The sequence below is a fragment of the Diabrotica virgifera genome, chromosome 5 (assembly GCF_917563875.1).
Source record: "Diabrotica virgifera virgifera chromosome 5, PGI_DIABVI_V3a".
NCBI classification, from domain to species: Eukaryota; Metazoa; Arthropoda; class Insecta; order Coleoptera; family Chrysomelidae; genus Diabrotica; species Diabrotica virgifera.
In genome coordinates this window covers 246,769,499-246,828,164 of record NC_065447.1, presented here as the reverse complement: position 1 = coordinate 246,828,164, position 58,666 = coordinate 246,769,499, and the positions used below count along the sequence as shown (strand labels likewise).

Below are 58,666 nucleotides of genomic sequence, written 5' to 3'. Positions count from 1 at the left end.
CGGTCTAATATCTCCAGAAATAGTCTTCCAAATGAAAAGCCAAAAAATACGTTTCCAATATTTTTCAAAAATCTATTGAATCATGCCAAACATGACCCTCCATCTCACCCCCTGGAGGTGGCGTGGGGGTAACTTGAAAATCTTAAATAGGAAGTAACAAAAGTTAACAGTAAGAAAAAATAAGTAACATTTTTTAGAATTGTTGATAGATGGCGCTAATAAATCGTATTTTTCCGATTATAGCGCCTTCTATCAACAATTTTAAAAATGTTTCGAACAAATGTTAGTTATTTTTGCAAGATGAATCGAAATCTGCAATAAAAAATTAGGGTTCCTATTTAAGATTTTAAAGTTAACCCCTACCTTTTACATCTGCCTATTTTTCGTCGACATTGAGGATTCCAATCTAGCGCAGTCCTGGCAATGTCATCTGAGGGTCTATGGAGTATATGGCCCAGCCATCTCCATTTTTCTCGCTTTGACATTTTCTTGGTTGGCTTGGTTCCATAAATTTTCATTCAAGATTCGATTTGGCCAAAATTAACGAAAAATTTTTCGTAAATCTCTATAGATAACTTGTAATTGGTGTACTATGGATACTGATTTCTTCCACGTTTCACAGCCATATAGTATACAGCTTTTACATTTGTGTTGAATATTTTTAATTTCGTTTTAGTTGGGTAAATCCCATAAAGAAGATGCATTACATCCTTATTAATCCTTTTCTGCTCATCGCGCTCTGTACCATCGTTGCAGTCAATTATGCTGCCCAGATATACAAATTCTACCTTCTTCTTCTTCTTTTGGTGCTGTCTCCTTTAGTGGAGGTTAGCGACTATACTAGCAAATCTGTCTCTGTCCAATGTGACTCTAAACAAAGATGTTGAATCATGGCCGGCCCAGTCAGTCTCTGGTAATTTTAAGCCATGAAATCTGGCGCCTACCGGAGCCACGTTTTTCTTCAATCTTCCCCTGGATGATCAGTTGCGCGAGGCGGTACTTTTCGATTCTCATTATGTGTCCTAGGTAGCTAACTTTTCTAACTTGATGATCTTTACCAACTCCATATCTGTATCTATTCTCCTCAGAACATTTTCGATGTGGTGGTGTGGGTTGTCTAAGGTATTTTCAAGATCTTTCTATAAAGCCCGAGTTCAAAGGCTAGTAGGTTGTTCATCAGTGTTTTATTGAGCAATCAGGCCTGCGTTCCGTACTGTAGTATAGACCACATGTCATAACAATGCAGAAAACGACATCTAAGGCTGATATTAATATTAATGCTAATGTTACAAAATAAGCTTTTCATTTTGATAAAGCCTTGTCGGCCACCTCTATTAGCGCTCTTACTTCTTGTTTATAATCGAGTTGATTGTTGAACCAGCAGCCAAGGTATTTGTCTATGTATTCAAGCTGTTGGTGGTTCACATATTGGAAGGGATAAATTTTTGTTCTTTGATATCGTCCCTGCCATTTCCAACTATCGAATGTGAAAAGTGGTGCTTTTCAGGAGAGCAAAATAACTCTTTTTTGGAGAGTCCTAAATCAGCGCCTTGACAAATGGAAAATTTTTTATATGTTTTGTATGTAATGTTTAATCCTTGTTAGATTGATAACAAATTTTAACTGCTTATCATTTTTTTCTTTCCAAACAATCACATTCGTTACTTTGCTTTTTGTATTAATCAAAGATTTATTTCGGTCCGATGATTCAAAGTAGCGAATGTATAATAGCGAAAACTGTATAATCAAATAATGAAAATCCGTTAAAATGAAATCATAAACTGCCTTAAAATAATTTCTTGGAAGCGGTACTGAAACAAAATTCACACTAATTGTAAACATGTGCATTTTATTCTTCTCAGCAGTTTAGCATTTTCGACAGTTTACAGATTATAATTGAATAACTTTTGAATAAATTACAACACAAACTAACGAATTTGACACATTCGACATTTAGCGTTGTACAAATATACCTTTAGTTATATTTATACAAAACAAAAGTATCGAATATAACCATTTTCGTCAGTTTGCAGTCAACCAAATGAAAAAATGTTCATATTCCATAGTTTAAACAGCATATTTCCCGCGCTCCTAATCAAGCTACAATAACGAGAATTTGCCACAAGATGTATCACGTATAATGCGAGGGCAAGGTATCGAATCTGAAAAACCCGATTTTTCACATTCGATAGTTGGAAATGGTAGGGAAGATATGTTCATAACAAATTCCACCATTCTCCGAATTTCCTGGTTGTTGATCATAATAGGCTGGTTAATTCTTGGGCCAAATCGTATTTCTTTGGGGGTTGTTGATGTTTATTTCTAGACCAAACTTCGTGGATTCTTCTTATAATATGTCTATTTTTAGCTGCATATCCGGTTTTTATACCATTAAACGAACTTGAAGAAGATTCTATATAAATATATTTACAAATTTCTATATACATCTGAATTGCAATAAAATATTACAATCAATTTACAATCGTCTTAAAAAAATTTGACTCTGGCATATTTGCTTGATAATCCAGAAATAAAAAAAGAAACGACCAAGAAAACTAACAATAACAATTATGTACAGACAAAAATAGATACATTGAATGATAATTTTTAATTTTATAACATTGTAAATTAACTTACACTTACATATCTGTTCGTCAACTGTATCATTTCAGAAATTTTGGACACTTTTTTTTTCATATTTTATATAAATTGTCAATAAAATAAAAAAAATACAATAATTAATATAAAAAATAATTACATGGGCAATGGGTTTAGACAATTTAACCTACAAATAATTTAGTAAGTCTATGTTTAGTACATAGACATATACAGTGTGTTTCATTAAGAATTGTCCATATATGTAGTAACTAGAAAAACCTTAGCACAAAATACGAAGATTTAACCTAAATCACTTAAATAAAATATTCCTCCTTACGAGATACAGAGTGTTTTATAACAAATATTCTAAAATGATTTTAGCCCACCTTTTAATATTTTTTGTTCAAACTTGACACACAGTTTACTAATGTTGGGATACTTTAACTAGTCTTAAAAGATAGTTCTCCGCCGTTACCAGAGGCGTGCTGTAGGGATATATACTTCATTTTCGCCCCCTTTTCCCCCTCATAATCTGCGCCACTGTCGTAATAATCATTTCAGCATGTTTTTTTTATTCCTTGTTACTTTTTACATAAATATCATCCTTTTGTCTCATTGCGATAAAGTAGTTTTCAAATTATTTGCGTTTAAAGATAATGGATTCCATAAGACTATGTACTTTTTAAACTACATACATTCAATAAGATTATGTGTTTAAAATACCTAATCTTATTGAATCCACTGCATTAAAACGCAAATAACTTGAAAACTACTTACTCTATCGCATTGAGACAACAGGATGATATTTACGTAAAAGGTAACAATCAAAAAAACGTGCTAAAATGATTATTACATAGTGGCGTAGATTGTAAGGGGGGAGATGAGAAAAAGAAGTATATATCCCTACAGCACGCCTCTGGTAACAGCAGAAAACTATCTTTTAATACTAGTTAAAGTATTCTAACATGTGTAAACTGTGTGTCAACTTTGAACAAAAAATATTAAAAGGTGCTTTCATAATGGGCTAAAATCATTTTAGAACATTTATAATAAAACACTCTGTGTCTCGGTAAGGAACAATATTTATTAAATGTTTTGGGTTAAATCTTCGGATTTTGTGCTAAGGTTTCTCCAGTTATGATATGGACAATTATGAATGAAACACCCTGTATAATACCTACCCTGCGCGCTGACATCTAAAATTAAGTGACGATAGCGACAGAGAAAACTGAGGGTATTAGGTGGGAAGTCTCTAATCGGAGGAGTTCATCCAATCGGCGACAGTGGGAAAGTGACGTCATCGATAAACCCAACGTCATTGGATAAATCCCTTCGATTAGAAAGAGACTTCCCACCTAATAGCCTCAGTTCTCTCTGTCGCAATCATCACTTAGTTTTAGATGGCAGTACGCAGTCTAGGTATTGTAATATGTCTATGGTTTTGTAATGACGTCACGCCAAAAATTTTTTAGGTTAGATCCAAGTTTTACACTAACCAAATTGCGCATGACTAAAATGGATAAGCATTTGATGCCATCTTTATTAACTGCCAAATTTAAGTTTAATTATACTGATTTCATCAGACCTACATAATGTTATAATAAATATTTCATCTAGAAGTTTGTTTGTGACGTAAGAGATAACGTTTTAAAATAAATAAATGCAAAATAGGAACTGGAACATCTTGACTGATAGACTATAGTTTTGAAGAATTTCCACTGATTTACTTACACATTACATATTTCACGACTAGGTGGCTTCTTAAAACATTAAGATTTGGTTAAGATGGGCTTTAGTCTTATGCCTCATCTACACATCGGCAGACGCGAGCGCGGACAGCATCTGCGTATGCATCCGGAGATGTGTAGATGGGGTAATTTGGTCGTCTGTTGTTTATGTATCACGTCGGCAGATGCGTCTGTTGTCGGTTTTTTAAGCACAGATCAAAAGGTTTCAGTGCGAACGTCCGACGCCTGTCCACACATCTGACGACACATCAGTTTTCGCAGTGAATTCAATATTTTGTTTTCACGTTTCTTCAGTTTTGTATGTTAATAATATTTCGCTGAAATGGCTATGAGCTCTGAAGAAACTTTCAAATTCATAGTGTTTTATGTATAGCCAGCATCCACCACCTTCTTCTTTTCCATTATTTTTAATGATTCTACTCTCATGTACACTCAAGTATTACCTAGTTGAACGTACTAAAAAGGTATATAGCTGCGGCAGCTATGGTCATCAACATCTATATTTTTAATGCTCGCGTAGGTATTGTGTCTCCCGAGAATTCACACAGACTGAACGATCTACAGATGTGTGGTCAGCTTGTAATGATACATCGGCAGACGCGTCTGTCGTCACTTCTATACATCGGCAGACGTGTCTGCCGATGTGTAGAGGAGCCATTATATTTTCACCTCACTGTGGTCTCTCAACGTCGGTTTGGACGTCGGAAAAACGTCACGCTTGAGGAATTTATAAAAATCCACGAGGAAAAAGTTTTCCTGTAGTTGGCTGTATACCATATATTACAAAAACGAATAAAATATAAAATCTTATATAAAAGGTATATTTGTTTAAATTCCTAAAAAGGGCTACATCACAGAGCTAGTTTTCGATCGGATGACCGATCATCATCAGTGCTTACGTGAATCTAACATGCTAACCACCAAAATACAAAAATATTTGGGTAAAAACCCTTTACGGTCGGTCATGGGAACATAGATGAATAATGTGAACTTAAACATGGATGTCTAAAATATCCAATGTAATATGGTCTAGGTACCATTGAGCTCGAAATTGACTTGTTCGCATGTTGACTATATGGTAGCAAGTGGTTGACATACACATGGTTGACTTGCTAGGATATAGTCAACATGTGAACAAGTCAATTTCGAGCTCAATGGTACCTAGAGTATAATACATTGGATATTTTAGACATCCATGTTTAAGTTCACATTATTCACCTATGTTCCCATGACGGATCAATTGTAAAGGGTTTTTACCCACATATTTTTGTATTTTGGTGGTAAGCATGTTAGATTCACGTAAGCACTGATGATGATCGGTCATCCGATCGAAAACTGTGATGTAGCCCTTTTTAGGGATTTTAACAAATATACCTTTTATAAAGGATTTTATTCGTTTTTGAATTTATAAAAGATATGATTAATTATTTATATGTGAAATAAGCCACAATTAAAATGAAAAAAATAATTTTATTAACGTTTCGACGCCCAAATCGGGTGCCGTTGTCAAAATACAATTATTTTGAAACAAAAAAACAAAAGTATTTTGACAACGGCACCCAATTTGGGCGTCGAAACGTTAATAAAATTATTTTTTTCATTTTAATTGTGGCTTATTTCCCATATAAATAATTAATCATAAAAATGCCACAAGGAAATAGCTTCAGAACAACATTATAAAAGATATATTATACAAATCATATTTGTGATACTTCGACATATTGGATTTTTAAATGATCAAGATGTACCAAGGATGTCACAAGAAACTATAAAGAATGACAAGGAGTCTCAGAAGATATTTTAAAGTTCCTGTGAGATTTTCATGGGATGCAATGGCTTTTTTCATACAGGTGTCTTGTTTCAGTATGTATGGTGTTATCAACTCTTAACAGTTGACAATAGGCTGATGTGTCTATTCGCAAATAATTGCGCCAGTCATCAAGTTTTTCTCAGTTTTTTTAGTAACGAGACGTGGAAATACTGGTTTCTATTCAGAAGCCACTCCCTTGACGATCTTATATTTTCCCTCTTCATCCCTTTAAGCCTCAGTTGTATCATTATATTTGAAAAAATAAAAGAAAGCAGCAGTGTTTTTTCCATAATCAAAAAATGTCTCTCAAAAGACTGTAGATTGAAACTGGGTAGAAGCGGAAGAGAAAACATGTAATGTGTATAATACATTGGACAAAACGTACATTTTGTCTTTCACTTTGTATGCCTGACAAAACCTACAATAAAACATAGAGTGAAAACCGGTCTTTAAGAAGAGGTATAGCATTAAAATACAACCTTAACATAAAAAGAACCTATTAAATAATTTGAAAGGTTGCTGGAAAGCTTTTAGACCTGGATCCCGCGTACCAAAAAAAAGTTGATTAATAGCAAGCTGAAAATTTGTTAACAGCTTAACGGTGTCTATAGTCGGACAAACTTTGATGTACGGGAACACTGGAAGTTTTAATTGTGGAACAGGTTAAAAATTTGGAACGTCAGACTATGAAAACGTTCCATGTATTTTGTCGGACAGAACTTCCAATTGATTTGTTACCATTTCATTAAACTCTCATGCAAAAATTAGACTTGTGTTTATCACCAACTGGGCATTTTAATAAGTGGAACACGAAGAACATGTCAAATGACAGGATCATGTTAGTTAGTAATAGCAGTCTGATTTTTGCATGAGAGTTTAATGAAAGGGTAACAAATCAATTGGATGTTCTGTCCGACAAAATACATGGGATGTTTTCGTAATCTGACGTTCCAAATTTTTAACCTGTTCCACAATTAAAACTTCCCCTATATCAAAGGGAGACCCTTATATAGTACCCATATATCAAAGTTTGTCCGACTAGACACTGTTAAGCTATTAACAAATTTTCAGCTTGCTATTAATCACCTTTTTTTTGGTACGCGGGATCCAGGTGTATTTTATAAGCAAATAGTACAGTCAATTAATTTTAATTAGTGGGAAAATTTTAGGTTTGTTCTAACTCAATATAAAACCATTCTTGAACGGTTACGAATATGCACAGTAACGAAAAATGTGTTACTGCGCATAATTATTAGTTATTGCGCATGCCCGTAACGATTCAAGAACGGTTTTGCATTGAGTTGGAACAAACCTATTGATATAATCTCAAAAGGGAGAAAATATTTATGAATTAATATCAAAGTCAGACGTTTCACGTCGTCACAATATAAATCGAATAAAAAATGAAAAAAGTTTATTGAACTATGCAGGAGGTTCCTTTTAGAGATTTAAGCAATAAGCAAGTATTACTTTGACATAAAGATAAAACTATTAAATAATTACAAAAGATCCCTGGAAAGCTTTAAAATGAATTCATATGCAAATAGTAGTCAATTTAGTTTAGTTAGTGGGAAAATATTGATATAATCTTATATTAGGGAGAAAATATTTATGAATTCATATTCAATAGCAATATAAATCGTAATAGTATATAAAATATACTATAAATAACGAGTTTAAAAACTCTATGTGAAATGTATCACATATTTGTATTTATTATTATACCGAGGGGTTAAAATTCCGAACATTTAAGAAGAAATGATTGGAAATTGGTCTCTCTGTAAACAAATCATCCCAAAGATAAAAAAAGTAGGTGCAAAATAACAAAAACAAACAACGGCACCACAACACTAAAGAAAAATGTATATGAAAAAACAGAAATTTTTCTTTGTCATTTTTTTTTATTATAAAATTCAATATGAATTTCTATGGATCAACACTTGGTTTAGGAAAGTTGATTATTGATTGAGCCATATATAAAACTCACACTGTATATCTATATCATCGTTTTGATAAGAATCGAGACCTAGAGAACCATTGAGGGAATTAAAAAAGAAAGAGCGACAAAAAATAGCTAGATCATTGAGTTGATTTTCTATTGTGCATTATGCTGCATGTGACACCTGAGGCTACAAACGCCTTCTATTGGTGAAGAGGTTGTAACACGTCATGGGTAGAATCTTGCAGGACTTTACCGTACTCGCCTTGTTGAGATAGGGTTTGGATTATACACATTTTATGTTATGTTGAACTAAGTATGGAGAAGTTGTTAAAGAAAGATTGGAGAAAAAATAGTACGACGTTTGCGCTTTTGTTAGGAATATCTTTTGCAAATATAAAGCTATTACTCATGTTTGAACGTTGATAAATGAATTATTTACCTATGATTATGTGACCTGTTTTTATTGATATTCTGTATAAACTTATTGTGATAGATTACCTTAGAAAAAACAATACTATCAAGAGTTCTATTTTTCAAATTAGGCAAAAATATAAATATGTTGAATCTAAAAAATGAAACCAAAAAATATACATAGAAGAAAATTAAATGAAAAATAAGATAAAAAAGAAAAATACTATTCGCAAATATCACATAACACTTGAAAAAGCACTGTATACAGTCTTGCTAAACCACTTGTGAACTATTTAACCCTCCACCGCCACATAATGATATATATTAGCAATAAAACTTGTCAATTAGCTAAAATTTTGTCTGATATGAAGATGACTGCCAGAGTAACGAAACATTATATAAAGCTGAATCAAAAAATTCAACAATTGTGTGTTGAAAAGTGCAAAATATCGTTTAATACCTTGTTTATTGCTGAATATAATGATATAGAAAGGATTTAGTACACAAAAATGTGCTTGTGATGTGAATAACATACTTAAGTCATATAAAATCATGAAAATGACTCCAATAACAAAGTAGAAAGGACGACTTAGTCAAAATCGACATTGTTTAACTCAGAGACAGAGTAAAAAGTTTGTGGACTTATAAAAGCAAGATCCACGAGGCGGTTGAGGGTTAAAACTAGTTACAATAACTGTAATAAATCATTTAGTTTGTTCAATTCAATTTTTTTTATATGAAACTCTCGGCTATGCATTCGGCATCTTCTGGCCAAAGAGAAGTCCAAAATATCTGAAAGATTTGCTACGAAAACTATCAAGTGTGTTTAACAACTTCGAAGGTACTTAAAGATGGTTTCTTTCTTTCATGTTATTGCCCTAGGTTGTGATGGGAGGCAGAGGCAGTGTTTTCTTCACTTCAGCAATCATGTTGCCTCCACAGCAACGGGAAGGCATGGTGATAGGGTAAGCGATTTGCACGTAAACGACTTGCTTCCGTCAATCGCTGTCCGACATTACTTTTTTCCTTTTCTTCGCTTGTTTTGGTTTCACAATTTCTTCCTCCTGAAAATATACAAACCGTTAACAAATACTTTGAGCAGTAATAGAAAGAAGAAATCAAAGAAAAAGTTGATTACGGAAAACAAAATCTCTTACTCTTTCTCTCTCACATTGGCTTGACTATTTCTCTATGTACATTTTTCTCTTGAAATTTTCACCATACATTGTTTATTTGACATGCATCTTATCTTTTCAAAGCAAGCTTGTCATGTACAGTACAAAAGAACATGCTGCTTTAGTGGTTATCTAGAATTTTGTAGGTTATGATCTTCATGTAAATTAAAAAGTAGAGGCTGCTATAATATGTTGTTTATAGAAAATACTGAGGAATCACTAAGAAATAATTTTGATATTCTAAGTTGCATGAGTTGATGATTATGTTTTTAGCGAGTTACAGTCAACTGTTAATGTTTCTGCCAATTCCTTTAGCAATGTCCATATTCCTTCTTTTTCCTAGATGGGTGGAGTCAAAGACCTGATGTTAGTCACAGCCATTTACACTCCTTAACGATTATTATTTGTGACATTCTAACAGTATTTTAATACCAAGTATGCTCACATAACACTACCATGCTCACAGTATCTTAATACGAACAAAGGTTCTAGTCCATATATGACGCCATTATCTCCAAAACTCACTATTTGTCGAGGGCTATTTTTTGGGAGGTTGAAGAAAAAAACAATTAACAGTCAAGTAATGTTCAGCTCACAACGTAAAATGTAAACATAAAGAATTTTAAAATCTAAGTTTTTCAACCTAATAAAAATATTTGTAAAATATTTTTTAAGATATTTAATTGAAAAACTTTTTGGACCATTTTCCTGGTGACACCTCCATGGCTTCTAAAAATTGCAAGCCAGATGGATGATACATTGAAGACAAGAGGGAATTCTAAAAAGTTGCAATTCACAACCCCGTCTACAGCTTGGTAAAGTTCCAACGGAAAATGGACCTAGTTACTCTATAGGAGTAATACTAATATAAAATAAAAATGTATTAGGTCTGGATCCCGCGTATGAAAAAAAAGTTGATTAAAAGCAAGCTGAAAATTTGTTAATAGCTTAAGGGTGTCTAGTCGGACAAACTTTGATATATGGGAACACTGGAACAGGGGAAATTTTAATTGTGGAACAGGTTAAAAATTTGGAACGGTCAGACCACGAAAACGGCACATGTATATTGTCTGACAGAACAGACTTAAACTCTTCGAACAGAGATTAAACTCTCGTGCAAAAATCAGACTGCTATTTATCACCAAATGGGCGTTTTAATGAGTGGAACATGTAGAATATGTCAAATGCCAGGAATGATGACAGGTGATAAATAGCAGTCTGATTTTTGCATGAGAGTTTAATCTCTGTTCGGAGAGTTTAAGTCTGTTCTGTCGGACAAAATAAATGTGCCGTTTTCGTGGTGTGACCGTTCCAAATTTTTAACCTGTTCCACAATTAAAACTGCCCCTGTTCCAGTATTCCCATATATCAAAGTTTATCCGACTAGACACCCTTAAGCTATCAACAAATTTTCAGCTTACTATTTAATCAACTTTTTTTCATACGCGGAATCCAGACCTAAATACCATTTTTATTCAGTTGCAATGCGAAGCCAAAACTGTCTTAATTTTTACTTAGATTAGAGAGCGGGGCCAGCACTCTTATCGATAATTTCACCACGTGTTAGAGGCTCTTCAGAGAATGCATGGGCTGCTATCTCTACTCCAGGTAAAAATTTTCGACATTTATTAGTCCCCCCATTGCAACTTACGTGAAGGTAGTAGGTGTGTAGCGGCATCTGCTAAATGAAAGTCTAAGTTTTTCAACCTAATTCCATCTTGTCTTCAATGCAGCATATCTGGCTTGCAATTTTTAGAAGCCATGGAGATGTCACCAGGAAGTTTTTCAACCTAATAAAAATATTTGTAAAATATTTTTAAAAGACATTTAATTGAAAAACTTTTTGCACCATTTTCCTGGTGACACCTCCATGGCTTCTAAAAATTGCAAGCCAGATGGATGCTGCATCGAAGACAAGAGGGAATTCTAAAAAGTTGCAATTCACAACCCTGTCTACAGCTTGGTAAAGTTCCAACGGCTGCACTCTCTAACCTAAGTAAAAATTAAGACAGTTTTGGTTTCGCATTGCAACTGAATAAAAATGGTATACATTTTTATTTTATATTAGTACTACTCCTATACAGTAACCAGGTCCATTTTCCGTTGGAACTTTACCAAGCTGTAGACGAGGTTGTGAATTGCAACTTTTTAGAATTCCCTCTTGTCATCAATGCAGCATCCATCTGGCTTGCAATTTTTAGAAGCCATGGAGGTGTCACCAGGAAAATGGTCCAAAAAGTTTTTCAATTAAATATCTTTTAAAGACATTTTACAAATATTTTTATTAGGTTGAAAGACTTTCATTTAGCAGATGCCGCTACGCACCTACTACCTTTACGTCAGTTCCAATGGGGGGACTAATAAATGTCGAAAATTTTTACCTCAAGTAGAGATAGCAGCCTATGCATTCTCTGAAGAGCCTCTAACAAGAGGTGAAATCGTCGATAAGAGTGATGGCCACGCTCTCTAACCTAAGTAAAAATTAAGACAGTTTTGGCTTCGCATTGCAACTGAATAAAAATTGTAAGTATACATTTTAATTTTATAAAGAATTTTATTAACCTCACAAAAAATGGCCCTCGAGCTAATAGCGAGTTTTGGAAATAATGGCCTCCTCCTATAGAGAAATAATATATACAGCGTGTCTACTTAAGTTGGAAACATATGGGAAACTTTTTTGTTACTGATTTTACAAAAAAAAAGTTATTCTTTATAAAAAGTTCTGCATGCTCTTAAACCTAAGATTCAACCACCAGATATCAAATTTTGTCAATATTATACGAGGTATGTCAAAAAATATAAACTTCGTTCAAGAGTAAAGTACCTTTATTTCTCTCAATATCGAAAATTATTATTATGAAAAGTTGTTTGGAAATAAAAACTAAGATCAAATATGCAATCACATGCTTCTAATTGGAAAAAAATATTTTCCAAATTTTTCTCAAATTTATTGATACTAACTTCGTTTTTATTTATTACACATATGATAACTCTTTTATTATTACTTTTACGAAAAAAAGGTATTCTTTATAAAAAGCTCTGTATGTCCTAAGACCGAAGATGCAACCATCAGATATCACATTTTATTAATTTTATACGAGGTATGTCAAAAAATATGAATTTCACTCAAGAGTAAAGTACCTTTATTTTTTACAATATTGAAAAGCGTTATTAAAAAAGTTGTTTAGAATTAAAAACTATGTTTCAATATGCAATTACATCCTTCTAATTGAAATATTGTGAAATATAAAGGTACTATAATCTTGAGATAATTTCATATTTTTTGACACACCTCGTATAAAATTAATAAAAGTTGATATATCATGGTTGTGCCTTAGGTTTTAGACCATGCAAAGCTTTTTATGAAGAATAACTTTTTTTCGTAAAATGAATAATAAACGAGTTATCATATTTGTAATATTTAACAACGATGTTGGGTATCCATAAATTTGAGAAAAAAATTTTATTTCAATTAGAAGCATGTAATTGCATATTTGATCTTAGTTTTTAATTCCAAACCACTTTTTATCATAAGAATTTTCGATATTGAGAGAAATAAAGGTACTTTACCCTTGACCGACATTCATATTTTTTGACATACCTCGTATAATATTGAGAAAACTTGATATCTGATTATTGAATCTTAGGTTTTGGGACATGCAGAACTTTTTATAAAGAATAACTTTTTTTCGTAAAATTAATAATAAAAAAGTTTCCCATATGTTTCCAACTTAAGTAGACACGCTGTAGATAAATTAATGACATTACATAGAAAAGGTGACTTACATGTACAAAGAAAAGATAGTGAAAAACTATATCTAAATGGAGTACACAACTGAACAAAGAAGCTATTGCAGAAGAAGGCAAAAATATCTCAATGACACTACTCAAATATCTTCCTCTACAGTCTTCATTTTTAAAGTACAGTCTTCATTAGTATTTGTTAAAAAAAAAAAATTCTTTGTATTACGACTGTATATTTGTATATATACAAATTGTACAATTTGTATAATATACAAATTTTTATATACTTTCACCAACAGTAAACCTCATGGCTTTTCACAAGAGCTATGACCTTGTAAATATCATGTTAGCTTGACTCATAGCTCATAACATGTAGGTATGACTCATAGCTCTTGTCAAAATCCATTACCTTTAATAATTTCTTTATATAACTTATTTATTCTAAATAAAGATAATAATAAATATTGCCTCTGGGTTTCAGTTTAATGCACCAAAAACTAAACAAACTGCATATTTTTAAACCATTGTGTAAAGACTATAGCACACTGTTCATTCCTAATGAAAAGGGTACACCAATGGTACACGGAATGCCAAAATTATCTTCTCTTTGTATATACCCAGTTATTAACACATGTAATTTTAAATTTCAACAAGACAACACAGTTAAGAGTGTCAGAAAAATTATATTAACTATTAAATACCGAAACCTCAGAAGTCAAAATCTACAACTTTTCAGGAGAGTGAAAAAACTTCACTGCTTAGTACATATTTTTTCTTTCTCTTCTTTCCTTTCTGTTGAAAAGTATGTTTTTCTATGGATGCTATAAAATGTGCAACTTCTCTCACTACTTACATACATTCAAAACGAACAATTTCTCAGGCAGTGAGAAAAGTCGGCCATTGCAGTGAGAAATATTTTTTCTCGGGTTCACCGCTGGTTTACATACATATGATCGCCATTTCCATGGTAAAATGCACAATACAAATACAATTATTATTTTTGTCAAACAAAATGTCAAACAACTTGTCAAAACTTATCAAAAATTACCTTTTAAGACTGTTTAACTGTGGATTATAATTTTAAATAAATAAAGTATATAAAAATTAAGAATATTAAATACCTATGTGTATATATGTATTTTATTTCAATTTGGGCATATAATATACCTAAAAGCACCTAAATTATTTAATTTTGAAGTTTTAACTCTTGACAAAAACGCATCCATAGAAAAAGTACAGTGTACAACACAAGAGAAAATGACATATTTCTCTCTCGCTCGATTTGTTGGCACTTGCCTCGTGCCAACAAACTTCTGCGCTTATGAAAAATATGTTTTTTTTTCTCTCTTGTTGTACAATATACTATTTCTCATGATTTTTTCAAAGTGATAATTAAATAAATAATGAGAAAGAAAAAACATATACTAAGCAGCGAAGTTTTTTCACTCTTCTGAAAAGTGGTGGATTTTGACTTATGAGGTTTCGGTATTTAATGGTCAATATGCCTTTTTCCTATTCTAGGATGGCTCCTCAAACTACTTTTCTTTCAATTTGTGTATTTTATTCCACAGTAACCTCAATTTCTTCACAATATTCATTACATTAAAAATTTCAGGCAATTTTCTCTTCATTTCTAGTATCAGTGTCATATAAATCATAGGATAAAAAAATGGAAGTACATGATGTGACTATTATGTAGAACACAAAATTTATTAATGTTTTAATATATATGAGAGAAAGTAAGAATTTGTTATTCCTAATATTTTAAAGCATATTTCATATTAAATGGCATACTTACCTCACTACTTTCTTCTGAAGAATCAGATATTTCTCTAACAATTTGCCTTTTCACCACAACATTCTTATTGGCAGGTTTCCTTCCCCGTCCTTGTGACCTCTTAGTGGCACTGACCTCCTCCTCTTCTTCCATTAAAGCAAACAATTCACTAAACTGCTTTCTCTGGCTGTCATTGCTGTTGTTGTGAGCTATGCTGAGGGCCCTCTGCATGGAGTCTAAGGTATAAACCGCCATACAGTCGTGTTTTTCACAAATAATCCTCAACTTTTCCAAATGTCCCAGCACTTGATCTGCACTAGGCACTGTAGCACTTAACGTTTTACTTGTGTTGGATCTTTTCCGCTTGTTGGGCGAAGTGGAAGGGTACCTTGTGCTTAAAAGTGAGGAGATAAGTTCCGCAACTTTGTCAATATACTCATCACACCAAAATTTTATTATAGTAAAAATAAATAGATCACCATTATCACAAATATCCCTGGAAAACAAGGATTTGATGTAATCTGAACTTGGTTTTTCCATTTTTAACATAAGAGTAACTGCAGTTAAAGCTTCTGGATGCTGGTCATAGTCTAATTCTGTAATTAATGGTAAAACAGTATCTATAGATATATTATGGGCATTGACAAGCTGCCACAGGAAAAACTGTTCTATGCTCTCCCACTGTAGACTCGCTTTCAATAGAGGTATGATGGTTTCTGGTTTGAACATCATCAGATGGCCCTGGAGGACTTTTCCCACTAAAGTCTGTAATTGCCTAGGATCTATTGCTGAAATTATTACCCTCAATATTTGAGCATTATTAACTGTTTGTGGTTTAAAGTCTCTATATAAATCTGGCACTATCCACATCATCAATTTTGTATCACTGTGATGACATGCATATAAATCATCATATAAACATATATCTACTTTCTTCTCTAAACTTTGACAGAAGTCTTTGTACACACTTATCTTCAATGCACTTGCCACTGAATGGTCCTCCTTTTTGTTGTCCTTCCAAATTTTTGCTTTGAGGTAATAAATAATCAGGTAACCAAGACTTGGTAATTCAGTATACATCTCTGAAATCAATTTGTACAGTACATCTTTGCCTAGTTCATCCTTAGTTAATCCATACATCGTTTTGAACATCATAAAGAGAGGAGACTTCATGCTATCTGTAAGTTTGTCTTCTGTTAGGACATCTGGAAATATCTCCCCTGTCACCTCATCTTTTACAGAGTTGACTAGACGTTTTGCTACAGCAGGAAGATTCTCATCATCTTCATCCAAGTCCATTACTTGTCCTATTAGTTTCTCCATTAGATCATTTCTTTCATCTGTGTCAGTTTCATTTTGAAGTTTTTGAAGAGTTTCTCCAATAGGTCCTTCTATGAAATTGTCTGCTTGTTTTAGTTTGGCTTTCATTTGCAATTTTGATAATGGAATGTCGTCATCATCATCTGAGTCATAAGCGAGAGATGTGCTTATTCTTAATGAAGGCTCCTCTTCATCATCACTAAATGCTGGTTCATTGTCCATAATATGGTTGTTGAGAAGAGACACTGATTCATTTTCTTCAAATTTACCAGAATGTGGAGTGTTTAAAATCATTTTGGAAGATGATTCTAGTGGTATCTCTGTGCAGAACTCTCTAAAGGTATCTTGAACCATAGTTCTAAGATCTCTATCTAATTTTGGACTGTCAAATAGGGGTAAAAGTGAACCTAATACTCTCTTATCTAAAATCTGCCTCAGTGAAGTAAATATGCCAGCTCTTACTTTTTCCGTCAATGGTGGATAAAAGTTGGCAATTATTCTACACAAAAAGTCCAACAGCGTTGCAGAAACTGCAGGGTGTGACCTCATGGAATGATACATCACTAAAATGGCTGGTTCAATATTCATAATATTATCTTTTTCACTATCAAAAAATAACCAGTCATAAAACAAAGCCAATTTAGCATTTGATACTGCCACACTGGATGTACAGGTTGTTAGAAGCCATCCAATAACAGCCCACCTTGGTATGATGTCAGAACAAAGAAGTTCATTTGTAGGATGGATAACACCAACAATAAAGCGTATAATGTCACACCGAAGACTTTGTGATTCAGGAGTAGCTAAATACTGCCTTTGAAACCAATCTTGATATCGTTTGTGGTTTCCAAATTTAACTTGCGATGTTAAAAAGACAAGTTTTCTTTCCATTTCTGGTGTCAACCTGGATTGCAGAAACCTCCTGGATGTTCGGTTTTGTAAAAGTTGTAAAACACCTGTAAAATTTGGAGATAAAGTCTTTGGTGAAAGTAGTACATCTTTCCAGAGCTGGTCAAATTCAGGTATGCGTGCTACGTTTTGTAAAAGTCGAACTAAATCTCTCCCAATAACCAAACAATCCTGGAAATGATCCCTCATAATACTTATTAAAAAGTTTACTTCTTTTTGTCTCAAACTTGTTAAGTAAGGCCCATTGTGATCTTCTATTAGTCTTAAATACGTATAAACTACAGATGCTATTAAAACCGGAAATTTCTCTAACCAATTTCTATATTCTATAAAAACGTCAAGAAGGGATTCAATAAGCGTAATATTTTTAGGGGATACATCACCTCCCGCTGCATGCCTCATCAAATTCCACACCAAATTGTCCACATTGGTCACAGCGTTTTTTATCATTTCCCTTAAGAGCCATATTAACTGTTGTTTCACCACATCATTAAAACGTAAATATCTGTCCAACACTAACTGTGATAAATTTGTAACTATAAGTCCAAACCCATCCCGGGTTATTAACGTTAAATCTCTGTAACACTTTGCTGCATTGTGAGGTTCTGTTAAAATTGTAACCAAAAGTCCAAATGACACTTCTTCATAACCTTTTTCCTTCAAAAGTGCTTTGTTGAGAGCCTCGTGTGCATCTTTATCACTTAATCCGGCTGTAGTGCTTTGAAGAAATTGGTAACTTCTTTCCAGTTTCTGAAACAAGAAAACCAAAATTTAATTTTACCGCGCTTAAGGTACTGTCAGCGTCAAAATACAAATAAAAGAAGTCAAGGCGAGATTCACAATGGCGGACATTCGCTATAACTAATATGAATTTAAACGATTTACCTCTTCTAAATCATCTTTATTTTCAACTGAAGAAGTTAAAAATAGTCTAGAAGTCCCCGTCGAAATCACTTCCATATCGTAAAATGGGTTATAACGGCCGCTACGAATTTCGCACTGTTGACAAACACAGCAGGGCCTGCATCGTTCCGTCCTCGGAAAATGTTTGTGAAAATCAAGCTCGCCTTGGTGACTTGGTCTGAAGTGTGGTGGAGTTGGTATATGTTAGCGCTGTTGCCAAGTGCCATTATTTTCCGTAAAATGCACTGAAATCAATAAATCGTTTATGTGGAGCATGTTTACTGTGTATTTGTATTTTAATTCACATTAATTTATATTTATTTTTCCATGGTCGTCACGATAACGATGTTTAAAAAACACCTTCATTATGTTAATACGCATAAGAAAATACCGAATTTGTATCCTATGCATGATTTCATTCGTAAATGGATGCAGGATACTCCCATAAAAGTAGACAATGATGTCTCAAAATATTCTAATTTTATGTTTTTTTGTCACAGAAATAAAACGCAATACAAAACTACGTTTTGATGTTTATCTTCAGGCAAAGATTTTTTCGTTTCTTTTAAATGCTAATGAATACCTAACATCATGTAATTAATTTACGTTCTTATCGCAGGGGGAAGCGGGGTAAATTTAACTTCCGTTTCAAACGCATATACCACGTGTTCATTATAATTACCACTTTTCTTCAAAATTTGACTAATTGACACAAAAAATAATTGAGTTGGTGTGTAGTCATAAATAACAAAAATATTTATTACAGCAAAATGAAGGAAACAACTAAAACGAATTGCTAGGAGGAAGTAGGGAAATAAAAGTGTTGGATGAAATGATTGTTACTGTCTTGTAGTGAGAGTATTTACTATCTTTAGGGCCGGTTGTTCGAACGCTAATAAAAAATGATCATTATCAAATATTTAATTACTGTCACCAACTGTCAATGTCAACTTTGTTTGAGTTGCTGAAAACATAATTATGGACTACAATTATGAAATTAGTTAATCAATTATGTTAATAATTGTTATATTAATTGATTAACTAAACTCATAAATATAATCAATTATGTTTTCAGCAACCCAATCAAAGTTGACATTGACAGTTGGTGACAGTAATTAAATATTTGAAAGTGATCATTGTTGATTAGCGTTCGAACAACCGGCCCTTAATAGAGCTTTTCATTCACAGTCATTTGTTTCGAGCTTCTGTCATATGTCGTATAATCCGTGTATATTAACATTATACACAGATTATAAAACTTATGACAGAAGCTCGAAACAAATGACAATCGATGAAAAGCCCTATTGGAATTAACCACCATTTTTAAATACCTAAGCGTATTGTAACGTACAATAATACAGCTTCCGAAAAAAACCGTATTCTTATATTTTTTAACCACCGTAGGAATATTCTTAAGATACTACACATAGGCCCGGTACTTTATGTCTCCGTTAACTGCTAGTTAGTTAACCGGGATTTAATCGGGCCTCTTTAGGGTCTCTTGCGTTGTAATAAATGCAATTACAAGTATTTTTATAATTATAAAGAAGTATAATAATAATTATAATTGCAAGAGGCCCTAAAGAGGTCCCGATTAAACCACGGTTAACTAACCGGCTGTTAATCGAGATATAAAGTACCGGGCCTTAATGTTGCAAACATTAATGTTCCGCTGTTGGAATGTGCAAGAATGATAGAAGATAGAAAAAAGTGGAAAAAATATCGGAATGATCAATTCATAGAGTCATGCTAGGCACACATCAGAAGAAGTAAGCTTAGCATACAACTACAATAAAACATTCTCATCCTGGGAAACCCGATAAACCGAAAGCGATAACAATGAACAATGGTTATGACAAGCATACATTACATCATCCAACCTGTTGTCATCATCATTGGTTCCACGACTACGTTGAGCCCCGATCTTCATAAGAGTCCTCCATTCGGCCATCTTCCTTGCCGCTGGATGCCAACTAGCAGCACCGATCTTCCTGGCAACTTCATCTATGCAATCTCTCCATCTCAGCATTGGTCGACCCCTTCCTGTTCGTGTAGTTCCCTCGGGTTTCACCAATAGAATGCGTTGTACTTAAGCTTTTATTTACTCTGGCTTTTAATTTTTATAGCAGTGAACATATCTTCGTAACGTTTATCAAATTTGCAGGGTTCGATTTATTATCTGGAAAGCCATAGGTTCTACCAGCATTGCATGAATCTTTAAGCAAGAAATAGTCATTCACCATTTTTGAATGGCGTGCTCTTCTCGAATCAAAGCAACACAGGGAAATGTGTATTCCAGTATCTTGAAAAATCACTTCAGGTCCGAAAGCATGGAAAAATTTCCAGAAACATGGAAAACGGCAAACCTCTGACTTATATCCACATCCAGGAAAGAACTTGTGGAACCGGGAGGTTTTAGAAGGATCTGCCTATTAAATACGTCGGACAAGATCTTTGGAATACTTATAAAGACGAGACTAGAGAAAGAACTAATAGATAAACGAGGCTTTTCTGAACGCCAATAATGGTTTAGGAACTGGAAAGTCAAATTGCTATAGACACAGTCAATAGGATCAGAAAATTAACTGTCACATGTAGAAGCAGGTGGTTGGTGGCTTTCTTTATGAATATAAAAAATGCCTTCAGCTGTGCGACCTGGGGAGTAATAACTGGAATACTGAAGAAATTTGAAGTATACCCATACCTATAAAACGTAGTGAAGGAATACTTCTTAAGTAGGTATATTAATATGGCGAGGAGAAATGTTATGGAGACATCGGAGACGGTGCCACGGGCTCGGTCCTAGAATCGTTCCTCTGGAACATCCTCTATAATGATATACTAGAGGAAGATCTCGGTGAAGGGACACATACTATAGCTTAGGTGGATGACCTGGTTTTTCTAATAGAGCATCATAAAAGCGGGCTTATAATGAGTCACAGCCAATGCTGCAGTAAAATAATGAAAACATAGCTGGAAGACCGGGAGTTGATCCTCGTCACGCAAGAAAACTGAAGGTCTCACACTAAAGGATCTAGAGACAGATCACATATCCTTTACCGTCGAAGTAAAAAAGAATGCATTCGACCAAAAGGGTTAAATACTTAGCAATGATGCTAGCCAGTAAGCAGACATTTGACGAATACGTCAAATATACTGCAAACAAGGATTTTGATGGAAGCGGTACCCCCCACAATAATTATATATGCTGCACCAAAAGTACAAACAAATATCAGAGAAGTCTCAAGGAAAAGCCCTATTAAGAGACGTATGCACTTATAGAATGACTTCTACGGTAGCCCTACAAGTTATAGCCGGGGTACCACTAATGCACCTACAGGTAAAAGACAGAGCCAAAACAGAAGGCAAGAGTAATCAAGAGAAGACAGAAGAAAGAGGAGAAACCATCACTATATGGCAAGAGGAGTGGGTAAAAGAGAGGAGTGCTGCATGAACAAGGACTCTGATTCCAGGCGTGAAGAAATGGATGGAGTTCAAATTTATAAAAGCACAAACTACTTCTTCACGCAATTCCTTACGGGATATTGCACATTTAGAGCATATCTTAAGGGAACAGGCAAAACAATAGGTTGTAGCTCAAACAATAGGTTGAATGCAGTAAGTTCAATGAGGAAACAGTGGAGCTCTATGCAAAGGTAGGCATCTTTGGAGCACACAATTTTATGACCGTAGTGAGAAGAGCTAAAAATGAGTTTAGGAAAGTACTGAGGGTATGAAAAAAGCGTTAAAAGAAAAGGAGAGATAGTATAGGAAAACATAAGTAATATAAGTAACAGAGTGTATTTAGTTGTTAGGCAGGGTACCATGGATGAATCCGTGATAAGGCCCGCCAAAAAAGAATTGCGCTTGGATGTAGTCCATCTACTCTGAATCCAATACACGCCAGGTACGATTCACACGGTACGGTCTTTAGAAAATTTCCACTCTATCACACAAAAAAAGTTTTACTGCCTTTGGGGCCGTCCATTAGTCACGTGATGTTTTTTTGTAATTTTTTAACCCCCCACCTCCTTGGTGATACATGGTGAGGTTTAAGGCATACCCACCCCCCCATATCACGTGTATTTTTTAGAATACGTAATCACGTGATGTTTTTTTGGAATTTTTTAACCCCCCACCTCCTTGGTGATACATGGTGAGGTTTAAGACATACCCCCCACCCCTATATCACGTGTATTTTTTAGTATCTACAAAAAATCTATTTTTAGGTATTTATAAAATACACGTATCTATAAGTATCATCTAATTTTAGTACACAAAATTAAAACTACTGAAGAATTAAAACTGACCTAGCAACCCTGTTTACCCATTCAGTGCCAAAACAACAAAATAACTGACAAGAGTACCAATTCATCAGATAATAGGTATAATACATCATGTACAGACTAAAACCTCATAAATAAAATAGGAGACGGCGACAGGGTTAGTATTCCTAGTGAAAACACATGGTAAGAAACAAAACACTTCGCAAGTGTCCCTTCTTATCTTAAGAATTTAAGATAATTTACCATGAAGAGTGTGGCTCACCTTTGTGGGTGGCTACACCCCCTCCCCCTTGTGATGTTTCGTGATTTCTTATGGACCCCACCACCCCCTTTCGAGCCTCACGTGATTAATGGACAGCCCCTTTCTGTGAAACGTCGTCAATATAGTGGTTTTTCTAAAAATCGAGGAGTGAAATCTGGAAAACAACAGGAATCACATATAATTCCTGCGGAAATATAGTGAATCAATATCAAACATTTATTCTTTGTCTTTTATTTTATCAAAAATGAATAATCATTTTCAATTTCGTTGCAACACGAAACTGCAGCCGCATAATTATTCCAGTTCAATCAGAGAGTGCAGCAAGCACCTCTACCGGTTTCGAAACTTATTAGTCTCTCATCAGGAGGCACATATGCTGCTCTCCCTGACCCAACTAGGACAAAACCAGGCGTGCAGTCACGGATTGCAACGAACGAAATGGCAGGGATGCCCTAGCGGCAACTGTTAGCAAAAAACTAAGTTTGCAATCTAATAGCACATAAAACAACACCAAAAAATGTTACTCTACATCCTACCAGATTGAAAACTATGGGAACCTTCGCGTGGAATAATGATGCGGCTGTAGTTTCGTGTTGCAACGAAATTGAAAATGGTTATTCATTTTTAATTTACATGTTCACTCCCTAATAACACAAAACATTCCAGGAATGTTCCTAGAAGGTACACACAGGACATTGAAAACATTCCTGGAATGTCCCCAAAAGCACACGAACGTCCCTGGAAAGTCCCAGGAAAGTGCTGTGTCAGCATTTTAAACATTCCTTGAATGTCTTGTTGGAACATTCCATGAATGCCTACGAATGTTCTTTGGACATTCACAGTATATTGTTTAGACTGAATGTCTTGTTGAAACATTCCATGAATGTTCTTATCCTTGATAAATATAAACATTTTTATTGCACAAAATCTTGTCATATATTTTTTTCCATAATCATCACTACGATGACGATTCATTGTATTGAATTGTTCATTAGAATTACAATCTGGTCATAACTCTGACCAATGAGCAATTTTAATTTAACCTAAATTACTACTGTTCCTTAAAATGAAGAGCTTACCCATAGCGTCTCTTATCTAATCTAACAGGCACACAAGCACTATGCTCTGCTTTTCTAGCCGCACTATTCTAACATACACATGCACACAAGCATTATGCTCTGCTTTTCAATATCACTCAAACTAGTTCAAAAGGCTTTGTCCTCTTCAATCTTCTAGTTTGCCCAGTAGCATCCAGGAGCTGGATTTCCTCAATATTCTTGTAGGTACTTACGAAGTTGTTGCTTGTGACTTCCAACTTTACTCCAACTTTAAAAACAAATCCCGCTGTAAAATCCAATTCTGACTGAATTGTATATGGATCTAAATCCCCAATTATTTTCAGCTTCAATAAATATCTAAAACAATAAAAGAAATAATGTTATTGCTTGCAAAATTCATCAATATTGATAAATATCAGAGAAAAATGAACATTGATAAAAATTGTTTGCCCTACCTTTCTCCAAACATCTGGTGTCTCCAATAATAATTTCCTTAAATAATCACTTTGCAGTGTGGTAAAGTTTATAAAGTTCACAAAATACAGCAAACGAAATCCAAATGAATCCAAAATATGAGGATAAACAGTGAAATGATGAAATGAAATGATATTACAAACATAACCTCTGTAACTGTAACCTGTATGCCATGCCAACTAGAACCAGAAGTCACGTGGTTTGGATTGCCTAAATACATATACACGCGCAGAAAATTTGAAAATGAATGCAAATTGAATAGTAAATGGCCTCTCTTAAAATATAGGACATTGGTAGTATGTTCATAGAATGTCTTGTGGTAACATTCCACGAATAACTTAATCAGATATTCACCGAATGTTCCTTGAATGTCCAGTACATTCAAACATTAATAGAACTTTGATAGTACATTCCTGGAATGTTTTGTGTTGTTAGGGCTCTGATTGGAGTACGAAGGGAACCATTCTCGTTGGAACTTTACCATGCTGAGCAGATGGGACGTGAATTATAAATTGTAAAATTCCCTCATCTTCCTTAGTCTCAGCAGCCGTTATGGCTTGCAAATTGTAGAAGCCTCGGATGTGTTACCAGAGAAGGTTCCCATTGTTTTCAATCTGGTAGGATGTAGAGTAACATTTTTTGGTGTTATTTTATGTGCTATTAGATTGAAAACTTAGTCTTTTGCTACCAGTTGCCGCTAGGGCATCCCTGCCATTTCGTTCGTTGCAATCCGTGACTGCACGCAGGGGCTTGTTCTAGTATTGGGTCAGAGAGAGCAGCATATGTGCCTCCTGCGAGAGACTAATAAGTTTCGAAACCGGCAGAGGTGCTTGCTGCACTCTCTGATTGAACTGGAATAATGATGCCGAAAATGGTTATTCATTTTTTATTTACATGTTTACTTTGATTGGAGTACCAATAAGGGAACCATTCTCATTGGAACTTTACCACGCTGAGCAGATGAGAGGTGAATTATAAATTGTAAAATTCCCCCATCTTCCTTAGTCTCAACATCCGTTATGGCTTGCAAATTGTAGAAACTTCAGAGGTGTTACCAGAGAAGGTTCCCATTGTTTTCAATCTGGTAGGATGTAGAGTAACATTTTTGGTGTTGTTTTATGTGCTATTAAATTGAAAACTTAGTCTTTTTTCTTTTATTTTACTTTAAAATGACGGCTCTATAGTTCAAATGTCCTGTATTTACCGAAGATCCTAGTATTCTCATATCCCAAGAATAGCCACCAAGACATACACGCTTAAATAAATTTCTAAATATAATCATAACATCCCTAATTAATATTGCCCCACTTCACCCTATCTAATCAAGACGGAAAAAAGATTGGAAAGTTATGACGTTCCCATGTAGTAACATGTTGTCAAATTACTTGGCTATGCCGCATCCTGGTATTTTATCAGACGAAGTTTGATATCATAAACGGTTAAGGAATGATGTTTGCACATATTCCACACTCAAAACTTCCAACATATTGCTTAAAAAAATGTATGCGAGAAATACCACATGCTGTTAACAGCTTAAACGAATGTATTATGCTAATAAGTGGTTTTCGTATGTACGCTACAAATGGCTGATGATAACGGATAGAATCATCCTGAATAATATATTTTACAACTTTGTTTTCGTCAAGAATTTATAAGAAAAGCTGATATTAAATTCTAAAATTATACATAGGTACACGCATTGTACAAGAATTTAGTCGTTATAGTACCATAATATGTTTCATTTCAATAAACAAGTTGTTTTAAGTGTCATTTATTTTAAATGTAAATACATTCTACTCTAATTTCTAAAAATACATTTCCCAATGTAATAAAATGACAGTTTTTAAATATCCCGCCTCTGTGAAGATGGGCTGGTTAGGCGTCCATCACTGTTCACTGTTGCCACATTATCATATTATCAACTTTCAAAGGATATAAGAACATGCATAATAAAATGTAAATTCAGCCTGCATCAAGTTAATATTAATAAATATTAACATCTAATTCCTTAAAGTTACTGTGTATATAATGTACAATGCAGTTCAATACGAATATATTAATAATTTATGTTTTTTGGATGGTTAACATCCAGTGGTGTGTGTCATGGTGTGGGAACGCGTGGGAACGCCGTTCCCGCACTGGTTAAGAAAAGAAAAAAAAATAATAGAGAATTTAGGTTTTGTAAACAAAAATTAGCAGTGCGTTCCGGCACTGCGTTCCCGCACTGCTAATTTTGCCATGACACCACTGTTAACATCAATACATTTTTTTTTTATTTTCAGAGTGTCATCCCTGTTCCAATTAAATTCTTGTCAATGTCAATTTTATCACTTGTCAAAGATACAGTCATCGCGTACCTAATGTCATTGGCATTGCCCATAGGCTACGGGTGATACTTGACATTTTAAACTATTTTTTTATAAATATATTTAAATACTACAGTAATTAATAGTAAGATATGCAACAAAGTCAAGACTGATAATACTAATAGTCAATTAAGAAGATACTTCGGTTGATTCCTTTGTGCTGTTTTCGTGCGTCGTTGAAATACAATGAATTTCCTTTTTAGAAAAAGGCAGCACAAGGAGGAACCCAACATCGCTGTTATAGGAACTCCAACAAATGTTAACCACGATATTCATGTTACAGTAAACACAGAAGGAAAGCTCACAGGTACATAGTTGTTTTTATTAACATTAGCTTAAGCAGGGAAGAAGTTCTATGTTTTCGATATGTACGGGCGGGTTCTAATATTTTTCCATTCAATAATTCCTTTAAACAAAGTAAAGCCTCTTTGTTTTGATGTATACTATTTAGTTTACTTTCTATAAAGTTTGTGGAATGAGGGAGGAATGAAAAAATATGTGTACATTTCTCATTTTCTTTTATCTTTTTTCCTCTTGTAAAGACTGATGTTAAAAAAGGGACAATGATTACGTTTGGGCAATTTTTGTGTATGTAACTTGGATTTTAGTACTAAAAATAACCATGAAGATGTGAAATCCATTCTGCTATTGTGACTGGTCCTGTAAATTTTGGGAAATACCTATTTCAGATAAGTTTGTGTAGGAATATTTGTCAGGTTTCTAAAAATATATATATTTTAGATGTTCCTCATGTATTTTAAGATTATTAAACGCTCTTATACAGGGAATTAGTAAAAAGAAACCCTGTTAGGAACTGTGAGAAATTCAGGTATCAGAAATTCTCTTTGGATATTATCAGCGTATTTAACACTTAGTCTCTCCATGGTACTTTTAAGTACCACCAAATTTTGGTACCCTTAAAGTATTGAAGTAAATCTAATTTGAGAATGTTCTGTTAAATATCATTCATTAGTTATCAGCTGCTTTTTAATCTCTCTCTCTCTCTCTCTTATCGTTTTCCCATTACTGAGGATCGTGATTTCTTCCAATATTCCTAACAATGTTTCTCCATTGGTCTCTATCTTCAGCTGCTCTAAGAGCTTCGCAGAATGAGTTTCTGGCTGAATTCTTTATTTGGTTGGACCATCTAGTTGGTGATCATCCTCTTGATCTTCTCCCCGGAATGTTTCCATAAACAATTAATCTCTCCAAACTATCGTCACCTCTGCGAACCACGTGACCAAAGAATTGCAGTATTTGTTGCAGACATATTGTGGACAGCCTTTTTTTAATCTTGAGTTGGTTTAGAATGGAAACGTTTGTCCTATGAGCTGTCCAAGGTATGCGCAGCATTCTTCTCCAGCACCACATCTCAATAGGCATCAATTTTCTGGCACTCACATGTGTGAAGAGTCCAAGTCTCTGCTCCGTATAGAAATATTGAGAATACAAGGGCATTCACCAGTCTCATCTTGATATTTTGAGAGATAGATCTGTTTTTCCAAACTTTAGTTAGGTGACTCATCGCATTTTTTGCCATACCAATACATCTCCGAACTTGTGCTTCACAGTTACCATCGTTAGTTATACTAGATCCGAGATAGACAAAGGTGTTTACTATCTGGTATTCCTGTAACATGTTAGTCAATTGAATAGTGTCGAATCTGTCGACCACCATTATTTTTGTCTTAGCTTTTGTCTTCGTAGGAGACCAAACATTTCTTGCTCATTTGCTGCTATAAGTGTAGTGTCATTAGCAAATCTTAAATTGGAGATTTTCCTACCAGCTACTGTTACTCTACCGGCCCATCCTTCTAAAACCATCCTCATGACATGTTCACCATAAATGTTAAATAAGTCAGGTGACAACATGCATCCTTGTCTAACACCTCTCTCGGTCTTGAATTGGTTTGAGAACTTATGATCTAGTCGTACTGTCGCTATATTGGACTGGTATAGATTTTTAATAAGTGTCACCAGGTGCATTCGTGCCCCCATTTCTATTAAAATTGACCACAGATTTATCCAGCTTACACAATCAAATGCCTTTTGGTAGTCAACGAAGCATATAATCATAGGTACTTGAAATTCTCTAGACTTTTCAATGAGTTGTCTCAGGTCCAGGATTTGTTCCCTTGTACCTTTATCCTTTACAAACCCCGCTTGTTCCTGAGATCCTTGTTCCTTGATGTTTAATATTTACTTCAAATATCATTAAAAAAATTTTGTATTAAATATAGAATAAGATTTGTAGGTACTCTAAAGGACAGTTAGGAAAAACAATGCTTTAAGCTTATTTTAAAAAGTTATGACCAAAAAAAAGGGCAGACTTAAAAGTACAGTCGGGAAGTAACCGTCAAAAAAATCTAGACCTGCTGTAGAGATTTCGGCAGAGATTTCAGCATTTGCCATTTCCCTGAGTTAATGACCAAACAAATATATTATGACAATATTTTAACCCATTTGCTGTCGACCATGCACCAGAGAGTGATATGGTTACTTCAGTCTGGTGACATTCACATACCAGCGAGTGATATAGTTGCTTCAATCAGGTGCCGTTTAACAGAGTGGCTCCTAACCAAGTTCCATCCTCTTCGATGGGCAACAAATGGGTTAAACAGTAGCTCCTTATTTTATTATTATCAGTTGAGCTTCTATATTTATGTCTTGTCTGATTAAAATTTCGTCCAGTACATCTTTTATTTAAGAATATTAGTAGAACATGGATTTGTGGATTTACTTTTAATCCATTTACTATCTTATTAATTTTTCTTTTTTTTTAATATTTTCTTAGGTCTCCCTTCAGCATGGATGAGGCAAATTGGTACTCAAATCACAAAAGATGAACAGAGGGAGAATCCACTGGTAGTGAAACAAGTCCTGCAATATTATAACTTTTCCATAAAAAAGAACGAAGAAAGGGCCGAATTTAAGCACATAGTTACAGAGAGGGACCTGGTAGAAGAATCCAAGCAAATAGATCTTTATACACTTTCGAAAGATGCACACAAGAGCAAGGATTCTTTGTCTGACTCAGACAAAGAACAAAAAGATGACAAAAGGTAGGTTGGATTGTCTTAACTAGTGCCTTAAAAATGTTGTATTAATTTGAATTTGTTTCAATTATTATATTCCTTCTTTTATTATTTTTTAAATTTGTAATACATATTTATTCATATCTTGAAATGTCCCCAACAGTTGTTAGAAAATTGTAAAACTTACTGTGAATAAAAACCATAGAGTTTAAATGGATTGAGAAACTCAAGAACTTGAACTGAAATTTGTACTTTAAAAAGTGAATGCCTTCTTAATAGGGTTAAAACATACCTAGGACAAACTAAAATGATAATTTTTCAGCTGGGATTAATATCTTTTCAAAGTGAAATACTTAAATTGAGATATCAAAATTAATGAAAAAATATCTTCTTCTTTTCATAGTACCACAACCGAGAGTGGGTCTTGGCTGACTACAGAACCAACTTCTATCTCGAACCGTCATCCATGATAGTTGATTCAGTGGGTAGCCCCATTGTTCTTAAACCTGATCATATGTTACCTCTCCATCGCTTTTGTGGACATCTTAAGGGCTTTCTCCCTGTCTCCCAGTCTGCCCAGATTAACTTGGCGAGGTAGTTATTAAGGAGTCTATGGCCATGCCCAGCCCACATTATAGTTGGGATTTAATCTCTTGGAATATGTCGCTAGTCCTACATCTGTGTGACCTCTGCATTTGTTCTAACTCCTTATTGGTTTCAGATCGTGATAGGGTCCAAAAATCCTTTCGTGGATTTTTTTCTCAAAACATCTGAGTTTTTTTCTATTGCTTTTGATATTATCCACATCTCACACCCATTGGTCTAATCACTGTTTTATATATCCCGATTTTTGATGTTCATGTAAAGCTCTTAGGTTTAATAGTGTGGTGGAGGCTATACTGTCTCTTGTGTCTGTTAATGCACACATATTTAGTTTTCTCTTCAGTGACTCTTTGACTGGTTTTTTGCCTAGAAACTTTCAATAAATCTCTAATTTATTGAAAGTTTCCTTTATATTGGTCACAATGTTTCCCACAATGTCAATGTCATCCACATATGTTAATAGTAGAAAATTTGGTCCATTTACTATCAGTAGTTCTCTTCTAATTTGTACTGTTCTCATTACTTTCTCCAGGATTATATTAAAAAGGAAAGGTGACAGCGCTTCTCCTTGTTTCAGGGCCACTGTTTATTTTAAACGATTTTGAGAGTTTGTTACATATCCATATTCTGGATCTATAGCCAACTGAAAGTTCTGCCATTGCATTCCACATCTGATCCCTTTTAATGCTGTGTTGAAAAAAAAAACAATGTATAGTGAATAAACTGAGTTGGCATACAGCATAATTTTGTGTGACATCCAAATAGTCCTGTCGCCAGGGGGGGTACAACGGCCTCCTGTATTCAGATGGACTTACCCAAGTTTTTTTTATGTATTTTGACCTGTAGAACACGAATTTTTTGGGTAACAGTTGATCCGGATGTCGATAAGATTGTTATAAACCAAGAAGTTGAGGAATCACATAACAGCGATTTCTCGCAAAACAAAACATTTTTTTGTATTTTTTGGGCCATTTTAACCAAAAAATGTTCCTACAAATTTTTTCGTAGGATGCATAGTTTTCGTGATAAACGAGGTTGAACTTTCAAAAAATCGAAAAATTGGAATTTTTGAACCCGAAAAACTTTGATTAAAAAATAAAATAGCAATTCTGCTTACCGCATTTGAAAGTTCAAGTCAAATTATATCGGTTTTAATTATTTGTATTGCCAAAAATGTATTATTTTATTGTTAAAACAAAGCTATAAACACCTAGTGCTTGAGTGATGTTTCAATGATTTCTCATTTAAAATCGAACGAGTACGTAGAGGAGGTAAAAGTGCAAGCGGGGCTATTTCTAAGTAGCATGCAATAAAACGCATGTATTAGGCACGGGAAACAGTATGTGTTTATAGCTTTTTTTAACAATCAAAAAATAAATTTGTAGCAATACAAATATTCAAAACAGATATAATTTGACTTAAACTTTTAAAGGCGGTAAGCAGAATTGCTATTTTATTTTTTATTCAAACGTTATTCGGGTTCAAAAATTGCAATTTTTCCATTTTTTGAAAGTTCAACCGCGTTTATCTCGAAAACTATGCATCCTACGAAAAAACTTGTAGGAACATTTTTTGGTTAGAATGACCCAAAAAATACAAAAAAATGTTTTGTTTTGAGAGAAATCGCTGTTATGTAATTCCTCAACTTCTTTGTTTATAACAATCTTATCGACATCCGGATCAACTGTTACCCAAAAAATTCGTGTTCTACGGGTCAAAATACATAAAAAAAACTTGGGTAAGTCCATCTGAATTAAGAAGGCCGTTGTACCCCCCCTGGCGACAGGACTAAAAAGTTTTATTCCAGCACAGGCTTATTTCCTTCCAAATTGGTTATTTTTATGCCACTTTATGCAGTTTTATTCATATAACTTTGTTTTCTTATCTTTTAATTGTCTGCCTACTACCTTAAATTCATGTGATAGGTAAATCATATCTATATCACATATATTTTTATTTAGATATATGGATTAATAAGTTTAAATAGGCATATGTTTCAGGTAAAAAAGTAACATGAATACTAAATAAAAAACATACAAAAATAATACAAAATAATATACATTACTGATTTATTTAGTGAGTTTGTGTATTCAATCAATGGTTTTATAGAATTTCCATATCAATAATTAGCAATACATATTATATATTGAGAATTGTTTATCTACAGAATGCTTCAGAATCTTATCTAACATTAGCATAGTCAATATTGCTCCAAATTCATGTACAATTTTTTTATTTTTTTTATTATTAAATTTTTCCATTTTGTTCTTTATACTTGATATTGATGTAGACATTTTTAATTTATCCATTGCTAAAAGGGCTAGATGAATTTGGAAAACTGAAGGTAATGTTTAAAGTGGGTGACAATATTAAATTTTACAAAAGTTAATTGATTAAAATAAGTAACTCAGCAAACATACAACAAATTTGTTTCTATAAGATCTTGCCATTTTTAACAAAAATTTCCAATCGGATTTTGAAAATTTTTATCTCTAGAAATGGCCACTGGAGAAATATATACCTATTAATGAAATTCAAGCATTTAGGTTATCTTTTCAAAAGCATTGGCTGTAAGTCTACTTTGTCTACATCAAAATATTAATTAATTATTTATATCTCAAAACATGAGTCACAATCATACACAAACATAATAGTTTCTTGATAAAAAAAACTAATCCATTTATTCATAAGAAAAAATATCTATTGATATATAAGTAGTGCTTTTCACAACAAATTAGATATATTGCAGTATTAGATAATTACTTATTACTTAAGTCATCATCATCAATGGTGCTACAGCCCTATGAAAGAGCCTCGACCTTCCCAAGTCTATTACGCCAGTCAGTCCTATCCATTGCCAACCGTTGCCAGTTTGCTGCGCCTATTTTTCTCCCATCCTCATCTACACCATCTTTCCATCTAAGTTTTGGCCTACCCCTATTTCTACTTCCCACAGGTTGTGACATAAGGATTCTTCTAGGAGGGTTGTTATGCTGTGATCTTGCTAGATGTCCTGCATATCTTAGTCGTCCTATTCTTATAAGAGATACTACGTCTTTTCTACCAAATATATGTTTATATCTGTGGTATACCTCGTAGTTGTACCTCCTCCTCCAAATACCATTTTCACAGATGCCACCGAATATGCCTCTCAGGATCCTTCGTTCAAATATAAGCAGAAGGTTTTCATCTGCCTTGTAGATGGTCCATGTCTCCGATCCATATGTCAACACTGGTTGTATAAGGGTTTTGTATATGGTTATTTTTGTTTTTTGGCTTAAGTTTCTGCTTCTCATATGTCTACTCAGTCCAAAATAGAATTTGTTCGCTAGGATTATCCTTCGCTTGATTTCTTCTGTCATGACGTTTTCCTTGGTGATCAGGGAGCCTAAGTATGTGAATTTGTCCACCACTTCAAAGGTAGAGTTATCAACAGAGAATTGGTGACCGATGTTTCTGGCTCTATTGTTGGATGTTGATGCCACCATCTTAGTTTTCTCCTCGTTTACTGTCAGGCCCATATTTTTTGAGGCATTTGAGAAGGTGGTATACATTTCTTCTAGTTTGCGTGTTGTGCGGGCAACTAGGTCCACGTCATCGGCATATGCCAAAATTTGGGATGATTTATTAAAAATATTTCCTCTGTTGTCTATTCGGGCATCTCTGACCGCCTTTTCCAGAGCTATGTTGAAGAGGAGACACGCCAGCGCATCTCCCTGTCGCAGCCCAATATTCGTTTCAAACGCCTGTGATTGGTTCAGAATGCTTCAGAATGTTATCTAACATTAGCATAGTCAATATTGCTCCAAATTCATGTACACTTTTTTTTATTTTTTTTTATTATTAAATTTTTCCATTTTGTTCTTTATACTTGATATTGATGTAGACATTTTTAATTTATCCATTGCTAAAAGGGCTAGATGAATTTGTAAAACTGAAGGTAATGTTTAAAGTGGGTGACAATATTAAATTTTACAAAAGTTAATTGATTAAAATAAGTAACTCGGCAAACATACAACAAATTTGTTTCTATAAGATCTTGCCATTTTTAACAAAAATTTCCAATCGGATTTTGAAAATTTTGATCTCTAGAAATGGAAACTGGAGAAATGTATACCTATTAATGAAATTCAAGCATTTAGGTTATCTTTTCAAAAGCATTGGCTGTAAGTCTACTTTGTCTACATCAAAATATTAATTAATTATTTATATCTCAAAACATGAGTCACAATCATACACAAACATAATAGTTTCTTGATAAAAAAAACTAATCCATTTATTCATAAGAAAAAATATCTATTGATATATAAGTAGTGCTTTTCACAACAAATTAGATATATTGCATTATTAGATAATTACTTATTACTTAAGTAAACAATTAAATATTTACATACAACTAGTGATGTGAGTCGAGAATATTACCAAGCGAATATTCGCGAACATTGGAAAGTTTCCGAGAATATTCGCCTATAAAAAATGGAAATATTCCCCTGACCGCGGTACACGCCCGGAAACTTTCAATGGAAAATTCTCGAGAATATTTCCGAGAACTTTCAAGAATGTTTCAGAGAACTTTCCATAATATTCACGAGAACTTTTGAGAATATTTCCAAGGGCCTTTTGGACATAAGAGTCATTGACGAAATTTGAATTTACATGGAAGTAGCGGTATTTAATTCACACGGCCGGCGAACCTATACCACTGCCAAGTACAAAAGGAACGTTGTGAACATTACCTTCATTATTTTTATACTAAAATTTGCTAAAATGCCTAAAGCTGTACTAAAATTTTAATGAAGATGCACTAGAAATAAACAAACCAATACACGTTCAATATTACGAGGAGTAGTCACGAATCATGATTTAAAATGTATAAACTTTGCAAATCATGATTTGGGATTTTGGGAGTCCTCCTCGAACATTCAATGTGTCTTGGTTTGTTTATTTCTAGTGTATCTTTATTGTGATTGTATATAGGTAAAATGCTTGGGAATATTTCAAAAGAAAAATGATAAAAAAAGAAAAAATTCAAAACTACAATAAAGTTATACTATCATTAAAGCTTCCTGTAAAAACTAGATGGAGTCCAATTCTTAATTGTATAAATAACATACAGAACTGTCTGGATGATGAAATATTTTGGATAAAGTTGTAAAAAGTAGCAGTTGTGCTAACGCCAATTGTGAAATGGATTAGACTTTATTGGAAGGCAATATGTTTAAAATATCTCAGGTTGTCGAGGCATTTAAGGATACAGAAAATATTTTTACCGAGAATATTCCATTACTTCCAATCAATAAGTCTGAGGAAAAGGAATGCTTATCTAAATTAGAAAAAAGAAAAAAAAATGACAGTGAAGGCTGTGCACTATGCTGGAAACTTGCTTGATTCTTCTTTAACAAGACAAAGCCTCACTGCTGAAGAGCATATATTAGCTATGCAGTGTATAAACAAGATAGTAACCAATCATCTTAAGTTTGTTGACAAAAAAGAAAACATTTTTACAGAACTAACAAAGTTCTGTGCAAAAGCAGACCTTTGGTCAATGGATTTTATTTGGCTTTCAGCACGATCAGTAGATTGTATAAGCTGGTGACAAGGAATGTGCACCTAAACTTCTTTAAAAGATTTGGCAATTACAATACTGGGGTTACCAGCTTCCTACGCTGAAACAGATCGTAGTTATAGCACATACTCTTTCATACATAATAAAAGGAGAAATATACTGAGGAAAAACTCACTAAAAGATCATAAACATGGAAAAATGGTATGTGATGAGAGTCTTTCTATAACTCATCTGTTGGAAGCAGGGCAAGACTCTAAATCCATATCAGAAAATGAAAGATTAAGCGAGACGAAGAGAGACTCTTGATTATATTCTCTTCATAATTCAGAGTCCAGCTTGTGTGAAGACAATTTCGTTGACACAAGAATAGACTCTTACTTATTTATATATTTTATAATAATTATAATTCCTTAGAATTTTGTAGTGTCTTTTATTATTATTTGTTAAGAAAAGAGTTCCTGCTTTAATACTACAGTGCGTCCAGAAAGTAACGCATAAATTCATTATTTCGTAAACCGGCGACTTTGAGCAAAAATTCCGAAACAGGTCCATTTTTATTTTTAAATTACAATTTTTTAGCATATATATCATACTAGTGACGTCATCCATCTGGGTTGATAACGTAATCAATGATTTTTTTAAATGACAATAGGGATTATGTGATAGCTCATATGAAAGGGTATTTAATTCTCTATTTACTAATACAAACAATAACATAATTATTTATACAGGGTGTCCAAAAATAATTTTTTAATTAAATTAATTGAGACAAAAAGAAGAATGTATGTAACTTATTTAATTCAAAGTTCGTTTTACTTTTGTCAGAAAACAGGAATACATGTTTATTTGACAAAATAATAAATATTGCTTTTCGCTTAAATTCAATGTTAGAGCTGCCACTGCCACCCACCTGCCTCTTGGAAGTTTAACATTACGCTTAGGCGAAAATCTATATTTATTATTTAAATTAAACATTTTTATGTTTTCTGGCACCAATAAAATATATTTAGAATTATACAAATTACATACATTCATCTTTTTGTACCAATTAATTTAATTTAAAAAACATTTTTTGGACACCCTGTATAAATAATTATATTAATGTTTATATTATTGAATAGATAATTACATACCCTTTCAAATGAGCTATTACGTGACCCCTATTCTCATTTAAGAAAATCATCCATTACGTCATCACGCCCAGATGGATGACGTCACTAGTATGATATGTATGCCAAAAAATCGTAATTTAAAAATAAAAATCGACCTGTTTCGGGATTTTCCTTAAAGTCTCCGGTTTACGAAATAATGAATTTATGCGTTACTTTATGGACGCACTGTATATAGGAATACAGATTGCCTGAAGTAAGTTCCTATAGTCAATTTTGGTTTGGTTATTGTATGTTATCTTTTTTATTTTAATATATTTTTAAATAAAACAACTTTTTTATTTTTAATTATAACGACTAATAACAAATATTCATATATAACCTCGTCCAATTTACTTACCGTTGCACGTCATCCGCTCCATAGCCTGTGACACGATACCAACACGAAATATTTAGGCGGTGGGTGTGTTCTTTTTTAGAATCAAAATTATTCTAAAGGGGAACACACCTACCGCCTAGATATTTCGTGTTGGTATCGTGTCACAGGCTATGGCGCGGATGACGTGCAACGGTAAGTAAATTGGACGAGGTATATATTTTTTAATTAAGTTAAATTTTAAAATTTTGGACATTTAATTTTTAACAGATTTTTTCTGTAGTCGTAATACCACAACAATAATGGTAGGGGAGCCCAAGCGGGGATTTTTGCAGTTACTCGAGCGCGTCAGATTATCATATGGAGAGAAACCTGGTATCCTGCAGATGTACCTCTACCATATATTGGCTCTTAACACAGAAGAGTTCGTTAAGGGGGGCCCGAAAAAAAAATCTATCCTTAAAAAAGCTCGAAATTGTCAGATTAAGATAAGGTAAGTTAAGTACATGCAAAAGAGTGTATATTTCAAAAATCTGACGATATGAGCCGGGCGTAAGGAAATGGGTGAGTCCAAAGTTTCACAAGAAAAAGCGAATATTTCGCGAAATGAATGACAGATCGAAAAACTAAAAATATGCGCTCAATATTTTTTAAAAATCTATCGAATGATACCAAACACGACTTCCCACGGAGAGGGGTGGGGGGTAAATTTAATATTTTAAATACGAATCCCGCGATATTTCGCGAAATGAACATCAGATCGAAAAACTGTAAAATACACTTATTTATTATTTTTAAAAAATCTATCGAATGGCACCAAACACGATCCCCTACGGAGGTGGGGTGGGGGGTTACTTTAAAATCTTAAATAGGAGCCCCTATTTTTTATTGCAGATTTGGATTTCTCACGAAAAAATAAGTAACTTTTATTGGAAACATTTTTTCGAATTATGCATAGATGGCGTTATAATCGGAAAAAACGATTGTTGGAAATGGAAAATTAAATTTAAAAATGTCAAGCTCCCACTAAAATGGAAAATTTTACTTAACTTTTTTTGGTTTTAGGACCTACTCTTCACACCCCACTAGGTCTCCAAAGCGCTCGAGTGACTGCACATTTAGCATACTTTGCTCCCCTACCATAAGTAAAGCTAACTACTGATTTGTATAATTTATTAAAATAATTTTAATAAAAATACAATATTTCCATAAGTGTCCGAAAGTTTCCAATATTCCTGGAAAGCTTCCGGGCTTCCGGAAACTTTCCGGCGTTTGAATCTTCCCGGAAATTTTACATCACTACATACAACACTAACTTGTACTTCAATAACAAACATTTGAGCAAAAAAATTCAATGGGAGGGTTGACTGCGTGGTTTTAGAAAATTCTCATCTGGATTCTTATTTGGAATTGGGCACTCGAAAGTACATATTTAAAAACACCTTTAGCCAAATGTTTAGCTCCTTAGGTGGCTCCAAGGGTAACCTATCGTAAAAAATTTGTTTTTTCAAACAAAAAATTTATAAGCGATCCTTTGCTTTAAAAACTCTGAAAAAATAATGAACATATGTTTTCATGTCCACAGATACTCTGATCCATTTTCAGATTTTTTGGATCAAATTTTTGAATTAAAAAAAATTCTCTCAAAACATATTTTTGATTTGATTCATGGGATTATTACGAATAATTAATATCACCCTTTTTAATTATCAGGATGTTCATGTTTTTGTCATCAACATTATTTATATCTCAAAACATGAGCCACAATCATGTTTTGTGTCCATTATTTTTAGTGTACTTACATATAATATCGTAAGAGTTTATTTTTTGCTTCGTCATAGATTTTCTCAGTGTAAAAAGCATTGTATGGTTTTGTGGGTCTTATCTACTTTTAGCTTCCTGTAGTAGCTCTCTGTTGTTGAACTTAAAATATACGAGGAGTATTTTGATAGATAAGTAGCATATTGCATTGATACTTCAGGTTGTGAGGTAGCTTCCGTAGGAAAAATGTTTCTGAATCGTCGCTACCAAGAGGGTACTTAAGGTTCGTCCTTATAGACCAGTGGTCGGCAAAGTGCGGCTCCGGAGCTGCATGTGGCTCTTTGACTCGTTAAGTGTGGCTCTGGTACAAATATCCACGGAAAGCACAATAATATTTTTATTAACAAAAAACTTGGTAGGAAAAATTACATCTTATTTTGACAAATTAGCATTTGCAATCTTTAGCATTTGTAAAAAATCCTCTTGATACTAGGATAACCGAGATGAAATTTTCTTCTTTTGAAATTGACACTGGTAGCTTTGAAATACAATAATAATTGCTGAATTTAAAAAACAAGAAAGTAGTACATGTGGCGCTCTAAATTCGAACATATTTTGAATTGGAAATATTGAAGAAGAAAAAATGTGATCTTGGAGATGGAAGATATGATCATTTTCAACTCTTGGAATAGCATTTCTGATTCTTACGATCAGCTGAAAAAGCTCGCGTTTGATGTTCTTTCCCTTTTCGGTTCTACATACACACACCGGCAAATTAGCCGAACACCTTAAAAATGGGACATGTTTGATGTCTTGAATTTCCTAAACCACTGGTCCGATTTGAGTGATTCTTTTAGTATGTTATAGCCTTATTATTTATACCCATTGTAATAATATTGTTGCTAGACAGGTAAATATCATTTTATACCGGGTGTACCAATCATTTTTTTCTTAAAGTTTGGAACACCCTGTGGAATATTGTAGCATATATAAAATATTAAAATTAATACTCTATTGTATACTTAGGCCTTCTTAACATTTTGCTTTTTGATTCATTTACTTATGTGAGATAATAAAAAAGTTATGTGCGTTAACAACTTTCCATGTTTTTCATCAATATATCCTCATAGTAGGGGAGGAAATTATACTAAATTTGCAGTTACTCGAGCGTTATGGGGACCTATTGGATTGTGAATAGTATGTGCTAAAATCAGAAAAAGGTTAAGTTTCCCATAAAGTGGGGGACTTTTCATTTTTTAATTTAGTTTTCCATTTGAAATAATCATTTTTCTCCGATTATAGCGCTATCCATAATTCGAAAAAATGTGTCGAATAAAAGTTGCTTATTTTAACGTACAGAATCCAAATCTGCAATAAAAAATGGGGGCTTCTATTTAAGATTTTAAAGTAACCCCCCACCCCACCTTCTTGGGGGCCATCTCCTTGGGGGGTCGTGTTTGGTACCATTCGATATTTGGTACCATTTAAATTAAATCCCCCAGCCCACCTCCGTGGGGGCTCGTGACACCCAACGGAGAGGGGTGGGGGGTAAATTAAAAATTTTAAATACGAACCCTGCGATATTTCGCGAAATGAACATCAGATCGTAAAACTGCAAAATACCCCTATTCAATATTTTTCAAAAATCTACCGAATGGCACCAAACACGACCCCTCACGGAGGTGGGGTGGGGAGTTACTTTAAAATCTTAAATAGGAGCCCCCAATTTTTATTGCAGATTTGGATCCTTGACGTAAAAAAAGCAAACTTTTATTCGCAACATTTTTTCCAATCATGGATAGATGGCGCTATAATCGGAAAAAACGATTGGTGGAAATGGAAAATTAAATTAAAAAATGGAAAGTCCATACCAAAATGGAAAATTTTACTTAACTTTTTTTTTGATATAGGACCTAATACTCACAACCCAATAGGTCCCCATAAAGCTCGAGTAACTGCAAATTTAGCATACTTTGCTCCCCTACCATTACCTTACACCCACACTTTATGGAAAACTTAACTTTTTTTGGTTTTAGCACCCACTCTTAACAATCCAATAGGTCCCCATAACGCTCGAGTAACTGCAAATTTAGCATACTTTCCTCCCCTACTATGAGGATTTATTGAAAAAAGCATGGCTAGTTGTTAAAGCACATAACTTTTTTATTTTCCAACATAAGTAAATGAACCAAAAAAGAAAATGTTAAGAAAGCCTAAGTCTACAGTCGAGTTGTAATTTTAATATTTTATATATGCTAGTGCTAGAATATTCCACAGGGTGTTCCGAACTTTAAGAAAAAAACACAGCCTGTCTAGCAACAATATTATTACACCGATATTCTTAACTAATAAGGCTATAACATACTAAAAGAATCACTCAAATCGGGCAACAGGTTTAGGAAATTCAAGACATCAAATATGTCCCATTTTTAAGGTGTTCGGCTAATTTTGCTGGTGTGTGTATAAATATATCAAAAAAATTAAATTTTGCGCCAAAAATTATTTAAAAAAAAAATACAATATTGTAGGAAATAAAAACCCAGCAAAATGAAAGAAAATAGAAGTTTCTATGGAGATTCGAACAAATATATTGTCAAAAAAACGAAAAAACACGTTTTAATTATTTGGGGGGTTATGAATAGGGCCAGCTGTCTAAAAATTAAATACTTTTTAATGTAAAACAACATTGTATTTTTATTTTTGGAATATCGCTGGGGCAATTTTTCACTATCTTAACAGGCTAAACCCTATAGTTTTATTAACTGTACTACTTATTTATTGTAATCAAAGTTCACTAACCAAGCAGATTTGGCTCCCAATTTTTTTCAATTGCTATAATGTTCATATTTGGCTCTTTCTCTATTAAGTTTGCCGACCACTGTTATAGACCATGTATTTAAATTGTCAGTATTTGCAGTTCGATCCTCAGCTCAAGTATGAGATACTGGTCTATGCGAAAAATCGATGTGGCTCATAATATATTATATGAGTATTACATTGGTAGCGAACGTGTTTGAAAACACATTCTAAAAGTCACCTTTTTTGCCCCGGAAAACGCTTTTTGGGCCATTTTAAACAAAAAAAAACGTCTCTGGTAATTTTTTTCTCAAGAGTAAATAATTTTTGACTTATAAGCCATTTAAAATCTAAATAAATGCGAAAATATGCATTTTCGAGTGATGAAAACTCATGTAAATTATTATTTTTGAGGTTGCCAAGTGCCTAAATTGAATTGTAAAGATTTAATTTCAAGATTTTGAAAATTAATCGGGACTTATTTCAAATTATACCGTTGTTTTTTAATTGTTAATTATGCGTGCCCACTCGATTTTTAAGCCGACGCCTCGCGCCGCACTATAATATGGTGCGTCTCTGTCGCACTTATACACACTTACGCGAAAAAACCCAACAAATATTTGATATTTATTAAAATTTTGTAATATATTTTTTAACATAGATTTTTTAATAATTTTTATGAAATGAAAAAATTTCAAACCATTATTCGCGCCAATGATGAATATAAAATTCTTAATTATATGTCCAAAAAGTTTCAGAGCAATAAATAACTCATCGGTTTATAAGAAAAATGCAGAAAACGAAGCATTTGCGGACATACATTTATCTAGCAAACTGGCATTATTGTGTCTTGCAGAATTACCCCCCGGAATTTGTCGGACTTATTTACTAACACCCTGTATAACATTTCCATAGTTAAATTTTAATAAAACTAAACTTTCACGTAGTACTTTTTACGTTATATTACAGGCAGTAGTGGTTGTGATAAATTATGTATTTTTAACTATCACATGCATTACTCACACAATTATTATTAATGTGTTGTAAATTTTAGAATATTATCTAAAGTTAAACTTAGATTTTTTTAACTAGTTACAGGTTTGATGACTTTATTATCAACAACTATTTCAATTGTGTTACTTATCTCCGAACACACCCTGTTTACGAACACCTTTAGATTCGTTTTTTAGAATGAATATGTATAGGGTGGACCAAAAGGCAATTATTTCTTAAATGGATGGTCCGAATTGTACAAAAACCGGGATAAGCCTATTCTGGAATATGGAGGTTTCAAATTTTTTGTTTGCACTGTTGCCAGATTTATCGTTTTTCTGATATCATTAGTAACTTTTTTTTAAATACAACACTGTGTATATTGCACTATTATTGGAATCCTTACAAAATTTCGCACACGTGTAAATCGCACAAAAACTAAATGTATTGTCGGGTATAGCGGGTACTTAGTTAATTGGGCCATTTTTTTATAGAAGGAAATTTAACAAGCGATAATTATGAAATGTTACTTAGAAATCAAATTGCACCTACCCTGAAAAACCAGTTTGGAGCCAATTTTAATGAGATATGGTTTCAGGAAGACAGAACTGCAGCTCATTTTAGTGTAAATGTTCGGCGTTATTTAGATCAGACATTTCCCGGACGATGAATTGGTAGTAGTATTGAATGGCCTCCTCGTTCACCTGATTTGAATCCTAAAAATTTTTTTTTATAGGGAAACTTGAAAAGTAGAATTTATAATTTACAATTTAGAATTTATAAAGGAGCAAGACTTGAAGAGCTAAGGCAAATAATTATCAATGAATCCATATTGATTTCTAGAGAAACATGGAGAAATATAATAGACGCATTCTACCATTGTTTAGGATACTGTCAAATTAACAAGGGACGACATTTTGAACACTTGATTACATAGACATTAATTTAGCAATGTAGTAAACTTTTAATTATTTTATTCAAATTTAGTTATACATAGTTTAATAAAAAAAATATTGAGACGATCAGGTGTTTCGAGGCTTTTGTTTTATCTTTTTAAGATGTTCCTGACTCCATTAAATCGAAAGTATTGTATACGGCTGAACTAGTGTTGAAGTGGAAATTTCAATAAAGGTACAATATACAGAGTGTTCTATTTAAAAAACCAAAGTGACTAATGATATCAAAAAAATGGTAAATTCGGCAACGTTACAAATATCAAATTTTTCAAATCTTCATAGCCCAAAATATGTTTCGGTCAAAACGGTTCCAATTCAAAATATGTTTGTCCCTGTTTTTGTATAATTCGGACGATTCAATAGTGAGATACCTTCTACTATTAGAATATTTTCGAAATTGAAATAATTCTTGTTTCAGGTCATCGCATCCAGTTAGACCTCCTAGAAAAATAGACGGATCCAACCTAATTCAGACCAAAAACCTCGCACAAAACCTAGTAGACCTTACTCTCGTCGACGAACCTAAAGTTAAGAAAGAAGACGTAGAATATAGAAATAAGTCGGACCCTACCATAGACGACGACGACGTGATAAGAAGACGAAGCGGCTTATCCGACGAGGACTACATGGACGAGATTCGAAGGATTTGCAATCCCGGACATCCCGACGATTTCTATGAACGAAGCTACAAAGACTTGGGCTCCGGCGCGTCAGGCATCGTATTCTCTGCCACCTGTAAAAAAACAGGTGAATTTTAATTATTTACTAAAACGGGAAAGTTCCCGGGAATTGACTGTATAGCATGTAGTTAAAAAACTCATACATCGAAGTAAAAAACTCCTTGTAACGTTTACTTTTTTGAGTGTAGATTTTAATTCAGTTCCCATCTCTTCATGGCTTTTTACTCAATTGCATGTAGATTTTAGAAGCTTAATGTCTCCTTTGACTTCTCTGAAAAACATGTGTGCTATCGGCTAACATTATTAGCCCATTATTTCGACCGCGTCGAAATGTTAACGAACCTTTTTTGAAGTTATACTTCTTTAGGCGCGATTGAGATTGAGGGTGAATTTATATTGATCCGCGCGCATGCGCACACCGACAGTTTGGTATTAGTCTTTATACGGGCTCTGATTGGGTGTTGAAATGATCTGTCAATAATTGTTCAATATGGAGGTTATCGGTAAACAAAAATGTTGTATAATATATTAGTTTTTATTGTTGTGAGGACAGAAATAAAATCAAATTTAAAATTATAGTGACTTTTTAAATAGTTTTGAAAAGCCACAGGTACGTAATTCTAAATGTTTCAGTTGTATTCCAATAAAAAATTATCTTCATATTTACCTAGTACTTGCTATGCTATACCCCTAGTAGGCAATGCTTTAATTTACATAATCTGATTACGAACAAACTTTCTACAAATTTTCGTCTAATGTATCGTTTTCTTACTCTATATATTGTTGTATTTTAATTCGACAAAAATCAAACTAATAAAAATTCATATAAACAAAATGTCAAAAAGTTGTTCAGTTTGTCTATATTCCCACATGACGTAGACGCGAAGGTGGTGCAGTTTGAAATCACTCCGACTCTCGTACGGCTGGATACACGGGAAGTAGGTTCAAGCCCAATGCAAGTTATAATTTTTTTAAAAGATGAAGTTTTCGATCCTAATAGCATTATTAATAATATTTAGGAAATATTAAAATATTACTAAAAGATTTTTAAATCGAAAACTTATTGGTCCATTTCCTTGGTAACACCTCCAAGGCTTCTAAAATTTGCAAGCCAAATGGATGCTGAAGCGAAGAAGACAAGAGGGAATTCACAAAACTTACAATTCACGACCCCGTCTGTTCAGCTGGTAAATTCCAACAGAAAATTGACCTAGTTACTCGAAGGAGTAAAGACCAATATAAAAATAAAATAAAAATTTTATTTTTCATTCAGTTGCAATGCGAAGGCAAAACAATCTTACTTTTCAATTAGAATACGGAGCGCAGTCCAGTCCCTTGAATCGCGCTTTTCGGCTCTTATTGGAGCCTCATCGGAAAGAACGTAGGCTTGTTCTCCATATCCCAATTGATATGTTATTTTATTTTTATATTGGTCTTTACTCCTTCGAGTAACTAGGTCCATTTTATGTTGGAATTTACCAGCTGAACAGACGGGGTCGTGAATTGTAAGTTTTCTGAATTCCCTCTTGTCTTCTTCGCTTCAGCATCCATTTGGCTTGCAAATTTTAGAAGCCTTGGAGGTGTTACCAAGGAAATGGACCAATAAGTTTTCGATTTAAAAATCTTTTAGTAATATTTTAATATTTTCTAAATATGATTAATAATGCTATTAGGATCGAAAACTTCATTCTTTTAATTGCCAGATGACGCTAGTCACCTAATATTTTCACTTCAATTGCAATGGGTGGGAAAACCTCTCAGTACGGATCAATTGGGATATGGAGAACAAGCCTACGTTCTTTCCGATGAGGCTCCAATAAGAGCCGAAAATCGCGATTCAAGGGACTGGACTGCGCTCCGTATTCTAATTGAAAAGTAAGATTGTTTTGCCTTCACATTGCAACTGAATTAAAAATAGAATTTTTATTTTATTTTTATAATTTTTTTATTTTTTTTTATAGATTTTATGATTGTAAGTATATTATTGTATAATTTTTTTCAGAAAATACGTATTTAATTAAAATTTTTGACAACAATTATTGTTCAGAAATCATTTGTGGAATTTTTCAATGTGTTTGTGTGTGTTTTATTCTTTTATTTTTTTAATTTTTGGTATTGTTTTAATAAAAATTTTTGGAAAGTAGTAGAGAAACTGTTTAAAGTATATTGATTTCGTTGAAATCATATAATAGAAGTATAACTTCTTACGTGCGTACAAAGTACACACATTCATTTTTTTGAATATTTCTCGCTTTCCCATGATTTTTAATTGGTCAAAATTTCCTGGCGCCCAGCTTTTTGTTGTATGTTATGTATTCAGTAGTCTCGTTTTCTTGAGTTCAAGTGTCAAAGCATCAGTTAACTGTTATCTATCCATCTTTTGCCTATTGTCGTTTCATTAGCCCTATTCGCATATCATTATTTATTCATTTAACATCTTTTATGGCAACATCATGGAAAGCCTCATTATACAAGGAAAGGTGGAAGGCCGAAGATCACGAGGAAGATCCCCAACAAGATGGATCGATCAAATTACAGGCATATGCAACAGACCTATGCATGAGTTAAAAGAAATGACCAGAGACAGAGATCTTCGGAGACAGACCACTACACTCCCTCCGGGGGGTCAGGATTAAAGAGAGATAGATGGCAACATCAGCCCAGTCCAAAGAATCACGCCCACATCTCTTCCGACTGAACAAGGTGGCCTTCGTATCGCCAATGTAAGCGATTGGACCTTTCCATCTTCGGTCATTCCTTATTCCATCTAAGGATAATATCGTCCTGATCCTTCTGGTTCAGCCTTCATGACCTCTTGTCCATCAGATCGTTATAGTATAATTTAACTAAAAATCATACAGAAGTAAAAAGAAGCTACCAACTTTTTGAAATAGGTTACATCGAGTATTATGGTTTACATAATAATTATATGGTATTTATAGCGACTCCAAGTCGATGTTACAAGATTAAATGTGCTAGGAGTGCTCAAAGGGCAACATGGTTCCCTGCTCGATAAGAACTTGTGGTTCTTGCCAGTTCAATGGACACAGACCAACAAAACCATTTTTTTTAACTAAAAATGTTAAGAATCCAAATGGATTACATAAATGTGTTCAGAACGAACGTTTTTGGACATATCAGTCCATCATCAGTGAACTCTTGTACTTGCAAAATAGCCCCAAAACCAAACAGTGGTTATATGTAGAATTCAAGTTACATTCTAAAATTGTAAAATTGTAAAGGCTTCGATGTTAATTGATACCTTCCGGGAACATGAAGAAACCGTACCCGAAATCTTAAACAACCATCTTGGTCAACTGATGTTTGCCAAGTCTTGACGACTTTGTGCATTTTCTCTTTTTAAGCTCTCCTATCAGCTCTCTTTTTTCTTCCTCTCTAGTTATACTTCTTTAGGCGCGATTGGGAGTGAATTTTTATTATTCTGCGCGCCTGCGCACACAGACAGTATGGAGTTCGTTGCTAAATCTTTAAAAGTTATGTAAGTATCAGTTCAAAAAGGGCGTGGAAAGAATATATTAGTGTTTTTAGTAAATATATTTATTATAATTTTTGTGATTAACTATTAGATGGGAAATAAGCCACAATTAAATTGAAAAAATAATTTTATTAACAGTATTTTGTATTTTGACAATGAAACCCGATTTGGGCTTCGAAACGTTAATAAAATTATTTTTTCAATTTAATTGTGGCTTATTTCCCATCTAAATAGTTAATCATAAAAATGCCACAAGGAAATAGCTTCAGAACAATATAATTTTTGTGTCTTTGGATTTGTCTTCCTTGGGAATAATATAGTAAGTAATATTTAAAGTATTTTTATACTTCACTTGATCTATTTGTCACTTAGAAATCTTGTTATCCGTAAAAACAAAGGGGGTATAGCTCAGTGGTAGACCGTTCGACTGGAGATCGAGAAGTCCCCGGTTCGAATCCGGGTGTGTTTTCCATTTTTTTTTGGTATTGTTTTAATAAACATTTTTGGAAAGTAGTAAGTAAAAATTAGTTTAATCTGTAAATAAAATACAAATAACCTGTTGAAAGCATATTTATTTCGATGAAATCATATAATAGAAGTGTAACTTCTTACTTTTTTTTATTTATAGTTTCCAACTCATTGTAATCAGTAAGCATTGCCTTGCTCCTTGCTTGGGTCTTTTCCTTTCTATCAGTTATATCGGCACTTATCAGTTTTTCGCTTTTTCTAATTTTTCATTTTCCTTATTCCACTTCCATACCTCTCCTTCTATTGTTATCTTGCTTAAGCACATTTTTACTTGTTTTCCAGTTCTTATTTCTTCGGTTGCTCTTTGTCTTATCGTACTCGGCATTTTCCTGTCTTTTTTACTCAAATCGTGGTTTGTATAAACTCGTACGTCTTTCAAGTTTTTTAGTTTGTATTTATTCTGCATTAAAAAATCCACGAGGAAAATCAAATTCCTGTAGCTGGCTGGCTGATTGTATACCATAAATCACAAAAATGCGAGATCCTTTGTAAAAGATATATTTAAAATTCCCTAAATAAAGGTTACATCACAATTACAAATCACAGAACGTTTTCGGATTAAAAAGTCCATCATCAGTGTTACTAAAAGCCCTAAAATAAGTATAACCTAATTAGTTAAGAAAAAATTATTTCTTCTTCTTAACGTGCCCTATCAAGTACCTTTGACGTGGCCCACGACAAAGGCCTTCTCATAGTCAATAAATACAGCAAAGACGTATTTCCTTTGATCTCGGCATTTCTGCAATAATACATTTAGAGCAAAGAGTGCGTCCCGGGTTCCCAGTCCATTTCTGAAGCCAAATTGTGTTTCATCCTGGTCTTGTTCACATTTATCTCTGATTCTACTGTGGATGATACGTAGAAAGATTTTCACAGTGTGGCTCATAAGATAAGGCTTATCATTCTATAAACGCTACAGTTTTTCGGACGTTGTTTTCTTGGTAGGGTTATGAATTTGGACTTTAACCAATCTTCAGGGATATCACCAGTCGAATAAACATCATTGAAAAGTTTGACTAGTATTCCAATGTTTTCCTCATTTATGAGTTTTAACATTTCTGTAGGTATGTTGTCAGGACCAACGGCTTTCTTGTTTTTTGCCAATTTTATAGAATGTAGTATTTCTGATTTTAGTATTTCTGGTCCTTCACCTTCATCTAAAGTCTCCAGTTCTTCGGATCTATCATCATTGTACAGTTCATTTATATAATTATACCAGGTAGTTCGAATTAATTATTTAAAAAGTTGATTAAGGTTAAAAAATGCAAGAAGTCATACTTACAAAAAATAGCATGCCTGAGCCACCAAAATGTTTTGAATAAAAACCCTTTAAATGTTGAAAATTGTTGTGATATACTACAGTAGTATACTACTACAGTAGTTGGAGTATATCATAACAATTGTCATTTTGCCCTCTGACCTCTGCATTTTTTAACCTTAGTCAACTTTTTTAAATCATTTTTTCTTAACTAATTAGGTTATACTTATTTTTTGGCTTTTAGTAACACTGATGATGGATTTTTTAATACGAAAACGTTCTGTAATTTAATGTACCTAACCTTTATTTAGAGAATTTTAAATATGTCTTTTACAAACGATTTCGTATTTTTATTCTACGTTATTTTTTCTTTCTCAGGTGAACTAGTCGCCATTAAAGATATTGATATGACAAAGCAACACAAGAAGGATCTTTTACTTAGCGAGATTAAGATTATGAAGAATTTCAAACACAAAAATCTAGTGAATTTCCTCGACGCCTTCGTCGTCAACGACGACCACTTATACGTCGTGATGGAGTTGTTGGACGGAGGTCCGCTGACGGACGTGGTTACCGAAACGGTGATGAAAGAAGGCCAGATTGCTGCTGTTTGCTGCGAAGTGCTGCAAGCCATTAGTTATTTGCACGAAAGGGGCACCATTCACAGGGATGTCAAATCGGATAATGTGTTGCTAGGTGAGTACTGTTATTTTTTCGACTGTGTCACATTTAAAGTTATTTAGCTTGTGACTTTTAGTGGCGCTTTGCTTTTTGAAACCTTTTTTTATCGGCTACATGTAACCTTGGTTTCGCTTTTAGGAGTCAAAAAATCCTACGTACCCACCAATTTTCGTTAAACGTTTTTTTGATCGTATTAATAATCCATATTCCTTATTTAATATGCCGATATACCGATATGGGTCTTTTGAGAGCGCTATTTGTAGCCTGGAAACCTGCGGGAAATGTTCGATTTCCTCACAGTAGGCTCTCCAAGCAGCTCTTTGTTTTTGTCTGCAGACTTTCTTAAACTCTCTGAGGTTTGATTGATAAGAATCCCAATCCTCTTTGAGTTTGGTGCGTTTCGCTCTAATAAAAAATGTTCTTGTTGTCTTCCTAAAGTCTTCCAGTTCAGTGCACCACCAAGAGTTGATTTTGCGATTTTCGTGGACCATCCTTGTCGGACAAGATTTTTGTTAAGCATAGCTTATTTTGTTTTGGATATACAGGGTGGTTCATCTTATTCGCCTCGGTTTCTGTACGGAAAACCACTTGATATTTTAAAAAAATTTCTTCACAGAAATATACAGGGCCTTTAATACTACAACCTAAAAATAATGTGAATTATACAGGGTGTTCCAAAAAAGAGTGGTATATCAAAGTTATATTTTTTCTTATGGAATGCCCTATATCTGATGACATTATTGAATTGACCTTAAAAAATAAGCTATACTTTCATAAGGGTTCCCTATACCTAAATACAGGGTGTTTTGATTTATTTCGATTTTTATAAAAATGTAAGGTTTTAGAAAAAAATAAATATCTACGAATCTAAGAAGCAGTAACAAACTATTTCTTGGATCTTAATAATAGACTATTTAGCATACTTAAACAGATGCTTATTGCAACAAAATTTCTTACAGGGTGGTCAAAATATGAGATTGTTCTTTTAACAAATTCAAGCTGTAATAACTTACTTATTTTAAATGGAACACCCTGTATCTTACTAGTCTATCGCGTTGAAAATTTGCTTAGCTTTCAATTTGTATTAGGGTTTCCTATACCTATCTTTTTACAGGGTGGTCAAAGTATTAGATTGTTCTATTAACAAATTCAAGCTGTAATTACTTACTTATTTTAAATGGAACACCCTGTAGCTTACTAGTCTATCGAGTAGAAAGTTCACTTAGCTTTCAATTCTTATTAGGGTTTCCTATACCTATCTCCCTTCATTTTTTAAATATTTAAAGATTTCCTAAGTTGTAAGCTTTAAAAATTAGAATTACATAAGTACCTATGTCGTGTTTATACACATAAAAATCGAAATAAATCAAAACACCCTGTATTTAGGTATAGGGAACCCTTATGAAAGTATAGCTTATTTTTTAAGGTCAATTCAATAATGTCATCAGATATAGGGCATTCCATAAGAAAAAATATAACTTTGATATACCACTCTTTTTTGGAACACCCTGTATAATTTACATTATTTTTAGGTTGTAGTATTAAATGCCCTGTATATTTCTGTGAAGAAAATTTTTTAAAATATCAAGTGGTTTTCCGTACAGAGACCGAGGCGAATAAGATGAACCACCCTGTATACAGTATGGTGCAAATGAAAGGAATAAATTCGTTATTTCGTAAACCGTCGACTTTAAGCAAAAATCTTAAAACAGGTCGATTTTTATTTTAAAATTATGATAATTTGGCATACATGGCATACTTGTGACGTCATCCATCTGGACGTGATGACGTAATCGATGATTTTTTAAATGGGAATAGGGGTCATATGCTAGCTCATTTGAAAGGTAATTCAATTCTCTATTCAGTAATATAAATATTTACATAATTATTTATACAGGGTGTCCAAAAATTTTTTTTGAAGTTATACTTCTTTGGGCACGAGGGTGAATTTTTATTTTGCTGGGCGCATGCGCACACCGACAGTATGGTTTTAGTCGCTCAAACGTTATACGGGATCTGATTGGGTGTTAAAATCATCTGTCAATATTTGTTCAAATGGATATTATGCATAAACAAATGTTGTGTATATTAGTTTTTATTGTTGTGAGGACAGAGACAAAAAGCAAGTTTATAATTATTATAGTGACTTTTCAAATAGTTTTTAAAAGCAACAGGTACGTACCTTATTGTAAATGTTTGAGTATTGTAATAAAAAATTACAAATTAAATACCTATTTGGAAAATGTACCTACCTAGCTAACCTAGCCACTTACCTACCTAGGTAATGCTTTGATTTACCAACAAAAATCTCCATCTAATATATTGCTTTTTTAGTCTATATTTTGTTGTATTTTAATTCCACAAGAATCAAACTTATTTGATTAAACTAAGATAATAAGTAACTGTCAAAAAATTTTAAAACGTTTAGATGCTATATCTTCCCACTTCATTCACGTGTCTCGGTAGTTAAATTCTGCGTGGGGCGAGTTCAAAATAATCTAACAACCTGATAGACGCAAGTTCAATTCCCAATGCAAATTTTTATTTTTTCTATACATTTTATGATTGTAAGTATATTTATTATATTTTTTTCAGAAAATACGTATTTAGTTAAAATTTTCTCAACAATTGTTCAGAAATCATTTCTTTGTTTCATGTTTCAATGTGTTTGCGTGTGTTTTATTCTTTTATTTTTTTAATTTTTGGTAGGTATTGTTTTAATAAAAATTTTTGTAAGTATTAAAATTAGTTTAATATTTAAATAAAATATGAATAAATTGTTTAAAGTATGTATATTGATTTCGTTGAAATCATATAATAGAAGTATAACTTCTTACGTGCGTACAAAGTACACACACATTCTTTTTTTAATTAAATTATTTGACAAAAAAAAAGAAGAATGTATGTAATTTACTTAATTCAAAATACATTTTACTGTTATCCGAAAACAGAAAAGAATGTTTATTTCACAAATAATCATTGCTTTTCGATTAAATTCAATGGTCAAGCCAGCTCCAGCCAGCCACTTGCCTCTTGGAAGTTTGAATATTTAATTTAAGCGAAAAGCAATGTTTATTTGTGAAATAAACATTTTTTTCTGATTTGTGATACCAGTAAAATGTATTTTAAATTAAATAAATTACATACATTCTTCTTCTTTTTGTCAAATAATTTAATTTAAAAACATTATTTTTGACACCCTATATAAATAATTATATAAATGTTTATATTATTGAATAGAGAATTAAATAACCTTTCAAATGAGCTAGTACACGACCCCTTTTCTCATTTAAAAAAATCATCGATTACGTCATTACGCCCAGATGGATGACGTCACTAGTATGCCATATATGCCAAAATATCATAATTTTAAAATAAAAATCGACCTGTTTCGGGAATTTTCCTTAGTCGCCGTTTTACGAAATAACGAATTTATTCCTTTCATTTGCACCATACTGACTGTATATCATATACCTTTCCAATTCTGTATTAGTTACCGGGGTTGATGCCTCTTCATTCCATAGAGCATCTTCTAAAAGTCGGTTCTAGAGTTCTACATCCATCCTCTTAGGGTTGTGAGATTTGTTAAGGCTTTTTTCCAGACTAAGCCAACCAGCGATGGTCAGACAGAGATGTCCTCTGATGCCTGCCAGTTCTGAATTTTATTAGATATTTCAGCTGTTGCTAGTTTCTATTCATGACGTGTTTCGTTACGAACATTAATAAAGGTAGGTTCCTTGTCTCTATTTAAGATATACATACAAATCTTTTCTAATAATATAGTCACAAAGGGATTATCTCGAGCGTTGATATCTCTGCTGGACCAGCCTAGATGGTGAGAGTTCGAATCGCAACCGATAATGAGTTCTACCTTCTGACTGAGACAATGGTCTACCAGATCTTCCATCTCCTTTGTTGGTGATAGGGTAGCTGCATCTGAGGGTAGGTAGACCGATGCTAGTATCAACTCTCTATTTTTGGCCTTTCCCCATGGCCATTTCACTTTAACCGCAGTTACGTCTGAGGTACAAAGCTGTGCCGTGGGGAGGCTTTGATTTTCCTAGGAACATATATGGCTGTCCTTCGTTGTCGGTTGCTTGCTACGCTGAAAATTTGGCTATTTAGACTATAATCATTATGATTGTCAAAGGATGTCGTGTCCTCTATTAAGCAAAATATTTTGTGATCTGTTTTTTAATAAATGCTTCTTGTTATGTTTAGGTATGAATGGAACCGTAAAAGTCACCGACTTTGGATTCTGCGCCAACGTAGTAGGAAACGAACAAAGAGAAACCATGGTAGGCACTCCATATTGGATGGCTCCAGAGGTCGTAACCAGACAAAAGTACGGAAAGAAAGTCGACATTTGGTCCTTAGGTATAATGATCGTCGAAATGCTGGACGGGGAACCACCGTATCTCAGGGAGCCGCCACTGAGAGCTTTGTATCTCATCACCGCCAACGGAAGGCCCAAAATCGTACGATGGGACACGTTATCGGAAAAACTGCAAAGTTTCATGGATTTGTGCCTTCAAGTTGATGTCGATAAAAGAGCTTGTGCTAAGGAGTTGCTGCAGCATCCTTTCCTAGAAGAAAGGATGGAATTGAGGACTCTGACACCGCTTATTAAAGCCGCGAAGAAGATGTTACACAAGACTTAAGTTCACTCTCGTCCACTTCGATACTTCTCAACAGTTTGTGACAGAAATATACACGATACGTTCTTTTTAGACGGTCAATACTTAGATCAAAACATGTAATCATTTATATATCTCTTTTTTCTAGCGCCTAAACAAGTTACAATTCATCAGATACTATAAATATTACTGTCTGGCAATTGTGATGTGTTTATGTTTATAAAATAATTTTGGGTATCCGTCTAGAAAGAATTCCTACAGAATTACATGAATTTTGTGAACGTTTGTAGATGTTTATCCATCCAGGCTAAGGACTATTTATTTGATTTTTATGCGTTTGATGTTTGTAGCCAAAGAATCAACTCATATTTTACCAGGGAAGGTCTACGTTCTCTTTGTCTTCTGTAGCTGTCTTCTTTCACGTCTCCTTTGGCGATCCGTACTATTTGTCTGCACGTTGAATCTATCCATGTATGTCTTGATTTATTATATGTCAACAGTAGTCAAAAGCGGGTTTGCCATTCTGTGAATTATCATAAATAAATCATCCTTTAGTATTCCACAGCAGTTAACAGCGATAATCCTCTACAAGTACCTGCCTAATACTACTTTTCATGGCCTCTGTCGTGAAGAGTGGCAACGTTGTCAGAAAATTCTCATTTAGTTGGCATGGGGCTATCCTTGTACACTGAATAGCATGTTTGGAATACGCTATAGATGTACAGTAACTGGAGACACAGTTTAAGCATAATAGCAAGCCAGATTCAACAGGTAGGTACAGGAAGGCCAGATTCAATATAGCCTCGGGTCGCATTCTACAGGAACTGGAGGACTATAATCACTATACTGTATACAGGGTATGGATATAACACACAATTTAGACCAAAAAAGTCCTATAACATTTTTTTTTTAAAGTTAACCGTTTCCAAAAAAAATTACATTGTTGTCCATATAGGTGAATTTTTATTTTCATAAATTTGAATGACATGGCAACGTAGCCTAGAAGAACTTGATGTGACTGTGGAAATTTAACCTAATAACCCCTTGTTTATTTACTTTGAGGTGTGATTTTTGGGGTTCTTGGCATCGTAGGTACCTACCTGCAAAATAATGGATATGGGTTTGGTTGATATTTACATTATTTTACCTACCAGATGCAACTGACCTACAAACCTACTTTTTTAATCTTTAGATTTTTGAGTTGCGCGTTGTTGCCAGACTTCAATTTGCATATCAAAATGTATTTTCGTTTTTTGGTCAAACGGATGAATTTAGAAAAAACCGTTATAAGACTGTTTTGCTCTACATTGTGCCTTCTACCTGTACCTTTAAGGAACGCACTATTTTCGGGGACACACTGTATAATTATACTGTAACTGAAGGAACAGATCCAATATTGGAAAGAAATCCTTTGTAAAAGGTATAAAGGTTATAACTAAGGTTATAAAAGGTTATACCTTTTACAAAGGATTTCTTTCCAATTTTGTGATTGATGGTATACAGCCAACTACAGGAAAACCTTTTCTTTTCCTTGTGGATTTTTTAGATCCAATATATTCGAGAACCGAATTTATCACTTACTAGATGTCATATTCGGTCCTAATCGCGGGCCCCATTCATCAGCAACTGAGGCGCTATTCCGTGGAAAATCGATTCAGTAGATTCAACAATAACAACAGGGGCAGATGCAACATATTCACAGGTCTGATTTGACAATAAATTAGACATTACCGAAATTCTACATTAACTGAAGGTTTTATGTTACTGTAGTTGCAGTGCCAGATTCAACAATAACGGAGGGGATAGTAGCGATGCATCATCGGTTCAGATTCAACACACAATTAATTTGATTCAGCTGTAACGGAAGAGATAAGGTAAAATATAGTGGTGGATCCGAATCCTTGGTATAACAAAGGACAGAAGCTGAATATTTGCGGATAAAAATCATTTGTATCTCCAAGCAGATTCAACAGTAGCGCGGGGGCCACATTAAACACAGTAGAGGTGACAGGGTTTTTATTCAGGATGCAATATATTCAGTCGTGTTCAGTTCATAACTGACCTACGGTTTAAAATATATATTGATTCTTTGCTCTACATTTATCAGACTCGTGCAGAAATCAAAAAATTGCAATAATAATTCGGTTGAGTCTTCCTCTACAAAGACTAAAAAATTTAAAGTAAGTCAATAGTTTTGTATTTTATTGAAAATATTCGCTTTAAATGATTTTTAGAAATGCCTAAGTTGTACAAAAGGCACGACATTCGTATTCCAAAAGCAGAAGACTGGCTCATTTTAATCAAACTCGCGTCTAGAAATTATAAAATTTTTGGCTCCTTGGCTTCCACAAGGTCAAAGTTGTGACAGTTCTATTCGAACGTAAAATAAAATGCCGCGAAATTCAAACATGATTCAAATACTAATAAGATTAAAAAAATGTTTATTTATTTAAACTTGTTTATTTGATTAAAAAAAATTGAAAATAGTTATTCATTTTTAACACAAGACATGCATAATATCATAAATTGCTTTCAGAATAATGTAGTTAATCTAGTATATAGATAAAAAGGCCCACATAAGGCCTACAATATTTTGAGGTTAAGGTAAAAATTTTATTATTTTAAACCAGATTTGCTAAAATAGGAATATATAATGGAATATATTAAAGACTTCTCTTTGTTATACATATTGTCATAATATTGTATTATTTCTTGTAATTTTAGATAAACTCGACATAATTGCACACAACAAAACATTCAAGCGTATTGCATTTTGTAACAAATGTCTCAAAGCTCAAAAGGTTCTCTAAACATTCCAATTTAAAAAGCATGTCACGAAGTTTCATCCAGGTAAGGAAAAAACTTCTATTTAGTGCTTCTTGGCTATTATTGTATACAGAAAGATAGGGGATATTATTTTGTTTAAAAAAGTTTTCACATTTACAAAATCTTAGTAAACATAAAAAAATTCATACAAAAGCATTGATATTGGAAAAAGGATACTGTAAGTGCAGTTTTTGTAACGAAAGTTCTGTAAAATCCAATTTAATTCTTCATTTTGAAGAATATCATGCTAATAAAATAGAACAAGATCTTCACTTTTCTAGTGAACTAGAATTTCAAAAATGGAAAACTGACTTAAAAAAAAAATAAGAATTGTCTTTATATATGTCACGTACAGTCATCCATACATGGCTGCAGAGGGCATTAATAAACAGAGTTATATTTGTAATTGTTCAGGCTTTTATGTGAAAAAATGTAAGGATATTCAGTATGTATTTAAAACCTCAATAAAACAAAAAAAATAATGGAAAATGCCATTCTTGATTGAAAGTTAGTATTTTACCAAAAAACGGCACTGTTAAAATAAATTTTAACAAACTTACGTTGGTCATGACAATGACTTGG

The 58,666-nt window shown here is 33.5% G+C and overlaps 2 protein-coding genes across 2 annotated transcripts; one reads left to right on the top strand and one right to left on the bottom strand.

Annotated features, from left to right (window-relative positions):
* Nucleotides 1-2,406: 2,406 nt before the first annotated feature.
* LOC126884764 (integrator complex subunit 3 homolog) lies at nt 2,407-18,736 on the bottom strand. The gene is made up of 3 exons (XM_050650982.1): nt 18,320-18,736; nt 15,227-18,184; nt 2,407-9,573 (listed from the first exon to the last, which is right to left on the bottom strand). The coding sequence occupies exons 1-3, from the start codon at nt 18,392-18,394 to the stop codon at nt 9,508-9,510; spliced, it is 3,099 nt and encodes a 1,032-aa protein (XP_050506939.1). The 5' UTR covers nt 18,395-18,736; the 3' UTR covers nt 2,407-9,507.
* Nucleotides 18,737-26,760: 8,024 nt separating this feature from the next.
* On the top strand, nt 26,761-57,150 carry LOC126884767 (serine/threonine-protein kinase PAK 2). Its single transcript, XM_050650985.1, has 5 exons — nt 26,761-27,090; nt 29,578-29,845; nt 44,397-44,725; nt 50,319-50,636; nt 54,843-57,150. Exons 1-5 carry the CDS (start codon nt 26,970-26,972, stop codon nt 55,280-55,282), a joined length of 1,476 nt encoding a protein of 491 aa, XP_050506942.1. The 5' UTR covers nt 26,761-26,969; the 3' UTR covers nt 55,283-57,150.
* The last annotated feature ends 1,516 nt before the right edge of the window (nt 57,151-58,666 follow it).

Excerpts from the sequence above, each read along its gene's own strand:
- LOC126884764 (XM_050650982.1), bottom strand. The coding sequence starts at position 18,394 with ATGGAAGTGATTTCGACGGGGACTTCTAGACTATTTTTAACTTCTTCA. Across the intron at positions 18,185-18,319 it reads ATAAAGATGATTTAGAAGAG|AAACTGGAAAGAAGTTACCA; the intron begins GTAAATCGTTTA and ends TTCTTGTTTCAG. Across the intron at positions 9,574-15,226 it reads CTTCAGAAGAAAGTAGTGAG|GAGGAAGAAATTGTGAAACC; the intron begins GTAAGTATGCCA and ends GTATATTTTCAG.
- LOC126884767 (XM_050650985.1), top strand. The coding sequence starts at position 26,970 with ATGAATTTCCTTTTTAGAAAAAGGCAGCACAAGGAGGAACCCAACATC. Across the intron at positions 29,846-44,396 it reads GAACAAAAAGATGACAAAAG|GTCATCGCATCCAGTTAGAC; the intron begins GTAGGTTGGATT and ends TTCTTGTTTCAG. Across the intron at positions 44,726-50,318 it reads TGCCACCTGTAAAAAAACAG|GTGAACTAGTCGCCATTAAA; the intron begins GTGAATTTTAAT and ends TTTCTTTCTCAG.